At 43.9% G+C, this 60,948-nt stretch overlaps 3 protein-coding genes across 3 annotated transcripts; 1 reads left to right on the top strand and 2 right to left on the bottom strand.

Annotated features, from left to right (window-relative positions):
- Positions 1-1,564: 1,564 nt before the first annotated feature.
- LOC306765666 (SCAN domain-containing protein 3-like) lies at positions 1,565-3,433 on the bottom strand (the record flags this gene model as incomplete). Its single annotated transcript, XM_079253150.1, has 1 exon — positions 1,565-3,433. The coding sequence occupies one exon, from the start codon at positions 3,431-3,433 to the stop codon at positions 1,565-1,567; it is 1,869 nt and encodes a 622-aa protein (XP_079109276.1).
- Positions 3,434-5,362: 1,929 nt separating this feature from the next.
- Positions 5,363-32,350, top strand: LOC306765665 (uncharacterized protein; the record flags this gene model as incomplete). Its single annotated transcript, XM_079253149.1, has 23 exons — positions 5,363-5,389; positions 5,667-5,726; positions 5,805-5,868; positions 6,058-6,333; positions 6,916-7,078; positions 7,172-7,293; positions 8,476-8,599; positions 8,876-8,994; positions 14,021-14,180; positions 15,309-15,484; positions 15,539-15,612; positions 15,700-15,923; positions 16,039-16,290; positions 17,121-17,199; positions 17,362-17,566; positions 17,713-19,501; positions 19,597-19,761; positions 20,703-20,867; positions 24,107-24,280; positions 29,405-29,578; positions 30,117-30,278; positions 31,617-31,663; positions 31,794-32,350. The coding sequence occupies 23 exons, from the start codon at positions 5,363-5,365 to the stop codon at positions 32,348-32,350; spliced, it is 5,358 nt and encodes a 1,785-aa protein (XP_079109275.1).
- A 3,880-nt stretch (positions 32,351-36,230) lies between these two features.
- LOC306765664 (uncharacterized protein) lies at positions 36,231-37,073 on the bottom strand (the record flags this gene model as incomplete). Its single annotated transcript, XM_079253148.1, has 1 exon — positions 36,231-37,073. One exon carries the CDS (start codon positions 37,071-37,073, stop codon positions 36,231-36,233), a length of 843 nt encoding a protein of 280 aa, XP_079109274.1.
- Between the last annotated feature and the right edge of the window lie 23,875 nt (positions 37,074-60,948).

Here is a 60,948-nt window from a genome sequence, read left to right as displayed (position 1 = left end):
TAATATAATATAATATAATAAAACATAATATAATATAATCTTTTTTATGTGGTTGATGAAACAAAATGTGAATTACATGCAATCTACTTCAAATTCTTTGTGGAAAACTGTTGGTTAATATAAAAGCAGATGCTATTTGCAGTAATTTTAATCAATTCATTCTGCATACAATCCAACATAGAAAAGAAATATTAATGTGGATTACAATAAAGTCAGCATGATATCAGATGATAGGAAAGAAGAAAAAATTTCTCTAAGTGGGAGATTTCAGTGAGTGTTTGTGGAGAGCTCTTCCTTTGCTCTGTCTGAGATTAATATGAGAAGCATGAACTAAAGCCCGGATGAGAGGAGATTAAGTTCATAGAGAGAGCTCTCTGATTTCTCTGCCTGAGATCACAAAGAGAAACTAAAGTTGAGAAACTCAGAGAATCATATCAGAGCTTGTTGAGATCTCTTCTAAAACTTCAAATGAGATTACATTGAGATTTGGTGCATCTTATTTCTCCCGAGAGCAAACCGAGACGTAGGAGAAATAAACCTTAGTCTCAGTTTGCTTTCAAAGAAATCTCAGACTTGTCTAGGAGGAAGAAATGAAACATTTTAGACATCTCTCTTCACATTTTCTTTTCCTCTTATGTGATCAAACAAGATTTATTACAAAGCCTGGAATTTCATTTGTTAAAATAGATTTGCAGCCCTTATTAAAAGAAGCCCTCATTTTTTCCGTAGGTACATTTCAGTAGCTGACACATGCACCCTCACATGTTAAGCAGCAAGAAAAACCTGATAAATGTATCTCCCCTTGTAATGGAAGCAGAAAAACTGCTGCATTCACAGATGCTCATCACAACTTGCTCACAGTTCTGTGTATTATTCCTAAAAAAGGAGAGAAATTTCCACTGCAGTCCCGCATGTTTTAACACTTCCACAGGAAAACTGGCCAATTTGTGTCCAATAAGACGTATGAGGAGCTTCACTGCTAGCTTAGCAGCAAACAGATATGAGGAGAAAAGGGAGTTCTTTTGGTTTGGCGCTGTTGTCATTTCTCCTTTACGAGGGGGGACGGTGGCGCATGACGAGGCACGTGCAGCCTGTCCAGACAGCTTAGCTTCCACGTGTACAAGCTTTAAACACAGAAAATAAAAGCACTCACTGTTCTTCGGCATAGTGCTTAATGATCAACATTCATATAAAGCAGTGGTCCCCAACCTTTTCTGTACCGCGGACCGGTTTAATGTCTGACAATATTTTCACGGCCCAATCTAAAGGTGAAGCTTATAAAAACTAAATAAAATGACAAGATCGGCATTAAAAACTGTTGTGTTTTCCTCTGTAGTAATAATAATAATGAACGTAAATCCACTGTGGTATCATGTGCAACTTTATTAGCGGTGTCCTCGTAACGTCACACCAACAGCAAAACATCACATGAGCAACATCGTTTCTACCCGACACAATGCAACACACTCTGGTCGCTATGATAATGTTTCAACATACCTTCAAAATAAGACACAACACAAAAACAAACTTCATTATTTCGCTCGCTTATCACAGCGGCACTGAATCAGTGGGAGCCCTGAGCTTGTTTTGCTGCAACGAGACAGTCCCATCTTGGGGTTATGGGAGACAATGACACCCGAAGTGTGCTACTTAGATCCAGTCTGCTCCGTAATTTGGTTTTGGTTGCTGTCACTGCAGAAAACCCAGCTTCACACAGATACGATGTCGGAAATGGCAACAGGGTTTTCAGTGCTGTTGTGGCGATCTCGGGGTATTCTGCCATGACTTTCATCCAGAATAACGGCAGAGTTGATGTCTCAAACAGATGCTTAAGGCCCCCGTCATTTGCAATCTCCAGCAGTTGATCTTCTTCACACATCGACATGCTGGACTGTCCCGGTTTGTTGACAAATGGGTTGCGGATCCATTCCTTGGCAGTTCTTGGATCTTCTGTGGTTGGGAAGTAGCGCTCAAACTCTTCTGACAGCAAGGACAGGTGTTCTTGCACCAGCTGGGAGAACGAAGGCGCAAGCTGATTCTCATCCAAAATCCCTGCCAGTGTATGAAACATGCCAAATGCGCCTCTGCTCACACGCCGTCCCCACAAATTCAGTTTAGCTTTGAATGCGGCTACTTTATCTGCTAACTTGAAGATAGTTGTCATCTTTCCTTGAAGTGACAAGTTCAGTTCATTGAGCAGGTTGAATATGTCGCACAAGTAAGCCAGTTTTGCGATCCATTCCTCATCAGTGAAGTGTGGCGCCAGCGGTGATTCTTTTTCAGAGAGAAATCTCTGCAGCGGCTCTCGTAATTCAAATACTCTGGCCAGCGATCTCCCTCGTGATAACCATCTTATCTCCGTGTATAAAAGGAGGCGTTTGTGGTCCGCATCCATCTCTTCACAAAGCTGTTCAAACAGGCGCGAATTAAGGGCGTGTGCTTTAATGTGGTTGATGACTTTAACCACATCGTTCAGTACGCTGCTCAACTCCAGTGGCATTTTTCGGCTAGCCAGCATTTCCCTGTGAATGACACAATGCGTAGACTCGCATTCAGGTGCAACCTCCTTGATCCGAGCAGTTAAACCAGACAACCGTCCAGTCATGGCAGCAGCTCCATCCGTGCATATGCCGACACAAAAGGACCATTTTAGTTTTCCTGACATATATTCATTCAGCGACTTGAATAGTTCTGCACCTGTAGTTTTAGTCGGCAACGATAGTGCACACAACATATCTTCGTGCGTATCCTCCTGATAAAGATATCGCACATAAACAAGAAGTAGTGCATTGTTGTCAATATCTGTTGACTCGTCAACCTGGGGAGCATACCAAGGTGAATTATTAATTCTCTCCAACAACTGTGTCTCAATGTCCTCTGCTATTTCTTCAATGCGCCGGGTGACGGTGCTCGCCGAAAGAGGCACCTTTGCAATCTTTTTAACAGCAGACTCTCCTAGAATTTCATGGCAAATGTCTTTGGCAGCGGGTAGAATAAGGTCTTCACCAATAGTGAATGGCTTCTTGGCCTTAGCAATATGGTTAGCCACCAAATATGATGCTCTCAGTGCACTCGAATTTGTTGACGTGGTGGCCATCAGTAACTGCTTCTGCCCTTCATTTTCACGTTTTTTCCTTTGAAAATACTCTAAAGGCTTGTCTTTTACCATGGGGTGCTTGCTCTCCAAGTGGCGAACCAATTTTGAAGGCTTCATCACCTCATTAGAAAGCCGGTCACCACATATAACGCACAGTGGGTTTGGTGCGTGGGAGTCACCCGTGGCGATAAATCCATATTTTAAATATGTTTCTTGATACTGCCTGTTAAAGGCAGCTTTCCCTTTTTTAGCGGGTGCAGGTTCCTCTTCTGTCCCTTCATTGGACCGTTTTCCCTTTGCAAAGAAACTATCTAAAGAAGTTTGTTTTTTGCTCATTTTGCGAGCTTGGGATTAAATTTAGCGGGATGTATTACGTGAAGTGTGGTGTCGCGGCCTTGACTTGCATAGAGTGAGACGGAAGCAACAGAAAAAAAAAAACTGGTCACTTTTCAAAATAAAACATAATTTGTGTAAAAATAAAATAAAATAATGGAAATTATTTTTTCTTTCTTTGCGGCCCGGTACCAAATGACCGACGGCCCGGTATCGGGCCCGGGGGTTGGAGATCACTGATATAAAGTACGTCATTTAAATAAAGCTCACGTCATGAAAGCCCAGCACTCATGTACTTGATAAAACACGCTGACTTTTCTTCCCAAGTCTTCACTGCAGCTTGTCTTCACTCCTACTGATCCAGCAGCTCTGTCTGAATACCCATGATGCACTTCACGGTAGGGCTGCACCATTCATCGCAGTTTCATCCTCATCACGGTTTTGGTGGCCACCATTAAATAAACCTGATGGTCAACAATATTTCCATTCAGAAGGCCAGCTCTGCTGCATGCGTCTCTGATCAACTACCCCTGGCTGCAGTGTGCAGAGCGAGGCGTGTCTCAACGTGGGCGGGGTTAAACGCCTTCAGCTCCGCCCACTTGATGGGATTCTTCTTCCTCGCCGCAGTCGCCGTCTTCTTCTTCACATTTTACAAGTTTCCATGTGCCATATCTTCACCAAACCACCTGGAGATCATTTAATTAAGGCTCGTCGGTGACACAACGTCCAACTTTGCTAAATGGAGGTAAGCATCGATGAAAAAACGGCCAATTAATGACAATCAAAGTTTTATTGGGATTATTGCTGGATTTTCCAGCACATTTTCGCCTCACAGATGAGCTTATTTGCATCTTCAAATGTCTCATGTTTGTTCTGCCGTTCTAATATTCACCTGGTTCAAGTTCTCCACGACGTTTTCCTCTGTTTTTTCCAGACACATTGCACACCTCCTCTCCCCTGGACCCCGGAGGACACTTGGCAGAAATGATGCTCCGCTTTGATATGTCATTGCATCCGCTAAAGTTTTCCATTTGCTGACTATCCTTTAATCCAAACCTTGTTTTCACACCTCCAGGGTCTGGCAAAGCAAGTGTGCTCAAACAACTGTGGCCTGTTTGTTCTAATGGTAAGACCAGGGCTGTTGTATTATTGTGAAGCAGGAGGATGAAGGGAAGTTAGCATGGTGGGTATTGGTAAGGATGCATGAACCAAGAGATGGACTAAGGCTCAGGAAGCCCATGATTTATTGTCAAATGATTCAGTTAAATGCTCAACCAAAAATGGCTGTGAAAGAAAGCAAAGCAAGGATTAGAAATGATCAAGTCCATTAAATGTTCCCTTTGATAAAGATCAATACAATGTAGAGCTAACTTTATCACAGTATCAATAATAAAGGTGCACATGTTGCCCTTAGCAGTGCTGCCGCCCTGTGAGAAGGACAAAGACTGAATAAATGTGTGTGCATGGCTTCCATAAGGAGGGGCTCAGGTGAGTGGGATGAAAAGCAATCAGGAGTGATTAGGAAGAAGGACAGGAAGGGAGGGAAGGGAAAGTGTGGAGAGATTCATTCCAATTAGAGCCTTTAATTCCACAGGATTTGCTTTTCTTTTTCATTAAAAAGCAGTTTAAAAGTGCCAACTATCTGATTGCTGATTTGTTCCTCTTATGCTGTACAAAGTGACAGCGAGGCAGCTACAGGGACAGGCAGGGTGTTTAACATGAATAAACTGATATACAGCAATGCAACTCTGGAGACAGGCAGGGGAAGTACAAGGATTGTGCAGACAAACAATAATACAGCAACAGAGACAGGCAGGATTATGCCTTGTATTATATATAGGTAACATTCAGAAATATGACATGTATACTAGGGATGTGGAGAAAATATTTCAACATGTACTTTTTGACTTTCAGTCCGCTCTCTACATTGTCATGGGGGCCAAATGTGATTCCAGTGAGGTATGTGGAAATTGGGATGAGTTTGTGCCCGGTGAATACAAGGCACTTTTGCTTCTGGCACAAATCAACCTATTGTGTTTTTATTTCTTCAAAGGAAAACATGCTGCAAATAAGAAGATGGTGGTGTCTTCTTCTGAGAAACTTTCCAATGCCGTAAATGCTCTTTACATGATCCTACTTTTCAAAGAGTTCTTTTAAACTCCACGTTTGACTGAAAACCCTGTGGATTGACTTTTCTTCAAGTTTTAATAGTGAACGTTCATTGTCATTGAATCAGCAAGGTGTGAAGAAGAGACTGCAGGCCAGAAAAAGGCGTCGGGAGGAGCGGAAACTACAGGTAAGAGGAGCTTCATTAATTAGCCATGTATTTAAGCACTTGTTTGAAGACTACTGTTAATCCCTCTGCAAATTTCAGGATGTAGAAGATGCTCCAGTGAAAAAGATGCCTTCTGAATCCATCTCATCAGCTACTATTGAAGGTAGACTTGTTGTCCACACATACAGAAACTGCTTTTCCCTGCATGCTTTTATTCTCTGCTAGATTACCTCGGCTGACCTGAGATGCCCCTTCAAATATAATATTGGATTTCTTCTAAAAGTTGAAGAGGTGGGATGTCCAAGATCTTTTTTACTGTCATTTATCTCTTTTCATTCTATTCCCTCTGTAGGGGAAGGTGACATGAAGAGCAGCAGTGGGACAGGGAAGAGTGGATGCAGCCTTCCTACCTCAGCGTTTTGGGCCATCTCCAGTATCTACTTTGAGAATGAGCTTTTTTCTCTACAGGAAGAAGATGCTTTACTGCATGACACCATAAAGGCAGCCAAATGCTGCAGAACGCAGTCATTTCAAGGAAGAGATTCCCTGCCTGGAGTTGTTGAGATGGACGAAGGACAAGAAAAGGAAACAGTGAAAAAAGTCCAAAACTGTGACTTGATGAGTGAAGGTGAAGAGAGTCATGGAGCTGAGGGAGCCGTTCATGTTTTCCTTTCACTTCAGAATCCACTAGGAATCATTTGGTGCAGAAATGATGGATGTTCACAGCTTAAAGCTCTGTGTGTGTGTGTGTGTGTGTGTGTGGCAATAAATCCAGTGTTTGCCGTTTCTGTTCCTTGAAAAAAAGTCTATATTATGTGTGTTGCATTCCAATGCTCCAGTCATTTCAATCTGTGAGAGCCTTTCAAATGTGCCTGTGGGACGGTGGTTAGATGTCCAGCATGGGGTGAGGGCTTTTACTGCTACTTTTAACTGGCCTGAGACCATGCACTCCTTGCTCAACTCAGCTCAAATACAGTTTGAAGGCCACAGAAATGATGACACAATATCTTGGTGGAACCTGGGTGTAATATAGGATCTATTTTATATCCTTATAGCCTTACTTTAATCATCTCAGGATACACTCCCGCATCGGGTAGGTGGCGGTTTTACATGTGGTCACGTGGAAAATGTGAAGAAAAAGACGGCCATGGTGGCGGCGAAGAAGAGTCAGAAAGTCAAAATAACATCATTTCCCACTTAAATCCGGTAGGTGGCACTATTAAACGTGGAAAAAATGCAAAGAAGAAGAAAGCAGTTGCGGCGAGGAAGAAGAATCACATCCAGTGGGCGGAGCTCAACGCGTTTAACCCCGCCCACGTTGAGACACACCTTGGTCTGCAGGAAGCTGCGTTCAGGACGCAGCTGGTTAACATGTCTGCCAGCTGCATGTGATGAAGCTGCTTAGTAAAGACTTTTCCTGCTAAAAGCCACACCTGACACACCTGAAGCCGTTTCTCACCTTTCAGGCTGGCGTGGAAGCTGAGCCACGTCAGCTTTGCGTGTTTAAGCTCCATCCCGCAGCAAACGCAGCTTTTCTGCAAGAACTGGAGCATGAGACTGAGTGTGGAAGTGGTGGAAAGCAGCTGTGGTGAGGCTGGAAAACTGACATCAGGAATGTGGAGCTTTCTGACCTGCTCACTGTTTTACACACACATGTGGACACATGTTGTCTTTCTTTCTAAATCAACCTGTTTCCATGTGATTTGCTGCTCTTCTTGGAAACATCTGCAGCTATCCTGGAACACGCCTTTATGACTCCACTGGGGAAGAAACCAGTCTGACTGGATCTTTCAGAAGAAACAAGATGAGATTTGTGTCGACTGAAAGCTTCGAGCTGAAATCTGACCTTCGTCTCAACACGTCCCTCCTCAGCACAGAACACAAGAAAATAAAGCCAAAGCAACCAGATCCCTCCATCCGCTTTCTGTCCCTGCTTAGACCAATGAAGGCTGGCAGGGGGCGGAGTCTGTCCCAGTAGCTAGCAGGTGAGAGGCAGGTACACCTGGACACATCACCTGTTCATCACAGAGACACAAACAAGCACTCGGTCCTGGAGAGGATCAGAAAAACTTTCCTGAAATGTAAAGATTCACTCAGAACTTTCTTCCTGTGAAGGAAGTAAAATGTAAAATAAAGAATAAAACATCTTGAATCTTTGCTTTTCTTTCCTCTGATGATTCTCTTTCCCCTAAATTCCTCATGATGAATGAAATGATGTGTTTTCCAGCTTTTCCAAGCAGATACGTTTTAGGATGGACGCTTCTGGCTCTTTGCTGCATCAGGACTCTGCTGCTTTTATTTTCCAGTCTGGCTTCCTGGTCCATGCCTTATTTGGTCATGTTTCCTCTCACCTCTCTCTGTTGGCAGCAACCAGACACTGATTCAGGTCTTCAGATAGAAAGTATTGAAACGTTTGACCTCATGTCTGAGCAGAGTTTCTCCTCCAGCCTCAACAAGATCAATGTCCTGGTTTTAGATGGGAAAACATACTGAAAGACTGACAGCTGTCGAAGCCAGACAAGTGATGTGAGCTCAGTTTCCACATGATAAGAAAACTCATGTAGAAAAAGCAGTTCAATACAAACATGTTGATGCATCATTTCAGCCCGGTGGTTCAAATCTGGGAACATGCAGAACATGCAGAACAGGGTCCTGAAGAGCAGGATTGTGGAACACTGGTGGAAAATGTCTCAGTGCTGCAGCTGAAGCTGCTAAAGAGGAGGAGGAAGGTCTGATGTTGCTCCTCCTACCTGCCCTTCCTCCACAACAGGTAGGAATCTGCCTCAGAGCAGGAAGCAGCTCACCTGTGTGTCAGCTGTGTCTGTGGACCGTGTGTCCGTCTGTGGACCGTGTGACCGTCTGTGGAGTGGAGATTCTCCTTCTCTGAACAAACTGTAAGTGTCAACTTTCGTCGGTGTTTCTGAAATGTTTGGAACGTTTTCACTTCTGGTTTCAGCTGAAACTTTGATCTCTGCTGTTTGAAGACAAATCTCTTCCTGCTCTCGGAGAGGACGGACGCTTTTTCTCTCCCTCCCGTTCCCACTCTGACCTGCTGCTTCTCTGTATTGTCATCTATCTATCTGAGCCTTTTGCTCCATTTCCTTCTGAATTTAAATGGATCTGGTCTGCTGGTCTCTCAATGCAACTTTTAAAATCTTTTTTCCCAAAAGAATGGGTGAAGGGGAGCCCGCAGGTCCGGACGGAATGCATGCTGCTGGATACGTGATGAAGGTCATGTGCCTGCTGCTTCTTTCTGTGGAGGATTTCTACACGATTGGATTTATGATAAGTGGGTTTCTGCTGTTTGGTGTGTGCGGTTTCCTGGTGTCTCGCAAATTTTGGAAGATCTGTGATGGACTACGCCGAGCAACTAGCACTCGAACTCATGTGTGACAGCACTGGACCATGACTGGAGCTGGGCGTGGTTCTGGAGCTCATCCGTAAGTGGGAAACATCTTAGAGAAGCGGTTACTCGGTTTTGGTGGAAACTGATCCCCGATTCGGCTGTTTCAGAGTCCGACAGAGACCACTAAGGACTCAAAGCTGAGCCAAACGAAGCTTAGCTTGACCCAAAACAAAGTTATTATCTGAATCTGGCTCCCTGACTGGCCTTGGGCAGGCTGGTTATCACGTCTCCTGGAATGTAATGCTGTCTGATGCTCAGTCCCCTCCTAACCCCCCTCCCTCTCTCAGGTCTGTGGAACTTAAACTGAACTCAGCTCTCAAGGCCACATTTACATCAGGTGGTACAGATGAACTGGGGAAAGTTCACAGACTCACTCACTGAACACACACACTCACACTAGGGCTGGGCGATATGGCAAAAAAAAAAAATCTATGATTTTTTTTAAACCAAATCCGATTTCCGATTTTAATCGATTTTTTTTCACCTTTACTGTAAAGAAAAAAAATTACAAATGTCAAAAATGATTCTTTTTCAAAAATACTTTTATTGCAGTCAGCCTAAAATTTAAAGTGCAACTAAACAAACTGTTAAACAAGATTGTAAAAAGAGATGCAGGCGCTGCCACTGTAAATATTATAAGTAACAACATGTTTGTACTAAGTGCGTTTCCACTGTGAGATAGTTTTTAAGTTTTGATCATACATTTAAGAATAGGCCTCACTTCACTTGTGTAATTTTATTCTAAAATAAAAAACTGATAAATAAATAAATAAAAATGCCTCCTCTTGGAAGAAAAATAGTGATTCCTTTTAGAGTATTTTGACATTAAATAACCAAAACAATTTCCCACATTGGCAATGAGGTAATAAAAATGAATGTTTTTTTTACACTTAACATGTGTTTAGAGAAAATTTACCTCTTTGATACAAAATACTATTTTTAAAAAATCCCTGAATGTTATTAAAGCTATATTTCTAACATACCTGTATTATTACATTCTTGCTGTTTTTTTGTTTAATTTACACATTTTTGGCAGAAAGACGAGCCTGTCAGCTGCATCTGGCTTCAGACCCCAGTGGCATGTGACCCCTCCCACACTGAAAACCCTGCATTTCCATCACACTGTGGCAGAATAGGCCTCTACTAATTCTTAATTTATTAATTACCTCGGAGCACCACTCATCACTTTTAATTAACTTAAGATTCAGGCGGATGAGACACCTGAAATAAACTCAAATTCAATAAACAGTCTCAATTTAAAGGAGTAAATCCTAAGAACGAGCAAACTAGAAATTGTACATTCAGAAATTATGACAAGAACGGATGAATTGATTACATATTTATTGACAATGATGATAAACAACACAGTAGAAGAAACCAAACAATTAAAAAGGAGGTTATTAATGGAATGGGTTAATGGATGTCTGCATGGGTTTTCAATTCTGACATTGATAAGGAACGCTGAAATTAATTAAATGTGATGGAGCAGGAAGAAACTGGTTGGAATTAAGCAAATAAATCGGGATGATTATCTTACTTAAATCTTTGATAAGAGCGTGTTCAATAATTCTAAATTTGGATAAGAATTCAAATTTAATTATTTAGTTAGAATTTGATGTACTGGTTTGGGACATCACAAATGTCAGAGCGCTATCAGATCCTACTTGGACGCTGGATGTCCGGAGAGTGGGTCGAAACGGGTGGTTGATTCCCTATTCGGCGCGTTTCTGGGGGATTGGATCCCTGGAGCGTCAGGAGGAGTAGGTCTACGCAGCTACTCTGGGCTTCTGGGTCCGTTCAGCGGAGTTCCAGAGCGGCGTGATGATGATCCAGATGGTCCCAAAAATAGATAGTTCCAGATTTTACGTGTAAAGACGCAGTGGAAAAAGTTGGAGCTATGGTTCTAGTTAATTACTGATCTCGGGAAAAATGACTGGTTACAAATAAACACTTGTACTTTCTCCCGTTCGGAAGAACAGAGAGGTAAAAGGCTTATAACGAAATAAAACTAAAAAGGAAAAGAAGACGAAAGCTAAAAGAAGACAAAAAGCACAAAGAAGACTAAAACTAAAAAAAGACTAAAAAGACACTGAGGAAGTCAGGCTGCAAGTCTGATTTGAACAGACCCGCCTTTCGAACTTTCAGCCAATCATGAGTTGCTTCTGTCAGAGGCTGACCAACCTTATCCAATCAGGTCAGCTCTAGTTCCTTCCCTCTGCATCTTATTAATGTGAACATGATACTCAAAATTCTTTACTTTGTTTGACTCCAATACACATCAAATCACATACTTAAGAGTTATGCAGACTCCTAGTTTGGTGGGAAGAAAAGCATTAACTTATAGTATTACTTTCACACATGAAAAGATTGGCTACATGTATTTTTATTAAAGGTGGATTAATTAATTGTCACGACTCGTCTTCATCGGCAATAAATCCTAAAAAAGGAAACTCACATTTTATTCATTCACATTAGTAGCTTAAGAGAGGTCTGAAGCTTGGAAAACATAATCAAGAATATTTAATGCAGTGTTTTATGATTACTACACGTGTGTGATCAGTTCAAAGAATTAAATCACATATCAAGATAAAATAATGAAAAAGAAGAACTTCATCAAAACAATTAACCAAAGTCATTTAGACTAAGTTAAATCGGTTAGACAAACTTGTAAAATAAGATCAATCAGGTTAAGCATCTAAAGTTTCCTTTAATTGGGGAAAGAAGTTTGAATTTCTTTCCAGTCTCCTTCTCAGTCAGGGGAGGGGTTGTTCTGGCACCATGAAGTCTGGTACTTTGATGAAAGGTGTAATTTTTGACAAGAACCAGGGTTTGGTCAGATGCGACTCTCGGCATCCCCCCGACCTGCAACTATAAATTGCGTTAGATTTTCCACTTATGAACCTCCCTTTGTTGATGCAGCTGTATTCTGTAGAGAGGGGAGAAGGGTGTAAATCTCTGAGTGTTGTCCTCCTTTGGGTCAAATGGTCACCCTCCTGTTCTGTGTGGACCAGTCTTACTGCAGAGAGAAAGAGATGGGGACTATTGTTTAATCCAGTTCGAATGTCTTTTAATCCTGGAAGGCCAAGATCACTACAACAACTTCACAAAAGCTAAATATCACCATAAAACCCGCTGCTATAAAAGGTTTTAAGATCTCAAGAGTTGGTTTTTCAGACATTTCAATACAGAATGTTACATGTCTGTATGTCTGACCTTGGACGAGCTGGCTTGAACTCTGAATTTCCCCTCGGGGATGAATAAAGTATCTTTGATTGATTGATCACATTATTGATTATTGATCTGAAGAATCAAAGCGTCGTCTCCAGCAGTAAAGTCAGACACGTCAGCTTTCTCTGATACTTGTCCTGTTTAAATGTGAGTCCTGGGATCAAACTGGTTTCCAGTTGATGTGTAATGGATGGAGAATGCGGCTGTGGGGAGCAGCGTGAACTCTGAGCTTAGTTTTAGTTTTACAGTAACAGGAGTCAGACAGGTTTTTCAGGATTATTAAGTTCCACACTGAAATTTTTCTCCTTGATCATAATCCATCTTTCTGATATTTTACATTTAGTTTATGACAGGAAAGTAAATACTTGAACAGTTTGTCAACTAAATCCAGCTGAAAATGTCACCTGAATCTCAGGGAAATGATTCCAGACATTTTATTTCCAACATTTAATGAACAGTCAGTGTTGTGTCTGAAACATGATCAATATTTAAGCTCAATGATGAGAACATGTTTAATTGCCCCATTTTTTTCATCTCTGCATTTCTTCATGTATGATGTTGTATTTTGTCCTTGTAATCAACACTTGTATAGAAATAACATGTCTGTGTGAGAGAACTGAAGTAGATTGGAAGAAGAAAGCTCCACTGGTCAATGTGAGTGTTTTTAAACATCCAGGCTGGGTTTCATTTAGCTGACGTTGGCTGCTGCCTTTGTCTTGTTGTGTTTGGATAGTTGATCTCTGTTTGCTGTCTGCTACATCATGGACTTGGGATTGTTCTGCATTTCTTGGCCAGATCACTCTTAAAAAAGAGAAATGAATCAATCTGAGGCTGCACGGTGGCGCAGTGGTTAGCACTGTGGCCTCACAGCAAGAAGGTCACTGGTTCGATCCTTGGCTGGTTTGGTCAGTGGCCTTTCTGTGTGGAGTTTGCATGTTCTCCTCGTGTATGCATGGGTTCTCTCCGGGTAGTCCGGCTTCCTCCCACCACCCAAAGACATGCATGTTAGGTTAATTGGTCACTCTAAATTGCCCCTAGGAGTGTGTGTGAGCATGAGTGTGGTTGTTCGTCTCTCTGTGTGTGGCCCTGCGATGGACTGGCGAGCTGTCCAGGGTGTACCCTGCCTGTCGCCCAAAGCCGGCTGGGATAGGCTCCAGCTTCCCCGCGACCCTGAATTGGAATAAGCGGTTCAGAAAATGAATGAATGACTGAATGAATCAATCTGACTCTGAGCCAATCAGAGGAGGAGATGATGGAGAGGAGGGCTTCAGCTGAATGATGTGTGTTTCCTCTGCAGGTGGAGGTAGAAAGTGTGTGTGAGCCAATGTGTGTTTCCTCTGCAGGTGGAAGTAGAAAGTGTGTGTGAGCCAATGTGTGTTTCCTCTGCAGGTGGAGGTAGAAAGTGTGTTTGAGCCAATGTGTGTTTCCTCTGCAGGTGGAGGTAGAAAGTGTGTGTGAGCCGATGTGTGTTTCCTCTGCAGGTGGAGGTAGAAAGTGTGTGTGAGCCAATGTGTGTTTCCTCTGCAGGTGGAGGTAGAAAGTGTGTGTGAGCCAATGTGAATCCAGCATCATGGATCAGGACAGAGAGGAGGGAGTCCCTCCCTCTAAAACCACTCAGAGGTCAGATATCCATCTCTAACTCTCCATGACTCTTCTCAGAAATCACAAAAACTCACATCAGCAAACATCTGGATTCACAGGAACCAGCCTGGACCTGGACCTGGACCTGGACCTAAAGCCAGACCTGCACCTGGACCTGGACCTGGACCTGAGCCCAGCTGTGTGTCCATGAAGAGCGACTGGTCGATGGAGAAACTTATTGGTTTCAGCTCAGACCAGCAGTGAGTATCAGAGTCCAGTGGAGGTTCTGGATCAGGTTCCAGATGAAAACCAGTTTCTGTTGAATCATTTCTGGACGTCTGAGACGAATCTGCAGCATCATGTTTGTCGTGATGGATCTGATTTGTCCTCCAGAGTCTTCATCAAACTAAATGTTCAATTTCAGGATTCAGCTGTGAAACCATGAAACCATCTTTATTCACAGGAATCAACCTGGACCAGGACCAGAACCTAGACCTGGATCAGGACCTGGATCAGCACCCAGCTGTTTGTCCTTTAAGAGCAACGAGTCGAAGGAATTTTTTCTTGATTTTAAATCGGATCCAGAGAGGTGAGCTGTGTGTAAATGTTGCATCAGTTTGGTTTTATTCCAGCTTGTGTTTCACATCAATAATACCAGAGTATTATTCCGGATATACGGATCTATATATTAGTCCGGATATCTTCAGTATTTCCAGGTGAAATATCCAGATAAAGCTCTTATAATAAGCAGTTTTATGGGATGTTTCCTGTGAGCTGAGAATAAGCAGGAAGACTCTGTCTCAGTGCAGGAAACAGCATCTCCAGAATTCAGCTTTCTCATCTGTGGAACGTAGAAGCAAACGTCAGTTTTTCCTCCTCACATTCTGGACCTTTCCACAAGTTCTGCACATTCCCTGAAGCTCACTTACTAAGTGACCTGCAGTCACAACAAAGCAAACTTTTACTTGGTGAAAAACTCCAACATCAAACACATTTCTACTGGGAGCTGCCCAGTCTAACCAGTCTCATCCAAGCACATCCTGGCTGTGGCTGCCTTGCTCCAGGGCACCTCAGCACAGAGAGCACATCTCTCTGATACTGATTCCATCTTCCAGACCTGTAGTGTGCAGAAACAAAGCAAAACTAGAGCGTAGGGGTCTGGACCAAGAAGGCCACCGTATCTCTACAGGACTGCTTTGAGAGCACAGACTGGGAGGTTTTCTCTCAAGGATCTGGCTTGGAGGAGCACACCTCTGCTGCTTTGGATGACATCAGCTTTTCCACAGTAGAGCTACTGCCCACTAAAACAGTCCAGATCTTCCCAAAGCAGAAAGCTGCTTTAATGAGAGTGGGAGCTTCATGATGAAGGTGAGAGAGGCTGCTTGTAGGCCAGGAGATATGCTGACCTTTATGACCTCCCAGAAGAGCCTGGCAAAGAGTGTCAGAGAGGCAAAAGGCAGGTACAGGCAGCGGACTGAGGGGGACTTTGGAAACAAGGACCCCCGGGGCATGTGGAAGGGCATCAAACCCTTCATGACTGGAAGGACAACACCAACCTGGCCAGGTATGAGAGGGACCTTCCTGACACACTTCATGCTTTGGATGTTCTGATAAACAGCATTATGGGATGGAAATGGTGGGAGCTTCCACTCCAAACAGGACAAACAGTCATTTGTCCTTCAGAAGCATCAGGTGAGATCCACACTAAGGATTAACATCAATAAAGCAACTGGACCAGATGGACTTTCAGGCTGTGTGCTGAAAACCTGTGCTGACCAGCTAGCGGGGGTCTTTACCTCCATCTTTAACCTCTCCCTGCAACAAGCTGCACTTCCCTCCTGCTTCATATCCACCACCATTATTCCTGTGTCTAAACAGCCCTCCATCACATGCCTTCATGATGATTGTCCTGTTGGCCTCATCCTGCTCATTATGAAACGCTTTGAGAGGCTCATACTGGCTCACATCAACAGCAGCATCCCTGCAGACCTGGACAGTCCTCAGTTTGCATACAGAGCAAACAGATCTACAGAGGATGCATCTCCATCACACTCCACACAGCCCAGAAGCACCTGGACCAGCAGACAGCTACATCAGGATGCTCTTTGTGGATTCCAGCTCCGCCTCCAAGACTGTAATCTCCCATAAACTGCTCCAGAAACTCATCAGCCTTGGTCTCCTCACCTCACTCTGCATATGGATCATGGACTTCCTCACCAACAGGCCACAGGGGTGTGTTCTGGGTCTGGCCCTCTTCATCCAGGACTTGAAGCCCTCCATCCATTCCTCCAACACCATAGTAAAGTCTGCAGATGATAGCACAGTGGTTGGAGGCATCAGCAACAACGATGAGACCTCCTACAGCAGGAGGTCCAGCACCTGGTCGAGTGGTGTGCAGACAACAATCTGGCTCTCAACACGACCAGAACCAAAGAGCTTCTTGTGGATTTTAGAAGGACCAGTAGGACCATTCAGCACCCACTGTTCATCAAGGGAGAGGAGCTGGAAAGACCTGAATCTGTTCAGTTTCTTGGGAGCCACATAAGCAAAGACCTAACATGGTGGATTAACAGCTCCCATCTGGTGCAGAGAGCTCAGCAAAGACTCTTCTTCCTGAGGAAGCTGAAGCAAGCCGGTCTAGCAGCTCATCTCCTCACCAACAACAGAAAGCATCCTTTGTCAGGGCTGTACTGTGTGCTATGCAAGCTGCACGCCACAAAACAGATCTGTCCCGTGTGGTGAAGGCAGCACAGAGGATCATAGGAGCTGCACTCTGAAGATGGACCATGCCGTCCTCTGTGGTCAGAGACAAGACCCACCCTGCACACACTCACTTTGTTCCCCTTCCATCAAGGAAAAGATTTAGACATTTAAAACCCACAACCTCCAGATTGGCAAACAGCTTTTCCCCACAGAGCTGTTTCCTCCATCAAGCCTCTCCCCCCTCACTCCCCCACTCTCCCTCTTCATCCTCACTGAACTGCCAACATCATACTTGATCTGCTCCGTCTTCCTCTGGCCCACCTCAGCTTTTATTCCTCTCTTTTATTCTGATTTTCATTCTTCTATTGCTGTGTTTTACATTTAATGTCCATTTCATTCAATATGCATGTTGCTGTTTTTATTGCCGAGTGCCAACAAAATGCTGTTGCCATGGTGACGTTGATGCAATGACAATAAAGGTCCTGATGTCCTTACAGAGTGGAGCAGCAGAGCTCAGAGCTTCCCAGTGGTCAGTCTGCCCAGCAGCATCAGACACAGCTGGACTCCATATTTCTGGTGTGTACATGTACAACAACTACTTCTCCATCTCTTCTGTTCACACTCATCTCCACGCTGCACTTTGTAGACCAGTGGATTGTCAGCGTGTCCAACATGGATCTGATGTTTGGCTCCATGCTTTCAGTCTGACTGTGTCCTTCATGTGGTTTTCTCTTCCAGCTGCTGGAGGACAACATCATCACTTTTGTGAAGAAGGAGCTGAAGAAGATCCAGAAGCTTCTGAGTCCAGATTACCCAGAATGCTCAGTGTTGGAGGGTGAGGATGAAGAGCAGAGGAAGAGCAGCAGAGAGGCATTAGTGAAGATCACAGTGGACTTCCTGAGGAGAATGAAGCAGGAGGAGCTGGCTGAGCGTCTGCAGAGCAGTAAGAGGATTTCTCTAAAGATTGAAGCTGCTGATAAATGAAACATTTACTGACGTCTCAACACGTGGAACATCACATGTTCACATCCTCCTTCTTCAGAGGCTTGAAATCTTTACTGACTCGTCTGATTTCTGCTTTTCATTCAGAACTTCTGGCTTCAGTTTGTGGCCGGAAACTAAAATCTTCTCTGAAGAAGAAGTTCCAGTGTGTGTTTGAGGGGATCGCTAAAGCAGGAAAGCAAACCCTTCTGAATGAGATCTACACAGAGCTCTACATCACAGAGGGAGGGGCTGCAGAGGTCAATGATGAACATGAGGTCAGACAGATTGAAGCAGCATCCAGGAAAGCAGACAGACCAGAAACAACCATCAGACTAGAAGACATCTTTAAACCCCCACCTGGAAGAGATGAACCAATCAGAACAGTGATGACAAAGGGAGTGGCTGGCATCGGGAAAACTGTCTTAACACAGAAGTTCACTCTGGACTGGGCTGAAGACGAAGCCAACCAGGACATCCAGTTGACATTTCCACTGACTTTCAGAGAGCTGAATGTGCTGAAAGAGAGAAAGTTCAGCTTGGTGGGACTTGTTCATCACTTCTTTACTGAAACTAAAGAAGCAGGAATCTGCAGCTTTGAAGACTTCCAGGTCGTCTTCATCTTTGACGGTCTGGATGAGTGTCGACTTCCTCTGGACTTCCACAACAATGAGATCCTGACTGATGTTACAGAGTCCACCTCAGTGGATGTGCTGCTGACTAACCTCATCAGGGGGAAACTGCTTCCATCTGCTCACCTCTGGATAACCACACGACCTGCAGCAGCCAATCAGATCCCTCCTGACTGTGTTGGCATGGCGACAGAGGTCAGAGGGTTCACTGACCCACAGAAGGAGGAGTACTTCAGGAAGAGGTTCAGAGATGAGGAGCAGGCCAGCAGGATCATCTCCCACATGAAGACATCACGAAGCCTCCACATCATGTGCCACATCCCGGTCTTCTGCTGGATCCTTGCTACAGTTCTGGAGGATGAGCTGAAAACCAGAGAGGGAGGAGAGCTGCCCAAGACCCTGACTGAGATGTACACCCGCTTCCTGCTGGTTCAGACCAAAGTCAAGAAGGTCAAGTATGATGGAGGAGCTGAGACAGATCCAGTCTGGAGTCCAGAGAGCAGGAAGATGATTGAGTCTCTGGGAAAACTGGCTTTTGATCAGCTGCAGAAAGGAAACCTGATCTTCTATGAAGAAGACCTGAAAGAGTGTGGCATCGATATCACAGAAGCCTCGGTGTACTCAGGAGTGTTCACACAGATCTTTAAAGAGGAGAAAGGACTGTACCAGCAGGAAGAGAAGGTGTTCAGCTTCATCCATCTGAGTCTTCAGGAGTTTCTGGCTGCTCTTCATGTCCGTCGGACCTTCATCAAGTCTGGAGTCAATCTGTTCAGACAGAAGAGGTTTACATTATTCAGAGATGATGTAAAAGATCTCCATCAGAGTGCTGTAGACGAGGCCTTACAGAGTCCAAATGGACACCTGGACTTGTTCCTCCGCTTCCTCCTGGGTCTTTCACTGGAGACCAATCAGAGACTCCTACGAGGCCTGATGACACAGACAGGAAGGAGCTCACAGACCAATCAGGAAACAGTTCAGTACATCAAGAAGAAGCTCAGTGAGAATGTGTCTGCAGAGAGAAGCATCAATCTGTTCCACTGTCTGAATGAACTGAATGATGGTTCTCTGGTGGAGGAGGTCCAACAGTCCCTGAGATCAGGACGTCTCTCCACAGATAAACTGTCTCCTGCTCAGTGGTCAGCTCTGAGCTTCATCTTACTGTCATCAGAAGAAGATCTGGATGTGTTTGACCTGCAGAAATACTCTCCTTCAGAGGAGGTTCTTCTGAGGCTGCTGCCAGTGGTCAAAGCCTCCAACAAAGCTCTGTAAGTACATATATAGCAGGATGTGGAGAAACATACTGATGCTGCTTTTAATGGACATCATGGAACACATTACTGCTGGTCTATTTCCTCTCCAGACTGAGCAGCTGTTCCCTCTCAGATGGAGGATGTTCAGCTCTGTCCTCAGTTCTCAGCTCCCAGTCCTCCAGACTGAAGGAACTGGACCTGAACATCCAGGACTCAGGAATGAAGAAGCTGTGTGATGGTCTGCAGAGTCCACATTGTAACCTGGAACGTCTCAGGTCAGTTTCTCTGCAGTTTCTACTTAACTGAATAAATGAGCCTTTAGGTAAATTAAGATGTTCTACTTTGTCTTCAGCTTTGGGTGAACCATGGCTCTAGTCCTGCTGCTTTATCACCTTCATCACATCACAGTCTTACTCTTCTAGATTCTTAACTCATTGGCTGCCAGGCATCGTTGTAGCAGAAAGCTCAGTGAGTTTTGAAGCATTTTGGCTCATCTGTCGGGACTGCAGAATGTGAGGGCAGATTTGCGTGTGTGTGGGGCATATTCACAATGCACACTTGGAGAGCATTTATAACATGATGGAACATGTGCTCAGTGCGCACTCGGGTGGTGCAATTTTGAAGCTTGCCCGACCAAAATGGGAGAGAAACCAAAAAAGTACAAAAGACATCTAAAGACATCCAAAGAAGTCAATGGCAGCCAATGCGTTAATGCAAAGTTGTTTCGAAAGTCATCATATTACAGCTGCTTTGCAACAGTATGATGAAAATCCTACTGAGACCTTCTTGTACCATCATAGATCTCTGGAAGGTTGGAAATAAGCCGGAGCTCAGACAACCTTCTTTCAGTGTCTGTTAGTAAAGTCTTGATGCTGTTTCTGAGGTTTACTGAGGAAGAGGAGGAAATTGTGCTGAGAGTGGTGGAAATATTTCAATCTTTAATCTGATACCTTTATCCACGTTATCATTACATGGTGAACTGAAGATGTATCATTGATCAAATGACACGTGTTTGCTGATTGTGAGACTTCACAAAGTCCAATAACATCTTCTGGATAAAGTAAAAATCAAACAATTCAAAGCTCCTCATTAGTTAAGCAGATATTCTGCCTTTACAGTGCTTTTTTCTTTTATTAAAGGAATGTATCTTAGTTATTCATAACATTAAATTTGACAGAAATTTAATACGAATATTAATCAATAATATTCTCTACAGACTGACTGGACGTTCCCTCTCAGATGGAGGATATTCAGCTCTGTCCTCAGTTCTCAGCTCCCAGTCCTCCAGACTGAAGGAACTGGACCTGAACATCCAGGACTCAGGAATGAAAAAGCTGTGTGATGGTCTGCAGAGTCCACATTGTAACCTGGAAACTATCAGGTTTTGTTTTGGTTTGTTTTACTTATTCAGTTTCATAAAGTATTTGTGATACAATATTCTGGAATATTTCTGGACTATTTAGAAATGAACGGAACAGAATACAGTATGTATTCAAGGTATCCATTATCAGTCATGAATGGACTTCCCAGAAGCAACCGCTTGACATAAGTCCATTCATGTCTGATAATAGACACCTCGTCAGACATTATCCTGCTTATACCAGGGTCACCTACCAAAGAAGTATTAAGTCTGTTATTAATATGTTAATGTTGGTTTTTATCGTTAAAATTGTAAAGTTTTCAGAATATGTGACTGAGTGGACTATTTATTATTTCTCGTGACAAGCTGCCAAGGTAACCGGCTTTAGCCACAAAACCTGCAGGTCGGTCAGCAGCAGCTGTTATCAGGCCTCATCAGTGGAGGGAAGTGAGATGATACTTAACATTATTTTACGTGATACAAAGTGTCATTTCAGAGAGCAGGTGCACCTCTTACCGCTTGTGTGTGTCCAGAGGATGATGCCAAATTTAGTTTCAAACTATCAAAGTCCACAGATAGTTTCCTAAATGGTTTCTCTTGCAGGAAATATCATCCAGCATTCACTCTGATCTTTGTCATCCTATAAATTGTTCAGTTCCTCCGGTGTCACCAACTTGTGTCACATCTCCTTCTTCTTAAATTCTCTTGTCTCTTTCTCTTCTGCTGCATCCCAGTCTTCAGAATGATCTGATTCACCAAACAGGTTAAAGGAATCTATAAAATCACTCATGTTGTGTCTGATGTCTTGCTGTTGTGATAAATATACTGAAATAACATAATGTAACGTATGCTCTGAATTTATGTTGACATACTTACCAACTAAGTTTGAGCCCGCGCAATAATTTAGAACAATCAGGCTATTTGATCTGAACTTTTTATAGTTGTCCTATATCACTTTTTAACAGACACCCTGCAGCCAATCAGTTTGGAGAATTCACCCAGACCACGGTTTAACTCCCAATTAACACATTAGTATAAAAAAGGTTCTTGTTATGTCAGGTTATTTAGCCTTTCTTGATTTAGCTCAGGTAGTTAAAAACTGACAGGCAGTCAGACAGAACAAGTTAAACACTTACTCATTTGAAATAAAACTTTTGTTTTCTGTAATAAACTTTAAGGGGTGCTATTGTAGTATTTCAAGTTTTCTGAGCTTTCTACAGTGTTACAGTGTTGAATCCTCTTCAGACATGTGAACGGCACTGTTTTTTATCACCTAAATGCAGGTTTGAGTTTGAATTTGAGTTCCAGCACTCTCTCCTTTCGAATTCCATGGCGACGAAAAACGTGTTGTTTTAGAGAATTTTTCTACTTGGAAATCCTTGCGACATCCCGGGGGATAAGGTTCGGTGATTGGTTACCTTCTACTGGTTAACAAGGGCATGTACAAATACATCAGGCGGGTGGAAAACGTGGGATAAAGTTATTTCCAACGATGGCTGGTGAGTTTACCAAAGAGAGACATCCTGCTGCATTCGTTGCTGTGGGTTGCTGTTTTCCACTTCGTTTTCAGGCTCTGATTCAGGTTCCAACATGTAGGGCTGTATGCTATGTGTTGACATGGTATTTTGTTTTTTTTATTGAGTTCATATTAGCCTAATCCTTCTGTTTATGAGATGTTACAATGACGGTGAAAGCAGGTGCGGTGCGCGCTCCCGATGTAGTGCAGTGGCGGGAGGCGGGGCTTAATGCGGAAGAGTCTCAATCCACTCGTTTTGCCCACAGACTGATCTGACAGCCTACGGAGAGGGTCGGTCTGAAGTAAATAAGGCCATTTGTGACAATAGCTCAATCACTCCCAGCCTTTCTGGTCTCAGAAATTAAAATAAATTAGCCTGAAATGCACATAATAGTTCCATTTCAAAGGAATATCAGTTATGAATGAACAGATGAGATTTTGGTTTACTGTTCCTGATGCTTGGATCCACAATTATGCTGAAGAAAATGACTTTCTTCTGTCTTTCTCTGTCTTCTTTTTATTGATTTGACTGGAAAACGTGGTAGAGTTGAGCAAAAGTGGTGCTAGAATTTCAGAAGATTTCATAGAGGAAATTTTCATCATTTTTCTTTGTTGCATGAGTCTCTCAGCTCATCATCATCATTTAATGTGGCATCATTTTAACAGAAATGTTATGAATGTTCATTTTCAGATTGAGCAGCTGTGTCCTCTCAGGTGAAGGGTTTGAGGTTCTGTCTTCACTTCTCAGCTCCAAGTCCTCCAGGAAGACAAAGGTCACGGTTGAAGTTTCAAGGTTAATTTCATACTCATTTGCATGCTTACATGAAACAAAGTTTGTACTCAGGACCAGCAGTGTAGAAAATCCTAAAAGCAATCTCCAGTAATTTAGTCCTGTGTACAAATACTAAAAAGCAGTAACATCAGAGTAAAACTATAATACAGGGTTAAAACCGAGCAGCCTGTTTAGAAAAATGAAACCAGCAGTAAAACTAGACTTGATCATTGATAAATCAGGACTGGAGCAGAGTCCAAACTGTAAAGTGGAAACTCTGAAGTCAGGTTTCTCTGCATCTGACATGTTTTCTCTTGTTGCAACTTCGAGAGTTTGTTAGTTACAGGTAGGAATCATTTTGTGTGGTGTTTGGTGGTCCACCACGGTGGATCCAGTCTGGTGCTGAATCAGCTGCTGTGACTGATCAGCATATGATTAAAGTGGATGTGAGTTGTTGTCCAGTACTTTTCTTCACCTGGACATCATCCTTCTCTCTGCCCCCCTTGTCACAAAGTCCAGTTCCTTCCCCACAGTAGTGCTGGTTTTACACATCAGTTGGTAACATTTCATAATAACTACACACAATAAAGCACTGGTTAAGCATTAATAAATACTAAATTCATCATTCTGTACACTTTTATTTTGCTTTTGCACAGCCATGATAGAAATTAAATGGAAAATAAATAAAAGTTCAAGATACAGGAAGTGACTGTAGCAGGCTACACACAGGTTGGTCCATCACAGATGTGAAACTTCAGGTTTTCTATGTCTCCAAGCTCCATCACACTTGACCAAAATTAATACACAGGCTGACAAAAAGAATCTGGTTCCATTTGAATTGAATCAGGTGTGTTGGTGGAGGGAAACAACAAAAACCTGCTGGACACCAGCCCTCGAGGAACGGAATTTACACCCCTGATGTACATTAACTGTGTGGAAAACTTTCTTCATCATTTTCCTGTTTCTCACCAGGCTGAGTGTGTGTGGTCTCTCAGAGAGAAACTGTGAAGATCTGTACTCAGCTCTCAGCTCCCAGTCCTCCAGACTGAAGGAACTGGACCTGAGTAAAAACAACCTTCAGGATTCAGGAGTGAAGAAGTTGTCTGGTAGACTGAAGAGTCCAAACTGCAAACTGGAAACTCTCAGGTCAGAATTCCTCACACTGAGTGTTTAAAATCTCATTACTGAATCCCTATATCTACATATAGATATAGATGCAGTGAAAAGTCTATTTTGTGTCCCCGTTGCACTTCATATGTGTGTGGACCATCATGAAGGAGCCAGTCATCCACCCAACTGCGGTCTGGGTCAGCCAGCAGGGATCTAAGGATCCCCAAAACAGCCGAGTCCTTCCAGATGTCGGGCACAGCAAATCCCCATGTCTGTGGAAGCACACAAACCTATTGCTTGGGTTGAGTGACTTGGCAGCTTGTTGGGAAAATGTTACACTGTGCTCCAGCAAAGGAGTTGAACTGCCCCAGCACCAGGCTCTATTTTAGCCCAACAGTCACCCAAAGAGGTGAAGCTGCCCAACTCTGCTGTTAACATGGCTGAAACAGCCAGTGGACCGCAGGTAGAACAGCCAGAGACTACCAAAACCCCAGCCGGTAAGGAAAAGAGATGGTGACACTTACATACAGGGGTAGTAATGAAATTCAGGCTACACCAGCCACACCGACTGTCAGTCTGTAGCAGACCAGCGAAGAGGGAGGAACACCTGCCCACATATAAAGGCGCTCTGCTCCACCTAGCAATCATTGCCAAATACACCACCCCTTGGAGAGGCAGTGTGAGTGAGAGCGGTCCTGCTCCACCACATAAATGTTTTAAATCATCAACACTGTGTTTTCGTACATTTGGGCTTATCTGCAGACTAAAATGTCTTCAGAGCATTTCATGGTCAGTTTTCTCTGGATATGACTCAGTTGCTTCAGCCTTCAACATGCTGTCAGTGTCTGAGGTCCTCTCTTCTTTTATTGCTCCATTGTACTCTTTCCAGAACTTGACAAGACCTGTCTTCCCAGGCATAAGCCCCCACTATAAGTCCCTGGAAGTACAGGCAGACACAGGTTTCTCTTGCTGCTAGTTTCTTTGAAGACATCTCCACAAATTTTTCTGTGAAACCTGAAGGAAAATATTAAAAGGAAGGGGATGCAAAAACTGCTAGTCTAACAATAATAACACATACAGCTTGTATAAAAGCTTTAACCACATGAAATCCAGACAAAAACCAAAGTTAAACATATAATTGTTTGCTAGGTGCAGCGCAACAACACAAACGTCCAGTTCTGGAAATAACAGAAGTGTTTTATTGGGATTATTGTTGGTCCCTCCACATTGTGGAATGCTTTACCATTATTTCTATATAGTTTGGTTTCCATGGACCCTAAAACTCTAAAGCAGCAAAAATCAGTTTATTCTTTGTTCCACCGACCTCTACGATGACGACCAACCTGGGCATGAATGTTCCCTTGCCCAGACGTGGGTTACCGGGACCCCTCTCTGGAGCCAGGCCTGGAGGTGGGGTACGAGAGCGAGCGTCTGGTGGCCGGGCCTTCGCCCATGGGGCCCGGTCGGGCTCAGCCCAAAAGGGTTACATGGGCCCCACCTCCCGTGGGCTCACCATCTGCGGGAGGAGCCGTAGGGGTCGGGTGCAGTGTGAGCTGGGCGGCAGCAAGGGGCGGGGACCCTGGCGGTCCGATCCCCGGCTGCAGAAGCTGGCTCTAGGGACGTGGAACGTCACCTCTCTGGTGGGGAAGGAGCCTGAGCTTGTGCGCGAGGTTGAGCGGTTCCGGCTAGATATAGTTGGACTCACCTCGATGCATGGCTTGGGCTCTGGAACCAGTACCCTTGAAAGGGGCTGGACTTTCTTCCACTCTGGAGTTGCTCATGGTGGAAGGCGCCGAGCAGGTGTGGGCATTCTCATCAGCCCCCAGCTTGGTGCCTGCACGTTGGGGTTTACCCCGGTGGATGAAAGGGTAGTTTCCCTCCGCCTCCGGGTGGGGGGACGGGTCCTGACTGTTGTCTGTGCTTATGCACCGAACAGCAGTTCAGAGTACCCACCCTTTCTGGAGTCCTTGGAGGGAGTGCTGGAGGGTGCTCCTTCTGGGGATTCCATTGTTCTGCTGAGGGACTTCAATGCTCACGTGGGCAATGACAGTGAGACCTGGAGGGGAGTGATTGGTAGGCATGGTCCCCCCTCTGAACCCAAATGGTGTTTTGTTATTGAACTTCTGTGCTCGTCATGGATTGTCTATAACGAACACCACGTTCCAGCATAAGAGTGTCCATATGTACACCTGGCATCAGGATTCCCTGGGCCGCAGTTCAATGATCGACTTTGTAGTCGTATCGTCGGACCTGCGGCCCCATGCCTTGGACACTCGGGTGAAAAGGGGGGCGGAGCTGTCAACTGATCACCACCTGGTGGTGAGTTGGCTCAGATGGTGGGGGAGGAGGCCGGTCAGATCTGGCAGACCCAAACGTGTTGTGAGGGTCTGCTGGGAACGTCTGGCTGAGTCCCCCGTCAGAGCGAGCTTCAACTCCCACCTTCAGCAGAGCTTCAACCATGTCCCGAGTGAGGCGGGGGACATTGAGTCCGAATGGGCTGTGTTCCGTGCCTCTATTGCTGAGGCGACCGGCTGGAGCTGTGGCTGTAAGGTCGTTGGTGCCTGTAGTGGCGGTAATCCCAGGACTCGTTGGTGGACACCAACAGTGAGGGATGCCGTCAAGCTGAAGGAGTCCTATCGGGCCTTCTTGGCCTGTGGGACTCTGGAGGCAGCTGATGGGTACCGGCGGGCTAAGCGGCATGCGGCTTCGACTGTTGCCGAGGCAAAAACCCGGGCATGGGAGGAGTCCGGCGGGGCCATGGAGAAAGACTTCCGGACGGCTTCGAGGAGATTCTGGTCCACCATCCGGCGGCTCAGGAGGAGGAAGCAGTGCTCCATCAATACTGTGTACAGTGGAGGTGGGGAGCTGCTGACCTCAACTCAGGACGTAGTGGGTCGGTGGAAGGAATACTTCGAAGACCTCCTCAATCCTACCAACACGTCTTCCGATGAGGAAGCAGAGCTGGCGGACTCAGGGGTGGACTCTCCTATCTCTGGGGCTGAAGTCGCTGAGGTGGTCAAAAAGCTCCTTGGCGGCAAGGCCCCGGGGGTGGATGAGATCCGCCCGGAGTTCCTTAAGGCTCTGGATGCTGTGGGGCTGTCCTGGCTGACACGCCTCTACAGCATTGCGTGGACATCAGGGGCAGTACCGCTGGATTGGCAGACTGGGGTGGTGGTCCCCCTTTTTAAGAAGGGGGACCGGAGGGTGTGTTCCAATTACAGGGGAATCACACTCCTCAGCCTCCCTGGTAAGGTCTATTCAGGGGTCCTGGAGAGGAGGGTCCGCCGGATAGTCGAATCCCGGATTGAGGAGGAGCAGTGTGGTTTTCGTCCTGGTCGCGGAACAGTGGACCAGCTCTATACCCTCTTTGGGGTCCTGGAGGGGGCATGGGAGTTTGCCCAACCAGTCTACATGTGTTTTGTGGACCTGGAGAAGGCATTCGACCGTGTCCCCCAGGGGCTCCTGTGGGGGGTACTCCGGGGGTATGGGGTACCGGACCCCCTTGTAAGGGCTGTCCGGTCCCTTTACGACAGGTGTCAGAGCTTGGTCCGCATTGCTGGTAGTAAGTCGGATTCGTTTCCGGTGAGGGTTGGACTCCGCCAAGGCTGCCCTTTATCACCGATTCTGTTCATAACTTATATGGACAGAATTTCTAGGCGCAGCCGAGGTGTTGAGGGGATCCGACTTGGTGGCCTCAGGATTGGGTCCCTGCTTTTTGCGGATGACATGGTCCTGTTGGCTTCATCTGGTCGTGATCTCCAGCTCTGTCTTGTTCACGAGTGAGGGAAGGATGGAGCGCGAGATCGACAGACGGATTGGTGCGGCGTCTGCAGTAATGCGGGCTCTGCGCCGGTCTGTCGTGGTGAAGAAGGAGCTGAGCCAGAAGGCAAAACTCTTGATTTACCAGTCGATCTACGTTCCTACCCTCACCTATGGTCATGAGCTGTGGGTCGTGACCGAAAGAACGAGATCTCGTATACAGGCGGCTGAAATGGGTTTCCTCCGCAGGGTGGCCGGGCTCACCCTTAGAGATAGGGTGAGGAGCTCGGTCATCCGGGAGGGGCTCAGAGTAGAGCCGCTGCTCCTCTGCATCGAGAGGAACCAGTTGAGGTGGCTCGGGCATCTGGTCAGGATGCCTCCTGGACGCCTCCCTGGTGAGGTGTTCCAGGCACGTCCCTCTGGGAGGAGACCCCGGGGAAGACCCAGGACACGCTGGAGGGATTATATCTCTCGGCTGGCCTGGGAACGCCTCGGGATCCCCCCCGCAGAGTTGGCAAATGTGGCTGGGGAAAAGGAAGTCTGGGCTTCCCTGCTTAGGCTGCTGCCCCTGCGACCCGACCCTGGATAAGCAGCAGAAGATGGATGGATGGATGGACAGCTTGTATAAAAGCTTTTACCATGTGAAATCCTGACAAAAACCAGCCATACCGACTGTCAGTCTGTAGCAGACCAGCCAAGAGGGAGGAGCACCTGCCCATATATAAATCCACTCTGCTCCACCCAGCAATCATTGTCAAATACACCACCTCGTGGAGATGCAGTGTGGGAGGGAGAAGTCCTACTTCACTACATAAATATTGTAAATCATCAAAACTGTTTTCTTTCTTTTAACCTGCAGTGGGTACACATGCTTTTGATTTTGTGATGGGGGGTATAAATGAACTGATAGATGGTTTTAGAGGCTGACCCTACAGTTTGGACAGAAATACCATCCTAGTGTGAGAGTTTGGGTTAATCTGCAGACATAAATGTCTTCAGAGATTTACATGGTCAGTCCTCTCTGGATATGACTCAGTTGCTTATGCCTTCAACATGCTGACATTCCAGGCAGAAGCTCCCACTATAAGTCCCTGGAAGTACAGGCAGGCACAAGTTTCTCTCTTGCTACTGCTTTATTTGAAGACGTCCCCACAAATTATCTTGTGAAAGGTGAAGGAAAATATTGAAAGTAAAAATATGCAGATCCTGTCAGTCTAACAAAAATAACACACACAGCTTATAAAAAAGCTTTTACCAAGTAAAATCCATACAAAAACCAAAGTTAAACATGTAATTCTTTACTTGGTGCAGAACAAGAACGCAAACATTCTGCTGGTTGAACCAGGACGTCTTTGAGCAGACGTTCAACATGAGTTCTGATTAAATTTTATTTCTCTCCAGACTGAGTGTGTGTGGTCTCTCAGAGAGAAGCTGTGAAGATCTGTCCTCAGTTCTCAGCTCCCAGTCCTCCAGCCTAACAGAACTGGACCTGAGTAACAACAACCTGCAGGATTCAGGAGTGAAGAAGTTGTCTGGTGGACTGAAGAGTCCAAACTGCAAACTGGAAACCCTCAGGTCAGGATTCATCATACATTCAACGTGACTTCACAGTAGGATGATGTTTAAATGTTTTGTCGTTATCACATGACTCATATTTCCATTGCACTGCTGTTATGGGTACTTTACCTGTTACAGCTACAGAGCTGTGTGAACATGTGAATCAGCAGAGCTGATTGAAAGTTGTTGATTTTTCTCTTCTGTTTAAGCCTTTAAGACCCCACCCCCAGACCCCAGCTCTTGAAAACATTCATTCATTTTTTGAACCGCTTAATCCAATTCAGGGTCGCGGGGAAGCTGGAGCCTATCCCAGCTGGCTTTGGCCGAAAGGCAGGGTACACCCTGGACAGCTGGCCAGTCCATCGCAGGGCTCTTGAAAACATAACTGGTTAATATGTGGCGAAACCTTAAATTGGGACATTTGTCACAAACTGAGTCATGAAATCAGGAACAAATGAAAACACAGAAGCCACAATGTGAGACGGGTCCAGTTTTTCATCCAACTTTACTTCCACTGCAAGTCTCTGAGTTTTGCCATGTGGGTTGTTTTCTGCAGCCTGTCAGGATGTCTGATAACAGAGGAAGGCTGTGCTTCTCTGGCCTCGGCTCTGATCTCCAACTCGTCCCATCTGAAACATCTGGACCTGAGCTACAACCATCCAGGAGAGTCAGGAGTGAAGCTGCTGATGGCTGCACTGAAGGATCCACACAGACTCAGGTATGAAAAGCCTGCTACAGTGTGTGTGTGTGTGTGTGTGTGTGTGTGTGTTGGAGGGGGGGGGAGGCTCTACCAGCTTCCACCACCACCTACCCACCCAGAAGACAGCAGAGGAAGAAGAATTCCTGGAGTCTTCCTCTGAGTGTGTTCAGTAAACGTCAACATGACGCCGTAAGCCTGCACTGAAGTGTGACAGCGCGTTTCATATGTGTCCCTACACAGATGCTGCACAACTATAAATCCTGACGGATGTTCTGTTAGAAACTGTATGCATCTTAGCTGATCTTGGATAGCAAGTCAACTGAATCTCCTCAGTCAGAAGGAATAGGGAGACTCCAGTAGTGCAGTGTAGTTGAATTTACTGAGGGTTCAATGGAAGGAGGTATAGGTATGCAGTCGGCATGTTATTGGTGATTGGTATGCTTCTGGATGTGTTTGGGTATGTATGTGTGGTTATCTGCAACAGAAATAACAAAATATGCACATTAATAACAGTAGGTAGGCAATGCAACACACATTAACACACATTACAATAGAAACTGACCTGCAGTAATACAGAAAATCCCAAAGAGGGAGCTCTAACCCCACAGAGAAAATGCGGTGGAAACTTTCACTGAATAGTTAAATTTCACAGAATAGGTAAATTAACAATAAAATGGACATTTACAGGTTTAAAGTAATATTGTATTGGATGACTATTAGACGAAAATCCACGAGGTCTCATGTGGCATAGCCAAGGGCTGTAGTGGAAGCATATGACCACAAGAATTATGATCGCGTTGGGTTGTAACTCAAACAAACACGTTATGTACAAATCCTGTACTTAAATAAATAAGAACGCACACAGAACTCTGACACCCACAGTTAACAGGATAGGTCATGGATGGCACCATCTGCTATGTTCTTGCTGTTGGGCCACAAACAAAACGTATTCAAAACGACAAATGTAGTTCCTGTAAGAGAACAGACATGCTCATTTATCTGCACATGCAGGAAAAGAAATCACGTTAACAACAAAAAATCTGAACTAATCATTGATCAGAAGCTAATGGCTCAGACTGCTGGGTTAGATCAGGAGTTCCTGCAGAGTTTTTCATCTGTGAAGAGATGAAAAGCAGAAGATGGTTGAAAGAAGAAACTGGGACTTCCACACAGCAGTGTTGTTGGTGTGGGTGTGGACCAATCAGCTTCCTGATTCTGCTCCTTCTAGTCTTGAGACGCTCCATTCTGGTGGATGTGTCCACATGTTGGATGTCTCCTTTTTCAGTGCAGAACAAGTGTGTATGAGAGACATGCCATGCCCTTGTTAGCATTCTCTGACCCCCCTCCTCCTTTCAGGGTGGAGCCTGCTGGAGAAGCATGGTTGAGACCAGGTCTGAGGAAGTGTAAGTGTGTTTTTCACTGGATTCATCACATTCAACCATCTTCACACCGTCCCATCACTCATTCATCAGTCACATCAAAGTGTCAATAGATCAATAAGTGCAGCTGGATTGTGTTTGTTCTCTCCATCAGATTCCTGTCCACTCACCATCGACGTCAACACAGTGAGCAGAAGCCTCAAACTGTCTGACAACAACAGGAAAGCGACAGTTGTGGAGAAGCTTCAGTCATATCCTGATCATCCGGACAGATTTGATGACTGGTTTCCTCAGCTGTTGTGTGAAAATGTTCTGACTGGTCGCTGCTACTGGGAGGTGGAGTGGGGAGGAAGAGTTGAGATAGCAGTGAGTTACAGAGAAATCAGCAGGAGAGGACACAGAGAGTCTGCGTTTGGATGTAATGATCAGTCCTGGAGTCTGAGATGCTCTGATGGTGGAGGCTACTCTGTTTGGCACAATGACAATAAAATACCCATTTCCTCCTCCTCCTCCTCCTCCTCCTCTGTCTCTAACAGAGTAGCAGTGTATGTGGACTGTCCTGCTGGCTCTCTGTCCTTCTACAGAGTCTCCTCTGACTCCCTGATCCACCTCCACACCTTCATCACCACATTCACTCATCCTCTCTATGCTGGATTTGGTGTCTGTTTTGGTTCCAGGTTTGGCTCCTGGGTGTCTCTGTGTGGAGTGTAAAGACTCACAACTGAACAGATGCTTCAGGCTGTACATGTCTGTCTCTTTCAATCCAAAACATCTTATCAGATTCAATCAGTTTGTGTGTGAAACTCTTCTTCCTTTAAAGATGGAAGCTGAGCTTCTTCCAGGATCCACATGTTGTTTTTCTGTCTGTTTCCAGTCAAAGCTTCACACTGAGTATCGGGATGTTCAGCTCATGTCAGCTGCACTTAGTTTTACTTCATGATACTGAGAATGAAAATCCTCAGTTTGTTTGCTTTATTCTGTTTTTTTTTTGGACTTAATGAGAATGTTTTTCTTCATTATTTACAACAATGTTGATTTTTTTTCTTCAAATGTCTAATTTTGTAGCTGATATATCGAATGAAAATAATTTAAATAAACGATTCCTGTTAATCTGGGACAGAACCAGCTGTGATCCCTACAGACCAGTTGGACTGGGGCTGGACTCCAGTCTGAGACTTGGTTTTGGACTCTCACATCTGGTACAAGTGTCTAAAGCAGAAGGTGGACAGAAAAAACCCATCCAGGTTTGGGAAAGCCTCCATCATCTGTTAACCTGCTGGTGAGAGCTGCAGGTGGGGGGTAGGGGTGTGTGTATGGAGGAGTGTGCTGGTGCATGAGTGTATGGGGGAGTGTGATAGTGCATGAATGTGTGGGGGGGTAGGGGTGTTTGTATGAGGGAGTATTTGTGTGAGTTGAAGGGTGTAGTGGTAAGTCCGTATGGGGGGTGGAGGCGTAGTGGTTAGGAAGGGGGTAGTGCAGAGGTGAGAGGTTGTGGAGGGATGTCTTAGGGGAAGTAGAATGGAGAGAGGAGAGGGGCAGAGATAGGGTTTGGGAGTAGGGGTACGTTTGAGTGACAGGGATTTGGAGGATGGTTTTGGAGAATGCATGTGGATGTGCAGTAATGAGCTGCAGGAGGAGCTTGTGGTTCATTCAGTTCAGCTGGGAAGGAGAGTCAAAGTTAGATTCATTCCAGAGATGAGCCACAATAGTCTGAAAGCTGCAATACAGAACCCGTTCTGCTTGGATTATTAAGAACCCGACAGGCAGAAGACCATGCAGCCGACCGGCAGGTAAGTGCAGGTGGTGAGAAGGCAGACAGATCCAGTCTGAAGCTTCGAGGCTTCAAGTCTGGCAGGGAAACTGCTGCAGCTACATACACCTGACTGCAGATTAGCAGATGCAGGGCAGGTGGGGAGGATCGCTGAAGCAGCTGAAGCTCCACCCAACAAGAACTGGTCGTAATATTTCTGTCTGACCACAAACAGACCATTTAAGAATCACTGTTTGATTTCTTTTCTTTCTCTAATATCTATATTTTATTTTTATCAGCAGGGTACTGACGGCGTTTGCTAAGTTCTTAGTGGAATCAATGAAAACACGCCACCTACAGGCGAGATGCTGTTACTGCGCTCATTGAGAGGGGGTGTTTCTCACTACAAGGTAAATATTTGTTTATTTGTTTGTTTACATTTGGTAATAGGCTCTTTCCCACTGTAGGAACCATTTGACGTTCCTCTAACCTTTTCAGTTCTTTCGCGCATTCGGGCAGATCGGAACTAAGGGACCATGACCCTCAGTTCCTATAACCATTTCAGCTCCTACTCAACTTCGGGTCTTTCCTTAGTTCTTTAGGAACGCATCTGACGAAGCAGGCTGACGTAGGTGATAGCTACCCCCTCGCGCTGAGCGCCGCTACTTAATTTCCGCATCGTCAGACCCCGCCATTTTTAAAAACCACTGTTTACGGAAGCATGGAGAACGCAGCTGATAAGTGGACGGACGACGAAGTCAGAGCCCTGCTGGCCGTTTTTTCAGCCGAGGAAATCCAGAGGGGTTTCGAAAGCACACAAAGAAATATAAAAATTTTCGCGAAGATAAGTGCTGAACTTCAGAAAGCAGGGATTTTTCACACCGCGAAGCAGTGTAGGGAAAAGATGAAGAAATTAAAGCAGGACTATAAAAAATCAAGGACCACAATAACCAGAGCGGGGCGAACCGCAAAAAAAGCAAATGGTACGACCTGTTGGACCTCATCCTCGGCCACCGACCGGCTTATTCCGGTAAGGCCGGGACAAAGGACTCTGGCGCCAGAATGTTGCAAGCGCTCGGTCGGGAAAACCTGGCACCTTCAGAAGAGCTTGGAGGTTAGTTTATCATATGTGTGCTGATATAACTCACCAGTTTTATCTTTACAATGGTTTTGTATTTGATATGGTTCTGGCCCATGTTTATTTTATCAGAAACGCAAACTGACAGCATCATGGATGCTCCTGCTGCCGCCAGCACGCCCCTCCGCCCTCGTCCAGGAAAACAAAACACCTGTCGACTACTGCATAGGAACGTATGTCTGCTCTCAGTTTAACTCTGTAACAAACGCCAGATGACCTATGTTACTTATAATCAAATACTTGTTTAGCTAAGTGGAAACTCCAAGACCCACAGAGAACAGTCTGCATAACAGGCCCCCTCATAACTGCTGGACGTTAGTTTTCTTTGTCCTTAAACGTTAAAAAGTCCTGTTAAAATGACTGGCAGAGCTGTTGATAATTGAAAAATATTTCACATGGTATTTGTTTGTTTGTATTTCCCCTATTTGCTAGCATTATAAAGAACACATAACCATTAATGTTCATAAGGTGTTTATATACTGGATATGTCTATACTTTCAGTTACATCACCTTCACCATCAAGCAGTGTCAGCTTGCCAGCTTCGGGACCAAGCACTCACTGCATCCCTACACCAGGTAAACCTTCCCATATCCAAATCTGTAATCTTTGCTGTTTGATATAGTGGCAGTAACAATTACCAAGCACAATAAAATAACATTTTATTCCATCTCTTCAGCCAGCATACCACAGCCAGTGGCGACTACATCTTAAAGCCTCCACCAGCCAGCTTCAAGCTCAATATGCAATACTCCGCCGGGTAAGGAAAACATCCTATTACATTGTGAACACGCATTTGGGGTTGCACAGTATTAGAATTCATGTGCCAAATATCTGCTTCTGCATGTTTTTTCCAGTAAAGAGAAGAAGGGTGGACACTATCCGAACTGCAATGCGGGAGATGCTGGCAGCTGATGCCGAGCAGCAGAGTGATAGGACATTGATGCAAATGCTTCAATTTTTCCGGGACGAGGCAGAAAAAGACAGGGAAGAATGTACAGCTCTGCATGCTGCACTTCTAGAAAATAGCCGGCAGCAAAATGATTTACTTCAGACCGTCATGGATGTTGTACGCAGTATGTCAAGAGCACAACAACACCCCAATAATTGATGCTATTAATGCACAAAAAAAACCTTGCACATGTAAATAGTTTTTTGTTTCTTCTTTTGTGAAATTTGCATGGTCACTTTATTTTTTGTATGTTTATTTTAACAAATCAATAAATTACTTTTTAGAAAGTCAAAAGTGTTTCTTTTTATATGAGTAATTCCACATTATGATCACATCCACACAGTAGAAGCTATGTAAATGTATGATTATTAACCTTTATCACATATATAAATATATACATATAATAATAATCAGCAACATAGCAGTTTATTGTGTACTGGTCACCTATGTGAACGAATCTCACTGGGTCTCCGTTTTTCTTTTTCTCAACTGATTTTTATTTTGTACACATAACAAAAACGCACTCTACAAAGTCTCAGTGGAAAATTCTGTCTCAACACGAATATGTTGTGTTATGTGTGATTTTCTTAACAAAACCTCAAGTATAAAGCTTACTATATATGAGGCGCTATTTTGTGATCAGCTGGAAGGAACAAGGTAATGCATCAAAGCTGCTCGCACTCCAACTCCATCCGTATCTGCAACAGGTGGTTGTGTCTGAATATCTGGCTGTAAGAAAGGGCTGTCTTCACTCTATTCTTCTCTGTACTCCTCATTATTGCTCTCACACAGGTTGTGAAGCACACAACACGTAAGCACCATGGACTTCACTCTATTGAGGCTGCAGTCATTGTGTTTTTGTAGACATCGCCATCGTCCTTTCAGTCTTCCAAAAGCATTTTCAACCACAACCCTTGCTTTGCTCATTCTGAGGTTGAATATCCCCTGCTGCTGTGTGAGGGCGCCATTGTCGGGGAAGGGCTTCATGAGCCAGCTTGTCAGTGGATAGGCAGCATCTCCGATGATGTAGTATCCAACATCCTCTCCTCCAATGCTCCTGAGCTGCTGTGAAAACATCTTCCCTTTCTCTGCCACTTCCCACAGTGCAGACAAACGTAAAACTCTGGCATCATGCAAGCTGCCAGGTTGCCCAGTGTACACGTTCCAAAATAACCCTTTTCCATCAACAACTGCCTGTAAAATGATAGAATACCACCCCTTCCTGTTGAAATACTCTGGGGGTGCTAAAATAGGAATGTGGGAGCCATTGACAGCTCCAACACACTGTGGCACACCCCATCTCTGCTCAAAGTGCTGGGAAAGTTCTTTCAGTTTTTCTGCATTTGGCATCCGTATAACTTCCGGCAACAAGATTTCTTCCACGGAGGAGCAGAACTCCTTTAAACAGTCACAGGCAGTCGAAATGCCAACTCCAAATAGATGTGTTATGGTTTTGTTTTCGGAGTTAGTGGCGAGTTTCCAGATGGCAACAGCAACTCTCTTTTCAAGCTGTACAGCAAGGCGATAGGTTGTGTCTATTCTCTGCAGTGTGGGCTTGAGGCAGCGGCAGATGTACTGAAACGTATCTCTGGACATACGGAAGCTCTCTTTCCACTGTTCTTCAGTAAAACTGGGAACAACTTTTTGCCACCAGTCATCAGCCCTACTCCGGACCCAGACGGACGGTGAATGGTGTTGCGCAACGTGCCGCGGTAACATCTGAAATGCAAACAGAACACAATCAGCTTACAGCCTTAAATTAACCACTTGTAATAATCACACCAAAAAAAAACAACGTATTAAACTTATGATACTTTTACTCATACGAATTGAATACAATAGGTGCATTTATGAAGTTAAACTTACATGTCGTCTCCTTTGTCGTCTTTTTTCTTGCTCCATGAAACGAAGAAGCATCATCTGCTGCTTGTTTTTTCTTCTACTGGCTCTCTTTATGTTGTCTTCCAGCATCTGTGTTAGCCGCATGAATCGATGCTTCATGATTAATAAACCCGTTAAGCAGGTTACCAACACGATGGCCTTGTCGCTCTCCATTTTTGCTCCTTTGTGGTGTGTTCCTCTTCGCGGTTTGTTTTGTTGCTGAGTGGCGCTAAAATAACACGTCACTGTCGCAGATGGTTGCGTCAGATCGGTAGCGATCGGGTCTCTGACTCATGTCCAAATGCAAAGTGACACGGTTCTCTGGCGAAGGACAGTTCTTAGAACGCTATTCGTTCTAAGAATGCAAGTTTCTGTCCGAATGAGACTATTATTTCTGTCTGACCACATACAGACCATTTAAGCATCACTGTTTGCTTTTTTCTTTCTTTACTATCTATATTTTATCTTTATTATGGGGATATTGCTGGCTTTTGCTCAGTTCTGAGTGAAAATAATGAGAACCCACCACCTACAAGTTAGATGCTGTTACCGCGCTTATTGAGAGGGGGGTTGCTTCTCAATACAAGGTAAATATTTGTTTGTTTGTTTACATTTGGCCTTAATCTTTAACAATATACTAAAAAGATCAGCTGATGTAAATTACTGACGTGAGCGCAGAAGAAACTTTGATAACTGCTTAAAAAAGTAAAGTAAGTTTAGTAAAACTAGACAGTTTTTTGTGAAGAAACTAAGAATCCAACACATTAAGCTCAAACAAAAATGTGTTTTCAGTCTGTTTGGGTTTGAATGGGTGTTTTCAACACTCCCATACAGAAACTAGACAGAATAACTTGTTTGGATTTGTTGTTAATAGAAAACAAGAAATATAGAATAAAGAAGCGGTTTGGACTCACCTGTAGCCATTAAAGCCACCAGCAAGACTCCGTAAACCAGCAGCTCATGATGGGATCTGTTGTGTCTGCAGCTTGTAATGGAAAAACTTTTACTAAAACCCTCCTTCAGATTTTTCTGTCCAGATGATCCCACACTGATTCAGTAATGTTCAGATCCAGGTTCTGGGGAGGATCCATCCCTCCATCAGACCTGTTTCCACTGATCTTCAGTCCAGTTTTTGGGTCATGTGACCCTCAGCTTTTCTAGCTGCATGACAGCCATGTTTCCAAGGAAACCCTTTCTGGTGAGGCTTCGGCCAACATGCGGATCAGCTGAAGGTCCAGAGGCACCTCTCAGGTCCTGGTTCTGGTCTTTGCTGGATTTCACATCCTGGTTTCTGCCTTCATGCTGAGATGAATAAGTTTCCCTCTAACAGGGAATCAGCTGCTTTTCTGTCAGACTGCCTGATCTTTGCTGCTTCTAACATGAAACTAAAGAAACTGGAACAAATGATGTGTCTTTGTGATGAAGAGACTAAAGATCCAGTTTAAACGGGTTCTTTCACAAGTTGTCTGCTATGTGTGGACACAATTCTGGTTCATCCTGCGAATTCTGAGTTTTTTATTGATCCTGAATGATTCATAGTGCAGAGCCAAATGGTTAAAGGATGCTTGTTTTCCTGCAGTGGATCTGGATTAGTCCACAGAGCTGAACTATCAGGTTTATTTCTGACATGAAGCGTCTGAAACTCTTTTTCTTCTTCATGAAACGCTTCTTTCATGCAAACTGGTTAAATCCCGCCATCTAGTGGCGGCAGTGTGTAACTGGAGATCAGTTCCAGTCTCTCACACATCAGCTCGTTTTTATTAAACATCACTTTATCAGGGAAAAAAAAAAAAACTGTTTTCATCTGAATAAACATTTAGAATGTTCATTTTATTCAGTTCAGAATAAACATTTCATATTTCCAGGATATTTAAAGGAATAAAGCACAAACAAGACAAAGATATATGTATGTATGTGTGTGTGTGTGTGTGTATGTATGTATATATATATATATATACATATATATATATATATATATATATATATATATATATATATATATATACATAATATGTGTGTGTGTGTGTGTGTGTGTGTGTGTGTGTGTGTGTGTGTGTGTGTGTGTGTTTGGGTGGTTTGATTTTTTTTTTTTTTTTTTTTAAGTTACTGCAATACCCGTCATGTATGTTTTATTTGACAAGGTGAAACACAGTTCTAACCTCCATTCTGTTTAATGCTTCTATTTGATTGCACTGAAAAAAAGAGTCAAAGCTTCAAAGCCTTATAAAATAGACCATACCACTGACATCTGGTGGTCAGCTGTAGTTATTACAGGCGCAGATCTTCTAATAAGTTCTCCAACTTGATTTCACTTCCAACACAAAAAATCCAGTCAGTCTTGCAGCTGTCTTCATCCTGAGGGGTCGTCATCTCTAAGTGTTGTAACATTCTATATTCTCAGTGTATTAGTTATGGCTCAACGTGTTGTCCTGTTATTCATTAGATTTTTCCAACATGATGTAGACAGTGTGTGTGCTGTGAAATAAGATGATAGACAGGGATGTCAAAATGAGTTTGTTGGGAGATATGATGGTTTGGAAGAAGTGCTTTTGCATTTCAGAGGGAATTATAAGGATTTCTTAGAACAATTTTAAATTTTGTTCATATGCTTTTTCCTGATTTCTGAATGATAGATTACACTTCCTGAATCCTCCCAGAAAACACTGGAAAACACGTTTCATCACCTTTGTTCAGTTTAGCTTCAGATCTGGTGGGAAGGGTTCTGATTGGACAGGAGGTGATGGGACATGTTTACGTCTGCTGGAAGAAAAGAAACTCCAGGTTCATCTTTTCTTTTCAGCTGCAACATGATGCAACACCTGAGATGAGCTAACCCTCTACTTGGGTTTTGTGGCTGAGTTTGGTTCACAGCTGCGAGCAATTGGTAATCAGTGGCATTATAAAATGACAACCCTGCTTACCTGCAGTGGAAGGTGACTTGAGAGCAAAGCAGGGTGGAGTGGCAACAAAGACTGGTAATGTATAAAATATCTAGTTTAAATGATAGATTGTAATTGCTGATGGTTACCATGGGTCTTTGTTCAGACTTAAGTCCAGTCACTCCCCCAGGTTGCTCATGGGGAGGTTTCTCTTTTGTATATATTTTTATTGTGATTTCCTCAGTTCTTTTGTATGGAAGCGTAGAGCTGTCTCTCATAAAAAAAAAAAAGTTTGGGCCTTATTACGTTATAACGTAATAAGTTTATTGTAAAAATGTGAAACGTATCACGTATCTGAAAATGTGAACTTGGTGGTTTTCGACTTTAGAAGAGGAAATTGTGTGCGGGGTGGATAGGAGATCACAAATGGCTCATTTACAGAACTTTAGTTTTTCTTCATACTTGGTTGAGACATTGTAAAATTGGTGCTTTGGAACACATTGTAATAATATGCGTAGTTTAAGGATAGTTTTAAAAGGCATGGGTCTGTACAGAAGGAAAAATGAGTCCGGGTCCAATCCACATGACGTGGCATTTTTGATTGAAACTTGAGCGGCACGAGAATCACTATGAATGCAAACTACATCATCTTAGGTGCATTCAAGTACCATCCATCCCTTTTCTACCGCTTATCTGGGGTCGGCTAGCGGGGGCAGCCACATTTGCCAACTTTGCAGGGGGGTCCCAAGGTGTTCCCAGGCCAGCTGAGAGATGTAATCCCTCGAGCTTTCTAGTATAGGTTTTTACAATAAAACTTATCACGTTATAACGTGATAAAGCCCAGACGTTTTTTTATGAGGATGACAGCTCGACACTTTCATACTTTTGTAATGGTATGGTCAAGATAAAATAAATGACCTGGTGAGAGCACACTCTGTTGCTAAGGAGGACAGGAGCAGGCCAGTTTGTTTAATATAATTTATTTTAAAACAAATTTAATAAAAAATGCAATTGCATAAAGTAAAACTTCCAAAAGTTCCATTAAAAATAATAAGTGGGCTAGAACTGATTAAAACTACTACAATCATGCCGTCCAGGCCCCAGTAGGCAGTCCTGAGAGCTGCCGGCTGGGACCACCTGAAAGGATTTATAAAAAACAAAAAAAAAAAAAAAAAAAAAAAAAGCATAAACACATAAGGCTGGCAGAGCCCCTGCCCTACCGCTGCATGTCGATTGCCTTGTCACTCTTTGTCTCAGTGTGTCTATGGTGCCCAGTGCGTACAGCTCCTTCCTCAAGCCAGGTGATCCACTCGGCTTCACACCACTCTCATGCTGCCTCATTCCCTTTTTATACTAGTCCTCTCAATCTGCAGCAGGTGTGCTGATTTAATCAAAGAGTCAGCTGATCATAGCAACAGGGGGAGTTAATCAGTTTGCATGCAGAGTAAAACACAGCAAATAAAATGCAAGCAACACACAAAGAATAAAAAGTTAATACTAGTGATGGAATTGTTTGGGGAAAAATTGTTCCAATAGGATCGATCTATTTGAACGCTCAGAACACATTACCTCAGTGACATCTAGTGGCCAAAACTGTGATTTCAACTGACTGAACTCAAACTGGAACGTTTTCATGTGTCCTGAGTTGTTTTGTTTGACGTAACTTCTTCAGTTAGTTTAAAGTGATGTCAGTATGAAAGGATGTGTAAATGTCCCAGATCCCTCTCTTTATGTAATATTTTTATATACATATAGTATGTGGCTAATATTCTTGAGATTAAGTTCTGAACCTGAGTTTCATAGCAAATTGTATCAAGCTCCCTTTATTGTCAAGGCATTGTTACAAGTTTCCTTTCTGGTTTCGTTCTTTTTGTGAATGAATGCGCCTGCGCAGTTGAACGCAGAGACGAGAAGCAAGGTTGAAATGTGGACGTTATGTGTAAACGGTCAGTGTTGGTGAAAAGTCCTTTATTATTATAAGCATCTAGCTCGAAGGCGAACAGGTATGAATGCTAAGTGAATTCCGAATGTACAATTTGCATTTATATTTTATTGTTTAATGTTTTGAGAAAGCTAACGGGCTAATGCTAATTAGCTAAAGAGGAAATGTGATCGCCTGTGAAGTAAATTTTATGTTTTATTTTGCTTTCAGCTCTTACAGTATGTCTATGGTTGTTACTGTGAATAAATGGGTTGGAATACCCCACCATAGATCACCAGTCGTGATAATTGAGTGCATCATCTGAGACAAATCCGGCTGGAATGCTATAGGATGTTTCAATTTAACTAGCCAGTATTTGTATGTGGTGCTTCTGTATACAATGTGATAATATTTGTAAGGGGTGCTTTTGTACGTTTAAGTATTTTTATCAAGAAAGACAATCTGTGTGTGTGTATATGTGTGTATATATATATATATATATATATATATATATGTGTGTGTGTGTGTGTGTGTGTGTGTATATACTACTCACAAAAAGTTAGGGATATTTGGCTTTCAGGTGAAATTTATGGAAAATGCAATATGTTCATGCTACAGTGATATAATATCATAAAAGTAAGACATTTAAATAGAAGGATGCACTACTGATTTCCTCATCTCAAAAAATTTTATTCAACACAAAAGGTAACAATAATGGTAGTTACACCACAACAAAAAATTTGAACATCTCAATATCTCGTCATGTGCCCTTGAGCATCAATTACAGCTTGACAACGACGTCTCATGCTGTTCACAAGGCAACTTATTTCCTGCTGAGGCATGGCATCCCACTCTTCTTGAAGGGCAGCCCTCAGGTCATTGAGGTTCTGGGGTGCAGGGTCTCAAGCCTCTGCACGACGGCTCAGCTGATCCCACAGGTTTTCAATGGGATTCAGGTCTGGAGAGAGTGCAGGCCATTCCATTTGAGGTACACCAGTCTCCAACAGCCGTTCCCTGATGATGCGGCCTCGATGAGCAGGAGCATTGTCGTCCATGAAGATGAAATTAGGCCTGTGCTGTTCATGTAGGGGCATAATCACTGGATTAATGATGTTATTCAGGTAGTATGGGCTTGTCACTGTACCATTCACAAAGTGTAGGGCAGTTCTGTACCAAGTGGACACCCCTGCCCACACTGTAACACCGCCACCACCAGAAGCTCGCCTGGTGACAACAGTGGCTAATGCATAGTGCTCTCCCTGACGTCTCCAACATCGTTGCCGGCCATCATTTCTGCTCAGTGTGAATCGACTTTCATCAGAGAACAGCACTGAGGCCCACTGGTTCCTCGTCCAGCGTAAATGCTCCCTGGCCCATGCAAGACGATGCCTGTGCCTGGTGGTGTGGTCAGGTACCCGTGCAGGTCGTCTAGCATGCAGACCACGCTGATGGAAACGGTTTCGAATGGTCTGACGTGACACTTGGGTGCCTCTCACCTCTCTTAAACGTGCCTGGAGTTGAGTGGCATTCATCATCCGGTTTCTCAGGGCAGTGTTCACAATGTAGCAGTCATCAGCACGGGATGTGGCCAAAGGACGTCCACTTCTAGGCCTTTCTGTGACTCTTCCAGTCTCTGGATATCTCTGTTGCAACCTGCTGATGACACTCTGTGACACTCCAAGCTCAGTGGTCACTTCTGTCTGAGAATGTCCTGTTTGAAGCATCGCAATGGCAAGGGACTGTTGTTCCATTGTTAGGTGTCGTCTTGGTCTCATGATGTCAAAATGTGAACAGCATGATGAGGACAACTGTTTAAACACCAGCTCTAATTGAACCAGGACATTTATTGGTCAATTCAAGGATCACACACCTGCCGTGATTTTTGCCGATAAGCTCCTTGTTAGAGAACAGCAACTTGTGCTAAATTTATTGAAACATTTAACAGTTGGACATGTGCATTTAAGTTCACCTGTACAGGTTTGAATGTATGTAATGAAACACTTATTTATTTTGCAGGATCGTAGGAAGTCGGCAAATAATGAACACACAAACTCTTAGCCCAATGATTAACTCAGCGTTTTATTAATCTTGCAGCACAAGACTAAGCAACACATCATCAGTTAAGGCGCTTTTCAGTTTCCAGCTCTTACCGTAACGCGATAGGTTGGGGAGCCCACAACCCCGGTAGAGAGTGCCAAAACCAGCTGGGCGTCCTGATCAGATTACCTGCAGCAGACTCCACCGAAGTCCAGGACTTCCCCGCTTTAATACCCCTCATTCTGCAACATAACGTGGGAGCGCTAGGGAGGTGGCCAACCATCCCCCCACACACACACACCATGAGACCATAACTTTTGTTGTTTCACACGCAGCAGTTGACCTTCTTCAGTTATATAAGCAAGCAGCTCTGCAAAACAGGATTCCCTTCCCACAACACCATTGAGTGAGGGCACACATCACCATTAAAGTTTATACTTCAATGCATTTTAGGCTTTTTGTGAAATTTCACACAAAAGCTGAATATCCCTAACTTTTTGTGAATAGTGTATTTGAGACCCTCCTTTACAACTTGCAGCTCCAGTTCCTCGGAAAGTGTCATCTCTTTTCCTCTTGGTTGACAATTTCCACATCGACAGCCCCCACATTTTGGTTCACAGGCTGCACCAATACTGTCCCATCTCCACCATTCCAAGAAGTTTCTGTTGGTATTCAGAGCACTTGAGTGATGGCGGTTAGGATTACCCGGTTCTTTAGCTGAAATCTGTCCTGAGACCGCGAACTCCTCATACTTTACAGCCGCTGCTCTCATTGACCTAGCAAAGTGGGTTTTTGACAGATGAGCAGAGATGTGAACTTCTTCAAAAAGTTCTGCATGTGTCCCTCCAACTGTTTTCCCTAAGGGTCCATCCCACAACACAAGGTCTCCAACAACCCGGATCCTCTGGGGTGTCAAACTGCCCTCTCTATGATTTATTAGGAGACTAATCTCCTTGAGTCTCGTGAGATCTTTAGCTGGAACCTCTGGGAAGAATTTATGTAACTGCTCAGCAGAGACACGTCTATGGACATCCGCAATACTGTCCAATCCATAACAGACCAGCTGATGGGAACATAGGGTGCCTCTCTGGGTCCTCACTCGAATCTTGAGGAAATATCTTTTGGTTTCCACATGGACTTTCATCCCACCAACCCCATGGACAACGAGTGTGATAGCTTCACTTTTGAGATTGAGTCTATCTGCAGCTGAGTGAGATATGTAGTTTGTATCTGAAGCCAGATCAATCAAAATACCAATCTGCTGACCAGCATTTGCAGTGACTTCGGGCAGCATCATGATTACTGGCAACTCCTGTAGACCACTTTCTACCAGGAGGCTCGACTGTTCCTTTGCAACATTAAGTGTCTTAGCTGCAGTGTTTGAGAAGGCATCTTGACATTGTTTTGCCAATTCTGGTGAAAGTGTACTCAGACATTTTTCCTGCTCTTCTGTATACTTCTTTCTACCTTCTTTCTGTGCTGGACCCTGTCTGTTCACCCTCTGCATTGCACTGCTTTTCCCTTTCTCAGCATTGGGGCACAGGTAATAATGATGATCGGGGTTATGTTCATTTTCACAGTCCTGTCGTCTACACAAGTAGGTGGGTTTGCAATATGCTTGTGGGTCATGACCCTCAAGACATTTCTCACATGCCTCTAGTTTCCAAACCGCAGTCCTCTTCTCTGATAACTTTAAGGCTTTAAACTGCTTGCAAAAGAAGAGCTTCTTTCTGTGTTTTCCATCACTACAGACTACGCACCCCATCTGATCATTTTCTGGCTACTTTAGTTCTGGCATGCCATGGTTCAGGTCTTATAGCTTTCCTGCTCTGATCTTTATCCCTCAGTTGCTCAAGCTGCTCTCATATACTTTCTTGCTCTTTGAGGAACCTCAGTAGACAGTCAAATCTTTTGTGTTGGCCAACTACATTCAGTCCATCAGGTGCGTAGACAAGCCATTCTTAAGTGACTTCGGAAGCTTGCTTTCAATTGATTTTATTACCAACGGATTTTTAGTGGCTCCAGTGTCCCCCAGGTCACTTAAATCTTGAAGGGCCTTCTCAACAGCTTGAATGAGCTCCACAATACTCCTTGGCTGGTGACCCCTCACTGCTGGCATTTTTTTCAATTCTTCAACTATTTCGATAGCAATGGAGGTTCGGTTCCCATAGTGATTTTCTAGGACACAGAAAATGTCCTCTGCTGTATTGTGAGAAGTAAGTCGAAGATCTCTGATTATTCTTTCATCCAGACTGTCTAGCAGTTGATATATTTTCACCTCTTTTGAGCCTGTTTGTTCCCCTTGTTCCTGCAATGCCTCCCAATCCTTCTTCCATCTGTGGAAATCTCTTTTAACACCAGTAAACTTGGGTAAGGCTGTTGGCTTTATCCAGATGGTTGGTGCAGGAGAATCAAAGGGAGCTCCTGGTGACACATCCACTTTTTCCCGGATGAAGAAGGCTTTTCTGGAAACCAAAGCAGGAAGAGCAAGATCCAGCTCTTCCATACGACTTTGTGTATCCTTCTGCTTGGTCTTAGGCATCCATCGCTTCCACCGCCTGTGTGCCTCTTTTGCTGTCATCCCCAATTTTTCTAGATGCTCCAGCATGAACTCGTATGCCTCCAAGTTTCCACTGAACTTTACCTCACTGGCATATTGGTATTCTCTTTCTGCTACGCAAAGCATAGTTGACAGCTCGGCCTCTCCAAAGTTTGTCCAGAGTGTCCCCTGGATGAGTGTTTTGACCTCCTTTTAGATGCAACTCACACTCAGTTGCTGTCCTGGTCAGATCATCTCTTTTTTTCTCGATCAACCCAGCTCTATCTGTATCCAGCTCCACCTCCTGGTCCACTGAGAGTACAGCTTCTTATTCATCATTGACTTCCAAAACTTTTTCAGACGCCATAGTGAGCCTTTCGAAGCTCTCCCGGAGATCATCATCAGACATGTCTTCATTTGTCCGTACTATGCTATTAGACAGACGGGAGAATAATCTTTTGGCCGTCGTTCTTTCCATTTTCAGCTGCTAAAATGTCATTGAACCAGCTTGGTCTGCCATTTCCATCAGCCTGCAGGTTTTCACAGCTTACATGGTGAATCACTCCTTAGTTTCCAGTTCCTGGTTTTTCACTGTCAAGTATTTCTTCCTCTTGCTTTGCAATTCTCCCAATTTGAAAGGAGATTAACACCAGCTTGGAGCTTTTAACTGGATTTCACTCAAATGACCAGGCAGTGACCAGTTATTTTCCTTCCATTTTTCTTCTTTTCCTTTCATTGAAGTTTTAGCAGGTCAACACTTGACACTTCTTTGCCTTGTCTGTGTCGTGGCGGTAATCCCAGGACTCGTTGGTGGACACCAGCAGTGTCCACCAACGAGTCCACCAACGACTCCTTCTTCAGTCAAGCTGAAGAAGGAGTCCTATCGGGCCTTCTTGGCCTGTGGGACTCGGGAGGCAGCTGATGGGTACCGACGGGCTAAGCGGCATGCGGCTTTGGCTGTTGCCGAGGCAAAAACTCTGGCATGGGAGGAGTTTGGCGAGGCCATGGAGAAAGACTTCCGGACGGCTTCGAGGAGATTCTGGTCCACCATCCGGCAGCTCAAGAGGGGGAAGCAGTGCTCCATCAATACTGTGTACAGTGGAGGTGGGGAGCTGCTGACCTCAACTCGGGACGTAGTGGGTCGGTGGAAGGAATACTTCGAAGACCTCCTCAATCCTACCAACACGTCTTCCGATGAGGAAGCAGAGCTGGCGGACTCAGGGGTGGACTCTCCTATCTCTGGGGCTGAAGTCGCTGAGGTGGTTAAAAAAAAAATGCTCCTTGGCGGCAAGGCCCCGGGGGTGGATGAGATCCGCCCGGAGTTCCTTAAGGCTCTGGATGCTGTGGGGCTGTCCTGGCTGACACGCCTCTACAGCATCGCGTGGACATCGGGGACAGTGCCTCGGGACTGGCAGACTGGGGTAGTGGTCTCCCTTTTTAATAAGGGGGACCAGAGGGTGGGGAATTACAGGGGAATCACACTCCTCAGCCTCCCTGGTAAGGTCTATTCAGGGGTCCTGGAGAGGAGGGTCCGCTGGATAGTCGAATCCCGGATTGAGGAGGAGCAGTGTGGTTTTCGTCCTGGTCACGGAACAGTGGACCAACTCTATACCCTCTTTGGGGTCCTGGAGGGGGCATGGGAGTTTGCCCAACCAGTCTACATGTGCTTTGTGGACCTGGAGAAGGCATTCGACCGTGTCCCCCGGGGGCTCCTGTGGAGGGTACTCCGGGAGTATGGGGTACCGGACCCCCTTGTACGAGCTGTCCGGTCCCTGTACGACAGGTGTCAGAGCTTGGTCCACATTAGTAAGTCGGATTTGTTTCTGGTGAGGGTTGGACTCCGCCAAGGCTGCCCTTTATCACCGATTCTGTTCATAACTTATATGGACAGAATTTCTAGGCGCAGCCAAGGTGTTGAGGGGATCCGGCTTAGTGACTTAGAGGATTGGATCCCTGCTTTTTGCAGATGACGTGGTCCCTTTTGGCTTCATCTGGTCGTGATCTCCAGCTCTCACTTGAGCAATTCGCAGTCGAGTGTGAATCGGCTGGGATGAGAATCAGCACCTCCAAATCTGCGTCTCAGCTGGCCTTTTGAACGCCTTGGGATCCCCTCCGCAGAGTTGGCAAATGTGGCTGGGGAGAGGGAAGTCTGGGATTCCCTGCTTAGGCTGCTGCCCTGACCCAACCCCAGATAAGCAGATGGATGGCTTCTGGCTCTTTGCTGCATCAGGACTTATTTTCCAGTCTGGCTTCCTGGTCCATGCCTTATTTGTCCATGCCTTATTACATGTTTCCTCTCACCTCTGTTGGCAGGAATCAGACACTGATTAAGATCCATAGAAATTATTGAAACCTTTGACCTCCTCGTGTCTGAGCAGCCTTTCACCCCCAGCCTCTACAAGATCAATGTCCTGGTTCTAACTGAATATGAAACAAGTCCTCAGTGAAGACACGATGGAGGACATGCAAGACTGCTGCTGACAGGAGTAAAAGCCAGACAGGTGAGGTAGAAGTGGACCAGCAAGTGATGTGAGCTCAGTGTCCACATGACAAGAAAACAGATGCAGAAAAATATTGAGTTCAATGCAAACATGTTGATGTATCATTTCAGCCCGGTGGTTCAAGTCTGGAAACATGTAAAACATGCAGGATGAGGTCCTGAGGACCAGGATGGAGGAACACTGATGGAAAACGTCTCAGTGCTGCAGCTGAAGCTGTCAAAGAGGAGGAGGAAGGTCTGATGTTGCTCCTCCTACCTGCCCTTCCTCTACCACAGGTAGGAATCTGCCTCAGAGCAGGAGAGCAGCTCACCTGTGTGTCAGCTGTGTCTGTGGACCGTGTGTCCGTCTGTGGACCGTGTGACCGTCTGTGGACCGTGTGACCGTCTGTGGACCCTGTGACCGTCTGTGGAGTGGAGATTCTTCTTCTTCTCCTCTGAACAAACTGTAAGTGTAAACTTTCTTCTGTTGCTGGGATGTTTGGAATGTTTTTACTTCTGGTTTCAGCTGAAACTTTGATCTCTGCTGTTTTAAGACAAATCCACACAATGATCACATTATTATTGATCTGAGGATCAAAGCGTCGTCTCCAGCAGTATAGTCAGACACGTCAGCTTCCAGTGTAAGGCAGATGCTGGGATCTACATGGCTTAGGAGATAATGAGGCAGAAATGTTGCTGCAGAAACAACATGAACCTTGAGCCTTTTTATGTTTCCTGTAACAGGAGTCGGACAAGTTGTACATGTTTCATCTTCCAACATTATTTCTTTGATCATAGGTCACCTTCATCTTATTTCACATCTAGTTCATCATCATCAGTCTTTTCTGTTTGGTGTCTTAAAAATCTCCTTCCGTCCCACAAGCAGCCAACCAAGCCTTTACATCCACCATATTTTACACATTTTTACCTCCAGCAGCCAAAACAAGTCCATTCATCTGTGGCTCAGTAGAAATCATTCATTTTAGCTCATTTCTTCCACATAGAAAATAATAAATATGCTGCACTTGTTCACACATCACAGTGAAATGTGAATTAATAGTCTGTTCAGGTATTTTATCTTCCCTCCATCAGAAAACCATCTGAACAAAACTTTCCACAGAAGTGAACGTTCAGGTAGAACAGGTAAGGCAGAAGGAAAGAGAACTATGTGTGCATCAGTCAGTATCTGCAGCAGACAGAATGAAGTGGTCCATCTGTCAGAGCTCTGCACAGCCGCTCAGCAAACTCTCCAATCTTTGAGGAAAAGCAGGACTGAGTCCGTCAGCGTCTGCTGTGAGTCTTTCTCCTTTTCAGCTGCTTTTGTTGCCTTAACAGGAAATAAATGATCAGAATGACAGAAACTTTATTTGTCCCAGTTAAGAAAGGAGGAAACGGTGGAGGAAACAACATGACAGAATATGAAGCAGGAAAATAAACTGGATTGTGTTTCTTATTGTTTATTGGAACTTCCTTCAGTTAAATGAAGACGAGACGGAAATAATAGTTTCTGGATTAAAAGTCGGCTTCAAACGGCAACGTTAAAAACCAGACCACAAATCCTGGACTCTGACCTGGACTCTGACCTGGACCCAGACCTGGTCTCAGACCTGGACCCTGACCTCATTGACATGTATGTGACTGGACAATTGATGCTGCAGGGCAGTGATGAAACATATTTTTGGTCACTATTTACTTTATCTACTTTAGTTAGTTTAAGAAGAAAGGTAATGTTTTAAGTATTTGTCACAGAAGTTGGGGTAGGTCATGTTGGGGAGCTAGCAGGATGTGAAAGTGGCGCCCTGTCTTGACTCCTCCCCCTCTGGTCTTGCTCCTTCCGTGATCCAAGGCTTTTTTCTTACCTCCACCAAGGAGGTTATGTTTTTACTGGCATTTATCTGTTTATGTTCAAGGTAACTCAAAAAGTTATAGACTGATTTTAATTTTGGTGGTGATCCATATCACTGTTTGGATCCAGGAACTTTTTAAATGCCGTGGTGGAGGTTTGCATTCTCCGAGTGATTTTCTATTTTGAGGTTATTCTACCAACTATTTTCTCTTTCTCGGCTGTTGAGCGGGAGGAGGCAAATGAACTAAGCCAGGTCAGGGAATTCCTCCTGCATTTTCCCAACTGTGAAGAAGCTACGAAATATAAGAAATGAACAACTTCAATTAAGCCCGGATGTTTTGATTGGTCAGAGTTTTTACAGATTTACAGTAAACTGAGGGATCTAACTATATTTCTTATTGTTCATGATTACAAAATGTATAGACTACTATCAGGACGAGGAACCACTTCACCCAGAGGAAAAAGAAATGTCTCTGAGCAAGATTACTTACCCCAGCTTTAAGTAGTATCCAGTAACTTGGCAAAATATCTTTTTCATATGCTTGCAAAATGTGTGTACATGCTATACGTGACTGTGTGTGAGTGAAAGTTTGTTTGTCTTTTGTCTTTATTTTTGTTTCTATTCATTTGTGTTTTTATTGTTTATTGTACAGTTCCACAAGTAAAACAGCATTTGATCAAAAGTTATCATATAAATAAAATGGTGAGAGAGAATGTATTATCAAACAAAGGATTAAAAATAGCCCGTTAGAATATTTGTAGTTTGAGAAATAAGGTTCAGGATGTTGCAAACACCCTCAGTAGCTATAAATTACATACATTAGCTTTATCTGAAACACATTTGGATCCAACTACAGACAATTCCTTTTTATCTGTAAATGGATATAATCTCTTAAGGTATGATAGAAATATGGGGTAGGGTGGCATGTTATGTTCAGGATCAGATACCTGCAAAGATCAGATCTGATCCTGGTTGTCATGGTGTTGAAGCATTATGGTTGGAAGTGCAGTTTCCACACATTAGATCATTTCTTATTGGTTGTTGTTATGGGCCTCCTAATGCGTCAATAGTTTCTTTAGATCAGATTTGTTACATGTTAGATAACATTTGTGACTTAAATAAGGACATTTTTTTGTAGGTGACTTAAATATTGACTGGAATTTAAACTGTTAACTGTTCGCTTTCTGTTACGGACACTTGTAATTTGATTCAACTTGTATCATATCCAACTCTGATTTTTAATAAGATTGATGGGACAAAAACTGCTACATGCATTGATTTCATGTTTACAAATTCAGTTTATTTGCATTCAAAGGTGATATCAGTGTGTGTTGGGTTTAGTGGTCATAATTTAGTTGTAATTAACAGGAAGACTAAAATACATAAATCAAGCAGAATATTAAACGTATACATATAAAAATGTTAATGGAATTTGCTATATAGCAGATGTTAAAAATGTTGATTAGTCACAGGTATTGCTTGAAGATGAACCTGACAGAGCTCTGGACGTTTATACTGATTTAATGATGCCAATTATTAATAAACCTTCTCCACTAAAGAAAATAGCTGTAAATGCTGCCTCTCCCTGTTAGATCCTGAACTTATGGAGTACATTAAAGAGAAATTAATTAAATGCTGAAGCAGTCTCTTCAGATGACAGTGTGGAACTGGTATAAACAACTAAGGAATTATGTAACCAAACTATATAGATGTAAGAACAAAGCATATCATATCATGCCCCCCGTCCCTCCATCGCCCTTCCAAGCACCAACACTCCCATCCCCCCTTCCTTCTTCCAACCCCCCCAGCCCCGTCCCCAACCCCCAGGCCCGCCCTCCACACCCCGAGCGCTCCCAAAGAAGAGGGGGCGTAGGAAGACCCCCGCCCCCCAACCCGCCCGCCTCTGTAGTGTGTGCATGGGTGAGTCGTGGTTGTAGTGCAAATAAAAAAGGGGCGGCCGTTGGGTGGTGGGACCAGCTGCTGCCAGACAGCCAGACCCACCCTCCTTAGCATTCCCTTGTTTATGTGAGTGTCTGTGTGTGTGTTAAGTGTATGTGGTGCTTGTGTAAATGTAATAGTGTCTAAGTTGTAAGTAAAATCGGGGGGAGAAAGACCTCAATGGGAGGGGATGGGCAAGGGCCACCACTGTAGAAAATGCAAAATCTGAAAGCAAGGTAATATAGAATACATTAAATGAACTTGTGGGTCGCAGTTAAATCTCCAACATTTTTGGAAGTAAATAACTCTTCTGACCAAACCATTGGATTCAGCTAATACTTTAGGTAATTACTTCAAAAATAAAGTTAAAAATTTACACCAAAATATGGTTTCTATGCCAAAAACTAAAGTATTTTATCAAATAAAGAAAAAAAAATATGAGTAACAAATTGTGTCAATTTAAATATGAAAAAGTGAGCACAACTATTGTGCAAAATGTGTTAAAAAATTTAGATAAAAACCTCCAGATATTGATTAACTTGATGGACAGTTATTAAATGTGAGGCAGTCTCAAAACTTGGAAATGCACACTTTCTGTTACACAAATGCACATGCTCTGATTGACAAATATAAGGTTAAGGTACACTTTGCAATATATATTCACAGATAATACAAAAGTGCATTTACAACCTGCTTCTCATTTGTGAACATCTCTGTGTTTGTGATAAATCTCTGCAGTGGATTTTGAGACTCTCCTGACATCACAGGTCAACGAATGGTGACATTCGTTGACCTGTGATGGGTGTATCTTCTTTCAGCCAATTGTATGGGTCCTTACATTTTCTCCACACTTTTAAAGCAGTTGCACAGCCACTGCTATTGAGAGACGCCGAGATCCAAAAACCACAAATGGCAATTGAAGATCCTATAACGGCAAATAAAGTTGCCATTTCTCCAGGGGCAAAAAGGCCGTTTTGTCAACTGCTGCTGTAAAACAGCCAACACCACTGCCCAACAGCAAACTCCGCCTGTAACTGGTTTGCAGCGACAACTTTGTTTACAATAAAAAACGTTTTAAAGAGATTTGTCCACATTGTCTCTTGTAAAAATGAATGATGTATTTGGGGGAAAACCACACATATTTGATCTTTTGCATCAGTTGGCATATGCTTGGGTAATATGATAATATGGCCTGGCGTTTTTTTTTTGTTTTTTTTTTTTTTGGTTTTTTGTTTTGGTTTTTTTTAGTTTTAGCATTTTTGCCTGCCCGATTTCCAGCTAAATGATCAGCAATAATAAAGATCTATATCAGTCTGTGAAACTGTATTTGCCATTTTTTAATGGTCGCTGACACTTGGAAAAGACACTTGCCACTCTGTTGCTGCAGTGGCCGATGTCAACATTTAATAGGCTATTTCATTATTTGGTTCATGTCATGTTTTGACACTTAGTTGTTCCAAATGTGCAGTCACTCCATGTCTCTGCTGCAGTTGTATCAAAGCAGCTTGGTATGAAAGTCACAGGTTACATTAAAAGACTAATGATGACTGCTTGTTATGTTAGCATCATGATTTTTAGCCATTTCCTGCAATGTTGTGTTCTATCCTTTTAGGTGAAGAAATCAGACAGCGGCGACTTAAAATAGGCAATAACGTAAAATAGCTTGATCATCAATGAATGATGATTTACTTGATCAGTTATTTCTAATAAAGTGGAATCCATCTGGAGCTTTATAGCAGAAAACAAGTGTCTGAACGGTTGTCCACAGCTTGAGCATTTGACAAAAACCACTGCTGACCTAACAGAACAGCAAATACAGTTTCACAGACAGATATAGATCTTCTTTAATTGCTGATCATTCTGCCGGAAATCGGGCAGGCAAAAGTGCTAAAAAGAAAAAAAAAAAAAAAAAACTCCAGACCTTATTATCATATTACCGAAGCATATACAAGCCAATGCAAAACAATAAACGTGTGTTTTTCCCCTAAATACATTGTTCATTTTCACAATGGACAAAGAGGATGAATTCCCATAAAACTACTGTTTTTTGTTATAAAGAAAGTTGTAGCTGCAAACCAGTTAGAGGTGGAGTATACTGTTGGGCAGTGGCATTGGCCATTTTACAGCAGCGGCTTGCCATTGACAAAATTTTGCCACTGGAGAAGTTATTTTGTATGGAAAATTCTGCTGTTGAATGGATTAAAAGTTACCTTGTTAATCGTGAATACACAGTGTTGTTTAACGTTAGTTATTCTGAGAAGAAAATGTGCTTTGGTGTGCCACAGAGGAGTTGTCTTGGACCTCTATTATTTTTTATTTATATAAGCAATTTGCCAACAATGCCTTTTATTTTGGAACATGCCACTATTGCTCTATATGCTGATGACTCAACAATTTATATGTCTGACGCTAACATAAATCATTTGAATACAATTTTGAACAAAGAGTTAAAATTAATGGAGCATTGGATTAATGAAAATAAGTTGGTGATTATGGCTGAGAAGACTAAATGTATGATAATAGGACCAAATATCTTTTAAAAGATTCTCCTGTTTTTAATTTATCTGTAGAAGGTGGTTTAATTGAACAGGTAACTAAAGTGAAGTTGCTTGGGGTGACGGTGGACAGCAAGCTGACTTGGAATAGTCACATAGAGCTAATATAAAAAACTGGTTGGAGTACAGCTTGAATCAAACACTGCAGGAAATGTATACCTAACCAAATTAGGAAAATATTCATGGAATCAATAGTTTTGTCACACCTGGATTGTTCTGTAATTTGGGCAAGTACAACAGACTAATTTAAAAGAACTGGATATAGTGCAAAACAAGGCAGTCGGACTTGTATTAAACTTTTCTTTTAGAATGAGCATCAGTGTGATGCACAGACAGTTGGCCTGGTTGCATGTCAAAAGTAGGATAAAATACTTCTTAATTACATTTCTCAGATGTATATTGTATATTGTTCAGCAAGCTGACTTTTTTTCCAGTAATGTGCACAAGTTTTCCACACATCAGACAAGCGTGAGTCGTTTCCTGCTAACAGTCTGTCGCACCAACCACATACAGAGGACAATGTATTTTAGAGGAATGGTGGCTGGAATTCATTACAAGTTGTGATTTCGGTGACGTATACGGACAGTTTTTATAGATGATTAAGACTGTTTTTCTTTGCTCTAGAATAATGCTTTAATTTACTCATGAACCTGAATTGTTATGGCATATTAAAAGAAACTTGCAGCTGAATAATTACTGTTGTGAATTGTATTCGTAATAGAACTATTTTCATATCTGTGATTTATCTGTGAGTTTTTTCAAATAGGTTTTTTTTCTGTTTTCTTGTATATATTAATTTAGTTTTATTTTTTCATTGTCATGTTCAATGTGTTATGTACATCCTATATGTTTTGTTTAAAAGAGGTTTGCATTTATATCCTAATGATGTAGACCCCTGGATGAGTAGCAACTGCTATGTCAGGAGTTAATGGGGATGTAAATAAACAAACAAGCCTGGACTCAGATAAGGAATCAGACCAGGACTAAGAGCAAGACTCAGAATGGATCTTCAGAACTGCATTGAGACAGATGTTACGTCACCTTTGATCACTTAAACAACATCTGGAGGATTAAAGGACTGATGACTCAGCAGATTTCTGCTTTTATCTTTAGCAGACTAGACCACTGGAGCTCATCCTTTCAGGTCTCCCTAAAGTCCACAAGACGGCTGCAGTTAGTCCAGAACCTCCACACATGCACGTGGAAGTCAATTTGACATCATTCTAGTTGGTTCCATTTTGACACTTCAGGAAGACACTGTCAAGAGGGAAATAAGGGGATGCAATCGCGGATGCGTTAACTTGGGGTGACAAAAACAGTTTATTTGTAGAAAAAGGTGGCAAATGGAGTCAGCAGTGCAAGTCGGCAGGGATGGCAGCTGAGGGACTGGAATGGCTGGTTGGCGGAAGAGTTTGTGACAAAAAGGCAAAGTTCCTTCAAAAAGCAAAGACAGAATACACGCACAATCACAGAGACCAGACGTTAGACGTTAGGCGAAGGAGGGACCAGAGGACTAACGGATACTGGCTTCAGTTGGGACACATGAAACAGGATGGATCTTCATACTAGGCAGCAATTTCAGGGCAACAGCAGAAGGATTGATGACCCTGGCAACAGGAAAAGGCCAGATAAACCTGGGAGACAGCTTCCGTGACTCAGTCCACAAGGGAACGTGACGAGAGGACAACCAAACTTGCTGACCCGGGACATATGTGGGAGGTGGGACCCAACAGTGATCGGCCAACAGCCGATTGCGCTCAGGAGTCCGAAGGAGAGCTGCCCTGGTCTTCCTCCAAAGTTGTCGAGAGTGCCTGATGTGATGCTGCGCAGAAGGAACAGAAATGTCAGCCTCCGGGTCTGGAAACAGAGGAGGCTGATAACCCAGGGAACACTTAAATGGAGAAAGGCCAGTGGCTGAAGAGGTCAGGGAATTATGAGAGTACTGCACCCAACATAGATGGTCACTCCAAGAGGAGGGATTAGAAGCAGCCACACAGCAGAGTGCAGCCCCCAGGTCCTGGTTGGTCCGCTCTGCCTGGCCATTAGTTTAGGGATGAAAACCCGATGACAGGCTAACAGTGGTTCCCAGAGCGTGACAAAAAGACCTTCAAACCTGTGACACAAACTGGGGTTCCTTGTCAGACACAATATCCAGGGGAATACCATGAATCCTAAATACATGTTGAGAGGAGGTCAGCCATTAGAGGCAGTGGGGAGCTTAGGCAGGGCAATGAAATGTGCAGCCTTGGAAAATCTGTCAACTACGGTAAGTATGACCGTGATACCTCTGGATGGGGGCAAACCAGTGACAAAGTCCAGAGCAATGTGAGACCAAGGTCGGCTGGGCACTGGAAGGGGATTCAACAAGCCCGTGCGTGGCTTGGTCGAAGCTTTTCCCCGATAGCAAACAATGCAGGCAGCGACAAAGTCCCTGGCGTCCTTATCCATTGTTGGCCACCAGAATCTTCTTTTAATGAGAGAAAGGGTCCTAGTAGACCCTGGGTGGCATGCAACTCGAGAACAGTGCCCCCACTGGATCACCTGCAAATGGACAGTAGGAGGAACAAACTGTCTGTTTTGGGGACAATTACCTGGAGCAGGACAAAATCTCTGTGCGTCTATTACAGTCTGCTCAACCTCCCAGGTGATAGCAGCCACCATGCAAGAGGCAGGAAGAATGTTCTCTGGGCTGGCAGGAGGATCTTCTGGGGAAAACAACAGAGAAGGGGCATCAGGCTTTGAATTCTTGCTCCCTAGTCTGTAGGTCACGGTGAAATTAAACCTTCCAAAAAAAAGACCAGCGAGCTTACCGGGGGTTAAGTCTCTTAGCAGTCTGAAGGTAAGCCAAGTTTTTATGATCTGTCCAAACCAGAAAATGAACTTCAGCTCCTTCCAGCCAGTGTCGCCATTCATCCAAAGCCAATTTCACAGCCAGGATTTTTCTGTTCCCAACGTCATAGTTTCTCTTGGTTGGGGTCAAATGACGTAAAAAGAATGTGCAGGGATGAAGCTTGTTAGTGTCAGGGGACCACTGGGAAAGGATAGCTCCTACCCCTGTATCAGAGGCATCAACCTGCACAACAAACTGGAGAGAAGGGTTAGGCTGGTGCAGAACAGGGGCAGAAGTGAATTTGTCTTTTAACCTTTGGAAGGCCTGTTCAGCTGCTTCTGTCCAGAAGAATGGGCTTCTAGGAGAAGTCAGTTGTGTTAGAGGTGCTGCAATCCAACTGAAATCTCGAATGAAGCGCCTGTAGAAATGTGCAAAAACCAAGAAACGTTGCACCTGCTTGACTGAGGAAGGGGTTGGCCATTCAACCACTGCCCTAATCTTGTCAGGATTTGCCTTCACTTGCCCGCCTGCAAAGATGTAACCCAGAAAAAAGATGGAAGGAACATGAAACTCACATTTTTTTGGTCTTACCATAAAGGCAATTCTCCTTTAGTCTCTGAAGAACCTAGCGCACGTGGTAAGTGTGGTCCTGAGAAGACTGAGAAAAAAATCAAGATGTCGTCCATATAGACAAAAATAAATCTATCCAGGAAATCCCTCAGCACATCGTTGATCAAGGCCTGAAAAACAGCGGGAGCATTAGTGAGACCAAAAGGCATAACACAGTACTCAAAATTACCCAAAGGTGTCTTGAATGCCATTTTCCACTCATCTCCTTTCCTGATTCGAACCAAAGGATAGGCATTTCTCAGGTCCAACTTGGAAAATATTATTGCACTTTGGAGAGCCTCAAAACCGAGTCAATTAGGGGAAGGCGGTACTTGTTTCGGATGGTGGTGTTATTAAGGCCCCCTATATTCAATGCATGGATGGAGGGTTTTATCCTTGTGGTGGAATTATGCAAGTAAGTAAATTGGTAAATTATGCACTAAGTAAGTGGATGATTACTTTGAGATTATGACTGGCATGTCTGCTCAGAGTAATAATTGGTTATTACTGGCTGAGCAGGTAGAAGTGTCTGTTGGAGTTGCTTGTGTGTTCTGCCTGGGGCCCAGACCTGTGCTGCGTGTAGTTACCCCTCCACCTGAGTTTGACTCCGCCTGTATGATTGATTTGCTCTCTTCTGAAAACCCTAACCCTCTCAGATATGTATTTCCTTGGATGTTCCTTTCCTTGTTACAACCCGCACACAGTCCCCTCCTCTTTGGTTCAGGTGTGACGAAGCGAGATTTTACTTGCTTCATGAGCTCCTCTCCAGATTCTGGTTTTGTTGGGGTTTTGGACCGTGCTTGGTATGACAGTGTTTATGCTATTAAACTTCTGTGGCCTGCACCGGCCTTTGGTGATTGTACGGTGGTCTGGTTTTTAGGGGCGTGCTGCCATCGAAGTGGACTGGTATATGTGCCCCTGTCACCCTTGTCTTGCCTATAGCTGTCTTCCTGGGTTTCCCATCTGCCCCCTTATCCGGTCACTTGGTCCAGGTACTCTGTTCATCCTGATGACTCAGCTGCTTCTGCCTACATCAACGCTATTGGGGTTCCATTGCAGTATTTGCTGCCCTTCTTGTTCTGTGTTTGCTGTTTCATTCCGTGTATCAGAGCCTTGTTGGTTAGGCTGATTGATACTGCCTTAGGACGTTGCATTCCTCGGCTTGTTTATGACTCTCTTCCTGCTTCGGATCTCCCTCTCTTTGATCCTTTTCCCTTTTTTTTCGATAGTGATGGCTTTTCTGATTCTGACACTGACACATGAGTGTTTTTCCTTTCAGAATGTTTTATGACGAATGTTCTTCAACCCTGCCGGAAGAGGCCATTCTGATGTTTTAGTTTCCTGGATCTCTTCGGGTAGTTAGTGTTATTTTATGGGTTTGTTTTGTTGCTTTGTTATGTTCATGAATTGTGATTCTTTTGTGTTGATCCTGAAAGGATCAAAAGAGGGGAATGTGGTGAAATTATGCATATAGTGTAGTTTTAATATGTTACTCATTTATTAAGTTTCTTTTCAGTAGTACAAGATATATATTCTGCATAGTTAGAGTAGTTCAGTTGCTTTAGTAGATTCATGAAGCCTTAACCAGGGATGTCCCAAGACCATAGGAGCATCCAGGGAAGGAATTACGTGGAGCTGAATCATTTCCAGTGGTTTCCAGATAGAACCAACTTCAGTGAAGAGGTGATATGTGTTACCTTGGTGATAAGACGGCCATCCAAGGCTGTGGCGGTTAGGGGTGTTTCGAGAGGGAGTAAAGAAATCTTCATCTCCGTGGCCAGGTTAGCATCAAGGAAACAAGCTTCGGTGCCAGAATCAATGAGAGCTGAAACCGGAAAAGATTGATTATTATAGATGGTGGCGTACAGTTGAATATTACCAGGGGCCTTGGATGTGCAAGAAGACAGGCCCACCAGTGCCCCTATTCTTACTGGTGGGCCTGGTCTTTTGGTCATA

Source organism: Telmatherina bonti, assembly GCF_933228915.1.
Source record: "Telmatherina bonti genome assembly, chromosome: 14".
NCBI lineage: Eukaryota > Metazoa > Chordata > Actinopteri > Atheriniformes > Telmatherinidae > Telmatherina > Telmatherina bonti.
Note: the sequence above shows the minus strand (reverse complement) of the source record. Positions and strands in the feature narration are given on the sequence as shown.